The following is a 62,032-nucleotide window of genomic DNA, read 5'->3' on the forward strand; positions in this document are numbered from 1 at the left end:
TTGTATTTACTTACAGGGACGGAGAGAGAAAAAGCATGAGTACAGAGAGGTGGTTGTTTTTCTTTTCTGGCAACATATATGTGAAATACATAGATAAATAATGGTACTCGAACGCTCCCCATATCCAACATGTTTTTCTATCTCCCTCATTCTCTGTTAGGACTTTTGGAGAGATGAGTGCATTAGAGGAGCAGTTCTCTCTGTGCAGGGAGCTGTGCCAAGACCTGGCTCAGGACCTGCAGAAGGAGGCGCTCAAGGTACTCTACAGCACAGCTCAGTTGATTACAGTACACTATTAGTAATAGTATAGGTCATTACTAGAATATATTGCAGTTGTATAGCACATTTATATTCTTAAACAGTATATTCTTAAACTCAAATTCACTGTCTGATAACCTATTGGATTCATAGTAAAAAATATTTTAAAAAGTAGTATTTGTATATGTTTGAAATCGAACTCCAGTATTTGGCTTTTTGTGGCTATTGTGTGAAATGCAGAGGCGTTCGACAGTACATAACACATGGAACTGTTTGTTATGGCCGGTGTGTTAGTATTCAGCACCATTGTGAACAGCCATTGCCTGACTGCCTGCCTCTTGCTCTGTGCATTGAGATTGCCTCAGATGACTCTTTCCTCTGGGGAAGAGAGAGCAGAAAAGGGTTCTTGAACAGAAAGGATATTTCCATAGAGAGGGTATTTTGGGGTCTTAAAACATTTCAGCGCTAGTGTTGGCTCCCAGACTCAATCTGTCTCTAACCAGCATCTCACAATTACCAGAGCGTCTGTTCCCATCCCAATCGATAGAGAGAGCTGGCTTGGCACGGCCATCACCCGCTGACTGAGCCCTAATATGCTTTTGATACCTGGAGGAAATGGAGAGCCATTATGGAGACCACCAGGGACCAGTGTGAGCCTCAGCCTGCCTGGGGAATAGGCTGCTTGGGAATGACCATCACTCTCCCAGAAAAATGCCTTTGACCCTTCTTCACTTAGTGTCATCTATCAGTCAATGTCTGTTCTGTCCTTTTGACTCCTTCCCCAGGTCCAACCAGATTTAATCTGTGCTTCACCCTTTAATTTGCTCTGTGTTCTTCCAGGGCAAGACGGTGACGTTGAAGCTGAAAAATGTCAACTTTGAGGTGAAAACCAGAGCGTGGACGTTGCCGTGTGCTGTTGCTACGACGGAAGAGCTCTTTGCTGTCGCTAAGGACTTGCTGAAGACTGAGATCGACAACGTCAGCCCCCAGCCACTGAGACTGAGGCTTATGGGTAATCTTACTTTACCTTCTCCCGCCGGTTTAAATGTGGTGTCCCATTGGCAAGAAAATACATTAATATCACCTTTCATATATGTTGTATATAACAATAATATATGAAGTACATTCTACTGATTCTGTTAATAATTCATATATTTGAACTTGAAGCTTGAATAAAACAATTGACTGCAGTTTTAAATCAACGCTTACGTGTCTGCAGGCGTTCGGGTTTCCAGTTTCGCCAGCGCTGACGACAAGAAACCCCTGCAGAAAAGCATTGTGGGATTTCTCCATAAAAAACAGACTGACTCTAGTAGCACCTCCCAGATCTCCTTCCAGAAGCCTGTGAAAGAGCATCCACCTAAGCCTCCAGGCCAGACCCAGCCCTCTGCCTGCCCTTCCCTGGTACAGCAGAGACAGGGGCAGGAGGGTCACGCCTGGGTACCCAGCCGGGGAGGGGTGGAGGTGGGCAGGACTGGGGAGAACCAGCAGTCCTTCTTGCAGAGAGCTCACGCCCAGAGGCTGCGGCTGCAAGCTGAGAGAGAGGACCCACCAGAGAAGGGAGATTGGAATGGCTTCGAGACCAGACGGGGCCCAGCCTCATCGACCACCAACCCCAAAGGGACACAGACACACACTCCGAAGAATACAAATATATCAGCAGAGACACACATCTCTATGAGTGCATTGACAGCTTCGGACAAAATGACACATGAACTTACAGCTCATGCATCTACTTCATCATGCTGTTCAACAGAGCCAAGGACAGACAGTCTGACCTGCCCTGTATGCTTCAGGGAGGTGAACACCACAGAGCTGACAGTCTTCAACAGACACGTTGACCAGTGTCTCAGTGGGGTTACTATGGGGCAAAACAACCACACAGACACAGAACTAGAGAGAGGCCCCAGTGTCTGTGAGGAGGAGGTGGAGAAAGAGATAGCTGGAGGGAAGAGGGAGGAGGGGGCGATGGAGAAAGGTAGGGAGCTGCTCAGTAGGTGCATGTTCGACTCAGTGGGCCTTCAATTAGACTCAAGTGCAGGTGATCATACAGAGTCCACTACAGGTTTACTTCTATATGAGACTAGTACAGCTAATATTTCACTAAGCACTGTGGGCCTGAACCCTGTCTGCCTTAACACTTGTCCAAATGGAGATGTATCTATACATAGAGGTACAGACCCTAACACCCTGAAGGTTTCATCTCAAAGTGACCCTCATGTTCGGGTTTGTCTGTTGTCCCCCGGTGGCCCTCGGCCAATGACTACGCCCAAGCCTGAGTCACGTGACCACAGAGGCCCCGCCCTCACCTGTCCAGTGTGTCAGGAGACCCAGGACACCAATGACCTCACCCTTTTTAACCGACACGTTGACCTCTGTCTGAACCAGGAAGTCCTGCATGAGCTTGGGGGACTGACATCTGTGGACCGCACCACCCACACTGCACCACCTGCTGCCCACAAAGGTTCGTGTTTCAGAGATTTTTTATTTACTGAATGATCATGCATTACTGCCATTGTCATTCAAATAGACCAGGGACTTCTCCACTCTGTTTTTCTATGTGCTGCCACTACCAGTCTCATCCCCAGTGCTTGCATGGGTCCTGTTTCTGCCTCTTCCTACTCAATATGTAATCCAGGAGATTGTAAATTGAGGTTATATATTGAGTAAAACTCAGTTTTTCTCTAGATCAAAAAGAGGTGTGTCGGGGGCATAGAGAAAAAAATAATGTTTTACAGGAAATGTTGCAACGTGAAAGCAAGTTTTCTGCAATTCTACGCATTTTGCCATGCCTAATTGTGAAATTTAGCAACATGGTAAAGGCCCAAGGGCCACACCCTCTCATGCAATACCATGCCAATTGGCCACATGGTGGGCCTAGAACAAGCGATTGAAAATGCTAGCTTTGAAAGGTCAGCCCCTCGCACCCTGTGATCTTATGCTCAAACATTATTTTTAAAAGTCAATGGGTACCCAAACCGGGGCCCCTGGGCATGTGCCCTGCGTGCTCGGTTGGTAATCCAGCCATGCAAAAAATACTCATAAATTAGAATTTTCGATTCTTCCTGAATGTCTAGCTTTTATTTAGGATATATATTTTTTATTGTTTTATTCATAATTATTGGCACCCTTGATAAAGATCAGCAAAAAAGACTGTATAAAATAAATAATACAAATACTGAGCTATATGTTATGCAGGAAAGTTGGGAAAAGCTGGTTTTCAGTACTCCACCACCCTCCCCTTGTGAGGATAACGACCCTGAGCCTTTTACTCAAATGTTTTATGAGATTGTAGAACACGTTGGGACGGATCTTTTATTCTTCGTCTTCTCTTATGGACTACCCTCTTCAATTCAAACCACAGATTTACAATGGGGTTCAAGTCCAGAGACTGAGATGGCCATTGCAAAATGTAGATTTTTGTGGATTTTGATTAGTGCTTGGGGTTATTGTCTTGCTGGAAGATCCACTTGAAGCCAAGTGTCAGCTTTCTGGCAGAGGCAACCAGGTTTTGACATAAAATACCTATATTTTCATGTTATCTGACCGTAGAAACGGTTCCAATCCAAGTGCRAATGCCGTTTATCAAAGTCAAGGRGGTGCTATGGTCAGATGACATGAAGATGGAGCTCTTTGGCCACACACACCAGTGGTGGGTTTGGTGTCGAAAAACAGAAGCATACTGTATGGAGACAAAGTTCTTCATACCGACGGTAAAGTATGGTGGTGGATCTTTGATGTTATGGGGCTATTTTGCTTCCACTGGTCCTGGGGCCCTTGGTAAGGTCAACGGCATCATAAAGTTGACCAAGTACTAGGACATTTTAGCCAAAAACCATGTTGCCTCTGCCAGGAGGCTGACATTTGCTGCAAGTGGATCTTCCAGCAAGACAATAACTCCAAGCACACGTAAAAATCCATAGGTTAATTGACCACAAAATCAACATTTTGCAATGACCTTCTCCATCTCTGGAATTGAACCCCATTGAAAACCTGTGGTTAAATTGAAAAGGGCCGTCCATAAGCGCAGACTAAGGATATCAAGGATCTGGAAAGATTCTGTATGGAGGAATGGTCTAAGATTCCTCCCAATATGTTCTCCAATCTCATAAAACATTTTAGAAAAAGGCTTAGTGTCGTTATCCTCGAAAGGCGAGGTTGCTGAAGTCACTTTGGAAACGGTACGCGGGGCGGCGAGGGGTGCGGGAGGTGAGGGTTGCTGGAAAAAGACGAAGTAAGTACTTAAAACACGGGAGGGGTTGCTGGAGAATAAAGTACTTGAAACAGGGGGACGGGGAGGGGAGTGGCAGGGGAGCCGCCCTGCTGGAGTACTGGTTTGAAAAACAGGGACGAGAGAGAGGGCTGGAGAAAAGAGACTGGATTGTGAAGTAAGAGAAAAGAAGAAGTAAAGAGGGGAAAAAAGAGAGAAAAAACAAAAAAGAAAGAGTAAAAAAAATGGAGAGAGAAAACAGTAAAGATCTGAGAGTACTGAAAACAGGAGAGGGGCGGAGTAGAAACGGGGTGCTGCGAGTACTGAAAACAGGGGAGGGTGCGGAGTACTGAAAACAGGGGAGGGTGCTGCATAGGAAGTAGAGTACACTGAAAACAGGGAGGGGCTCTGGAGTACTGAAAAACAGGGGAGGGGCTGGAGTACTGAAAAACGAGTGGAGCGCAGGAGGGGCTGGGTAGTACTGAAAAACAGGAGAGGGGCTGGAGTACTGAAAAACAGGAGAGAGGGGCTGGAGTACTGAAAACAGGGGGAGGGTACTGGAGTACTGAAAACAGGGGAGGGTGCTGGAGTACTGAAAACAGGGGAGGGTGCTGGAGTACTGAAAAACAGGGGAGGGGCTGGAGTTACTGAAAACAGGGAGGCTCTATCATGATTTGGTAATTGGTTGGACTTTTTCCTGCTTCAAGATGTGTTTTGTATTTTTTATCTTTTTGGATTTACTGTTTCGTGTTGTATATTCTGTATTCTTTTATAACTTCTGGTAGTGATGTGGGGTATGATTTGTTTTATGAAACTTTTGCTTTGTGAGAGGCAACCGATCGATCTGTCTTTTTTTCATGCTGATTTGTCTTCTTATATTGGATTGTCTTGACTGTCTGTGTTTTATTTGTTTAAATGGTTGTACTTATGCTTTGTCGTTCTCTTTGTGTGTACTATAGCGGTGCATTGCAACTCATTGTTTTATCCTTTGCGAATGAATTCTGCTTCATTTCTTGTGATCAGATTATTATTTCTTTATTGGACAAAAAAAGAAAAATAAAGTACTAAAACAGGGGAGGGGCTGGGAGTACTGAAAACAGGGGAGAGGGCTCTGGGAAAGTACTGAAAAACAGAGAGGGTGTGTCGGGCGGTAGTACTGAAAACAGGCGAAGGGGGTGCTGGAGTTACTGAAAAACAGGGGAGGACTGGAGTACTGAAAACAGGGGAGGGGCTGGAGTACTGAAAACAGGGGAGGGGCTGGAGTACTGAAAACAGGGTTGCAGTCTTTTTTGCTCATCTTTATCAAGGGTGCCAATAATTATGGACCTGACTYTAGGTCAGTTATTTTTTCTACATACTTTCTGTCTGGTTTTATTCATTTAGGTTAACACTGAAAGCTATTTTCCATCCTGAAAATGAATTACACTGTCCTGAAGTCTTATGGTTAAAACTAGAAGGATTTGTTTGGTCAGTGTGAGGCCAGTGCTGGCGTTGTATTGATTCCCTTTGAGAGAAAGAAGACATCTCATTTCACCCTGTGGGGGCTCCCCTTCCCTGCTCTCTGCCACTGGTAAATCCCTTCTTCACCCATTTAATCCTGACAATGGAAAGACTGTCTCTCCCAGTTTCTCCTTATCCTCTCTAGGGTACGTGAGATGCTAAGGTCCCAACTGACCAACATCCAGTGAAAGTGCAGGGCGCCAAATTCAAACAACAGAAATCTCATAATTAAAATTCCTCAAACATACAAGTCAAAATTATACACCATTTTAAAGATAAACTTCTTGTTAATCCAACCACAGTGTCCGTTTTCAAAAYGTATTTACGGTGAAAGCATACCATGCAATTATGTTAGGTCAGCGCCTAGTCACACAAAAACATACAGCCATTTTCCAGKCAAAGAGAGGAGTCACAAAAAGCAGAAATAGAGATAAAATTAATCACTAACCTTTGATAATCTTCATCAGATGGCACTCATAGGACTTCATGTTACACAATACATGTATGTTTTGTTCGATAAAGTTCATATTTATATCCAAAAATCTCAGTTTACATTGGCGCGTTATGTTCATTAATGTTTTGCCTCCAAAACATCAGTAATTTTGCACTAGGCGCAGGCACTAAGTTCAGACGAAAAGTCAAAATAGTTCCATTACAGTTCGTAGAAACATGTCAAACGATGTAAATAATCAATCTTTAGGATGTTTTTATGATAAATCTTCAATAATATTCCAACCATACAATTCCTTTGTCTTTAGAAATGAAAGGGAACGGAGCTTGTGCTCACGGCTGCGCGCGTGACTAAACTAATGGCTTTCAGCCAGACCCCTGGTTCAAACAGCTCTTATTTTRRCCCCCTTCACAGTAGAAGCCTGAAACAACGTTCTAAAMACTGTTGACATCTAGTGGAAGCCTTAGGAAGTGCAATCTGACCCCATTTACACTGTATATTTGATAGGCGTTCACTTGAAAAACTACAAACCTCAGATTTCCCACTTCCTGATTTGATTTTTCTCAGGTTTTCGCCTGCCATATGAGTTTTGTTATACTCACAGACATCATTCAAACAGTTTTAGAAACGTCAGAGTGTTTTCTATCCAAATCTACTAATACTATGCATATCCTAGCTTCTGGGCCTGAGTAGCAGGCAGTTTACTCTGGGCARGCTTTTCATCCAGACATGAAAATACTGCCCCCTACCCCAAAGAAGTTAACTATCCTGCCTGGGAGATTAGCCTTTATAGCTTTGAAATTAACACAAATGACTTGCCGGACATAGACAGTCGTCATTCTGGTTTTAGCGGAAGAATCTGATGGAGTTTTTCGTGTTTCCCTCCACAGAGGGAGAGCAGCCCCTGCAGAGAGCGCCGCAGAAAGGCAAGAGCAAAAGGTATGACTACATCTCCTTACACACATAAAAGAGAGAGATTAGTTTGAAAGTCAGCACATTCACAAAGGAGTTAATTCAACATGTTGTGTGGTAGGTCAAAATAAGATGGTTGCAGATACTGGTGCAGACAGTGAGAATCCCGCAGTAAAATGTGCTGTGTTTTTATTCTGCTACACTTCCAGGAGAGGCTTGTCTCCCACACCCCCCTCTAAGAAGGCCAAAGCCCTGGGCCCAGCTTGGAACACCATTGACAAGTTCTTCAGGTGATGCAGCTTAGGTGACAACACACACTACTCCCAGACGATCCTGTGTATGAGGTATTATGCTCAGACAGTGATAATGACTGACTGTTACCTTGATCTCAGGTGAATGGAGTGCTGGTGACCTTACTAGCAACCATCCCTACCTACCTAGTACTTCTTGGATTGCTGGGAATTTGGATTGCTTACTCAAGCATTGAAGATGCACTTCTTTCAAAATAAATAAATTTCTCTCTTGTGCAGTTTTTTTAAAGTCATAATGGTCATACGTTAGCAGGCAGAACTTTTGCAGGGGTGTTAGTGAAGGTAGTTGATGCAAACTAACCACTTGCAAAATGCACACATTAAAAATAACCTCTGATCTACATCTTGCCAGCTACTATTTTGTATTTATTCAAGCGGATAAGGTAGTGACATAGTTCCTCTATGCCAAACTGACGTTCTATTATGTACAGAGGTGTTAAGCCGACCATTGAAACCACAGGCGGCTGGTGGCACCTTAATTGGGGTGGATGAGCTCATAGTAATCGCTGGAAGAGAATCAATGGAATGGTGGTCAAACACATGGTTTTCATGTATTTGATACCATTCCATTTACGCCATTCCAGCCATTATTATGAGCCGTCCTCCTGTGAAACGTTGTAGGAGGCAACCCTGGTGTCTATAGTGACTACTACCTTCTGCTGAAGGAGTGAACTCTGTGTTTTTGCATCTTGTGTTGCACCGTTTTAAATGTAATGAATAATAAGCATCAATAGAGTTGATCCTCAGTCTTTTAAACACGTGTATGTGGAGAAGAGGGTTGTGAATAGAATACCAGTATGAGATGGTGTATTTTTGCATAAGATAACTTAAATATGGGCTATATTATTGTATTCAAATTTCATATGCTATTTTTCTTATGGAAAATAAAACTTGCCACCACTGTAGATGTGGCTCAATTAATTATTCTCCTTGTGTCATTGTGTTGAGCATTTAATGTGTACAGTACAAATGAGGCTATTACGATAGAATCGTCTTATCGATGAAGATTGACAGCCATCGTCAATGGTGACAACATCGTGATGTGACAGACGATGGTTTAGCCTATTTGAACTTGACTGACGCCACGCAGAATGCCTAGAACGGAGTCGGTCAGGMCAGCAGACGAGGGACATTCCCAGTAATCTATCTTCCTATTTGCTATAGCCTATTTCAGCGCAAAATGTCCAGTCAGAAAATATCCTCGCTCTCGCTCTGTCAGATACATGGGCCTCATAGTCTACACCTATTCATTAACTATATTGTGTCTAGCTGTTTTAAAAAACGTAGGCTATATTCCCTTGTCTCTCCATTCGATATGACTGAGTTTGGGATATAATATGCTTTCATCATTTTATGCATGCATTCTCTCCCGATCAAACAATGAATTCATCTGAGTTCCATCTCAAAAAGTTGTTTGAATGGCCTACAAATGTAGGGTAGCCATTGGACTAATAATGAGAGCGAACAAACAATATCAATGGCCTATAGAAAAATATAATTACAAGTTTAATCAAGTTCAAGCTTATTAATTAAGAAACATTATCCATCTGGTCAGAGAAATCCATCCATGCGAAGTTAAATCCAAATGGCCTATAATATATCCTACTAGGCCTACCATAACTTTAAAACAAATTCAAGTTATGAATAGTAGCTTATTTCCCAAATATTCTAATAGCCTGAGAAGGTACTGTTGTCTTAAAGTTGCCACTTTAAAAAATAACAAGAATGAAAGTCTATAGCCATAGGCCTAGGCTAGGCTATTCAGCTTTATGAGATAGAACAAACAATAGCCTATTATGACAGGAGGATGAGGCAAAGCAATTATTATCCAGTTCTGAACAGAGTAGACTGCTTCTATCCAGCTCATGATTTTAACCTAACTCACTATGGTAAGAAAGCCCTTCCTCATCAGTTGACTGTCACTTTGCTCCATCATGTGCGCGAGACAACACCACACACGCACACACACACACACACACACACACACACACACACACCACACAACCACACCACACACACAACACCCACACACACAACACACACACCTGTTTCGTTCCATTTACTGAAACTCTCGCACCCTGTCAAAACCAACTCTGGACCTCGAAGCCAGTTCCACTGCATTTATTTTCATTGTCCCCCTCTAATCAGGYACTGATTTAGACCTGGGACACCAGGTGTATGCAATTCATTATCATGTAGAACAGAAAACCAGCAGGCTCCGGACCTCGTAGTGTAAGAGTTGAATATCCCTGGAGGGGCAGGACCGAGTTTGGGAAACCCTGTTTGGGAAACCCTGTTGGGCGATGTCAGTCTACATCTGACATCGCCCAACCCTAGCTAGTACAAATCCATTTAAACACACATATGACCTGGACTACTGTTGTAGTTTAGATTGGAGCTTAGATTCATAATAATTTAATGATAGTCTACTTTACAAACATGTAGGCGCTTAGTCACTAATCAAATAGATGAATGACAAGATGGGATTCATGAATCTGCACTCATACAGTTTATTCCAATGTTAGACTGCATGTGCAGGTAGTGCATGACACAATATTGATCATGCACTCAATGTGAAGGGTGTGAGCTTCTAGAACAAACAGACGTCAGCCCTCCAGCCCAGGAAATGTACATACATTGCTCCATTCCCACACCAATTTGTATTCCTTATGCAGGACGGGCTTCAGTGTATGCTATATCACCAGTATAAGAGAAAGGGTTACCAGACTGTTGTGTATTTGACAGTGCTGAGTTTTCTTCAGGTTCCTCAGTATCTGCTCCAGTTCCTGACCAGACTTTCTGCATTAATTCAGTAATTCTACATGGTRGTTTGGCAAGACAAGTATAGAGAAGCAGAGGTTGTATAAAGCAGAGACAGACTGGGATCAAACCCAGGTTCCAGGGAGAAGTCACCAGATATTCACCATGGAGAAAAGGTCCTTGAAGGAGATACAGTCTCTGAAGGAGAGGATGGGGGCACAGCTGAAGGAACTAAACCTGAACCCTAAAACACAAAAAAACTCGAAAAAAGCAGTGAAGGGATTCACAGACTTTATACAGAACAAGGAGACAGACAACAGCTACGATAATAAAGAGATGTGTGAGTACCAGGTTTGTGTGTGTGCTTACGCATGCACGCGTGCGTGCGTGCGTGCGTGCGTGCGTGCGTGTGTGTGTGTGTGCGCACCCATATAAATGGGTGAGTGACTGGAAGCCCGTTTAGATTTTTTAAAATGTTTTTATCAAAGTCATCTAACTTAAGTAAACACTGATGACTAAGGTGGTTGGTTAAGGTCCAATTTAAGAATTATAGCCCGAGGAAACAGCCTGGCATTTGCCCTGTTTGACAGGATTGTAAAGTGTGTTCTTGTAATTATGGTATCACATGTTAAGCAACATTGGTGAATATTCATGCTAGCAAATTCTTCTACAGATCAAAGCAAGCAATGAATATCCTTATCCTCTTGATTGTGAGGTGTGTTAGGCATACCCTACAAGCTCTTTGCACACTGGGTGTTCACATCCAGTCAAATCATTACCCGTGACAGATGTATAGGCTCTACAAACACAGAGAAAGAGCTGTGTTTGTATAGGGCACACACACACACACACACACACATGACTAATTCCACCCTGATACTATTCAAAGTAACTCCTATTTCACACGCTCTGAAGAAGAAAATTTTCTCTGAAGAAAAACATGCAAATTGATGTGTTACTTATTGTGAAGCACCTTGTGTCTCTGTTGTGTGTTTGTAGTGTTGGCGCTAGAGAAGGAGTACATTGACGCAGCAAAAATAAATGATGTACAGACCATGAAGCTTCTGGGGAGGGCGGTCAATGTCGACGCAAAGAACTTGGTGAGTCTGTCCTCATATCCATGGAACACCGAAGGTCATATAGGGGGTGCTTATATTTGTCCTGTTTCACCCATGTACAAGTGTGTATTATGAAATGGAAATGTGTTTTTTGCACATCCCACTCCACCTGAGAGTGGGGTCCCAGCCAGGGATCAGCCATTAGTGACCTTGGAGCAATTAGGATTAAGTGCCTCGCTCAAGGGCAGATCAACAGATTTTTGACCTTGTCAGCTCAGGGATTTGAACTAGKCACCTTTTTGTTACTGGCCCAACCCCCTAACCGCTAAGCTACCTGCAGCTAGCCACACTGCAGTTAATATCACCATATATTCTGCTCTGTGTCACTTGTTCGATTAACTTGTCCCATGCATTGATCCTAGCATGATCGCACTGCGCTGCACTATGCAGTAGCTGGAAAAAACATAGAGGCCGTCCAAGTACTTCTACAGCGCAGAGCAAATCTCAATCAAGCGGACAAGGTAGGACGACACAACACGATTCCATTGTTAGTGATGGTGACATTTTAAGCTTGTCATCTTCAACAAACAATCTGACAGGTGGAGAGGTTGGCCATGGTTTGTGAAAATGAAACAGCTCAACTCCCTCTGTCTTTTTCTTTCCCTCTATTTCTCTCTCCCCCTATTTCTTCCATACATACTCACATAGCATGGAGTGACAGCCATCCACCTGGCTGCCTGGTTTGGGAGTGTAACCATCCTGAAGTTGCTTGTGCATGGTGGTGCTGACCCAAGTGTTCAGAATGTGGTAGGGAACCTCTGTTTAAAACATTCTCTCTGCTATTCCAGAAGGCCTTGAGTGTGTCTCAGATATCCCTTTCCTTGTGATGCTGGTCAGACCTAAGTTCTCTGACATCTCAGCCATCTGGGATGTCAATTACAATAATCAACCACCGAGCCAATTTCTACATAGCCATTGGAGAATCCAATATGTCAAATTGTCTTGAGGTGTCATGCATGGAGATGGTGAGTTGTATTGTCTGTTCTCAGGTGGGACTGAACATCATGCACTGTGCTGCCATCAACAACCACACCGACATCGTGACGTTCATTATCTACGACTTGATGATGAAAGAACTGGACAAAGAGGACCTGGTAATCACATAGACATAGAGTATCAGTAACCATTGCATCCATTTCAAATGTTGGTTGGGCTGCCTTAGTTCAGTAAGCTMACCCCTTTTCTTCCTCTCCTCTTCTCTTCCCCCRCCTTCTCTCTCTCTTTCTCAGTCTGGACACAGGGCGTTTGCGTCGGCAGCAGAGCATGGCTCTGTTGASATGCTGCAGATGTTGATGGAGGAGGCATACAATATGGCCACCATGGAGGAAGACCAGGTGTGTGTGTGTAGGAGGRTGTATGACTGTTTGGCTGTTTCTCCATCTCCCCTTCCTGTTTACTGTGTATCTCTCCTTTCCTCCCACCCTCCTGCTTTTCCTCTTTCTTTAATTGCTAGAATGGGGACACACCTCTGCACTTGGCTGCCAGCAATGGCCATTTGGATGCCGTCCAGCTACTGTTGAAGAGCTTTGATACTCGTGATGAAGTCAATAAGGTAGAGTCCCACTGGAAACACTGTCTGGAGCTGTTTGATTGCCAGCATGTTTGACTGTGTTTGCTCAATGCCTACACCATACAGTAGCTGCTTTAGGTCAATAGCTGATCAATGAGTGATGTATCTGGGGCAGCTTGGTGAGACGGCTCTGTACCTGGCTGCTGACGCTGCCCATGAGGACTGTGTCCAGGCTCTGTTGGAGGCAGGCTGTGACCCAAACATTGTCACCATGGTACGCCAGCAAACCACACCAACCACACACTCCAACCAGTCAGTATAATGGTCACCACRAGGCAAAGTTACTAAATCATTAAAGGAAGGATCCCTCCAGACCCAGTTTATTCTACTATAGTACTTTACCACCCCCCATAGGGCCAAAGCAGTGCTCTACACCCTGTCTCAGAGAAGGGCCACACGTCGTTGGTGAAACTCCTGATAGAGAACACGGCCCAGATGGACTTACAAAACCAGGTGAGAGTGAGCATAGAGGATTCGTACTAACTCTTGGTCAAACATGAATGAAGCCAACATGTTATCCTAGTAATTACTCAATAGTAAGTGACCTGACATCAGAGAGAGTTCCTATCTAATGGTCCATGTTGGTTGTGTCTCTGTTGGCAGCACCTCCAGGCTCCTCTCTACCTGGCAGTGAAGAACTGTCACATCCCTGTCATCCACACACTGCTGGAGGCTGGCTGCAACATCAACATCACTGATCACGTATGTACAATGCATGTGCACTCAGTTCTAATGCTATTTTGAAATCATCAGTTGCATCCCAAATGGCACCCTATTCTCTGCCCCATGGGCTCTGGTCAAAGTAGTGCAKTATGTAGGGAATAGGGTCCCTTTTGGGATGCAACTAATGATTTAGAGGCATTGTAATGGTTATGGGTTTGAGTTTGGTAATCTGTCTCTAGATCTGTGGTTAAGGGCAACTTGTACCTTGAGCTCCTGTCTGTCCTCCTTAGAGGTCCCAGACTGTCCTGCATGTGGCAGCAGAGCTGGCCAGAGTGGACATTGTTGACATGCTTCTGAAAGCTGGGATGGACCTGACCCTCCAGGACAAGGTGGTGGAACATGGACAACCACAACTATAACTATGATGTAAACCTGAATTTGACCCCTCTCCTTTTCACTACAACTTCCCACTCAATGTTTTCTGCTTTGTTTTGAGCAGCAGGGTAAGACAGCACTGGGTGTGGCAGCCCGAGCAGACGAGGTCATCATCGTGGACATGATCATCAAGGCAGAGAGATATTTCACATGGAGGAGGGTAATAGAGGACCATAATGGAAATAAATAACTTCATTGTGTGTTTGTTTATTTTATATAATTGTGAAAGAATGCAGACCGTGTACTGTTATGGGAGTCCTCCCTATTAGTGATATGGCTGTATGTGTTTTTAAATGACACAATTCTGTAAATTTTATCAATCAATGAGACTAATACGTTGCTATAGTCATCTGTTAATCCACGCATTGTAGTGGAGCTGGAAATCAAAGATTACATTCATCACAGATMATTAATTTCCTAACATCACAACTCCAGATGAATCCCTGTAATACCATTAATGCTGGCTGTGGAAAAAATGATTTGTGCTGAAATGCTCGACAACCAATTTCATTGTCAATTTTATAGTGTTTCTTCCAACCTTACCTGACACTCAAAACAAATGGCTCTGGCATTCAATAAGCATGGGCCTGCGTGTGCTTGTCTGTGGACACCGTGCTCAGTGTGTGAAGCTTGTGTCCTTTCTCAGGAGGTGACTTAATGTGATTACCCTTCCAGGCCAACACTGAGCTTAATGAGAACCTTCACAGCCAGTCTCCGCTGACGTTTAAATTAGACCATCGCGCGGAGAGCAAACATGTCCGCGGTACGGCCTGGCACCTGTCCTACCGCCTGCTGGAGCCGGATGACTGGAAGAGGCTGGCGCTGCACTGGCACTTCACCGAGCAGCAGGTTGCTGCCATCGAGGAGCAGTGGACAGGTGACACAACCCAGTGTAGCCCAGGGAGTAATCATTCACAGGAATATCAGAAAATAACTCATTGATTATAAATACAAAATGTAAAGATCTGGCAAGAGGGATTCTAAAGTATTGTTCAGTAGTTACTTGGCATTGTGTCCCAAAACCAAGCCACTTAATAAGGAAAGCTTCTACACTAGCTTTATTTTATTAATGTATCCCTTATTTTACCAGGTAAGTGGACTGAGAACACYTTCTCATTTAGTCTGTTCACTGCTTGTGTGTAGGGAAGCGGAGCTACCAGGACCATGGGAACAGGATGCTGTTGATCTGGCTCCATGGGTCAGAGCTGGCCCAGTTGAATCCAGCTAAAGAGCTGCACCAGGGCCTGCTTGCCATAGACAAAAAGACCGTAGCAGGTATAGTGTATCCATTACCCTTACCTCATAGAAAAAAATATTACATTCATGTTGAAGTCATAACAGAGAATTATAGATGGCTGTTTGGTTGTTTTGCAGATAAAATACGAATAGACACAGAGGACGGAGACATGAAGAAATGCATCCTTTCATAAAGGGTGGTGAAAGTGTCAACATCTACAGACAGACATACATGCAGTCAACCAGATTCTATATTTTCCCAAATGAGAGCATTTGTGTGGTTCTTTTTCAATGGATCTACAGTAGTACACATTTCCATGTACCGTTGGAAGTCAGAKGTTTACATACACTTAGGTTGGAGTCATTAAAACTCGTTTTTCAACCACTCTACAAATTTCTTGTTAACAAACTATAGTTTTGGCAAGTCAGTTAGGACATCTACTTTGTGCATGACAGAAGTAATTTTTCCAACAATTGTTTACAGTCAGATTATTTCACTGTATCACAATTCCAGTGGGTCAGAAGTTTACATACACTAAAGTTGACTGTGCCTTTAAACAGCTTGAAAAATTCCAGAAAACGATATCATGGCTTTAGAAGCTTCTGATAGGCTAATTGACATCATTTGAGTCAATTGGAGGTGTACCTGTGGATGTATTTCAAGGCCTACCTTCAAACTCAGTGCCTCTTTGCTTGACATCATGGGAAAATCAAAAGAAATCAGCTAAGACCTCAGAAAAAAATTATAGACCTCCACAAGTCTGGTTCATCCTTGGGAGCAATTTCCAAACACCTGAAGGTACCACGTTCATCTGTACAAACAATAGTACGCAAGTATAAACACCATGGACCACGCAGCCGTCATACCGCTCAGGAAGGAGACGCGTTCTGTCTCCAGATATGAACGTACTTTGGTGCGAAAAGTGCAAATCAATCCCAGAACAGCAAAGGACCTTGTGAAGATGCTGGAGGAAACAGGTACAAAAGTATCTATATCCACAGTAAAACGAGTCCTATATCGACATAACCTGAAATCCGCTCAGCAAGAAAGAAGCCACTGCTCCAAAACCTCCGTAAAAAAAGCCAGACTATGGTTTGCAATCGCACATGGGAACAAAGATCATACTTTTTGGAGAAATGTCCTCTGGTCTGATGAAACAAAAATAGAACTGTTTGGCCATAATGACCATCGTTATGTTTGGAGGAAAAAGGGCGAGGCTTGCAAGCCGAAGAACACCATCCCAACCGTGAAGCACAGGGGTGGCAGCATCATGTTGTGAGGGTACTTTGCTGCAGGAGGACTGGTGCACTTCACAAAATAGATGGCATCATGAGGTAGGAAAAGTATGTGGATATATTGAAGCAACATTTCAAGACATCAGTCAGGAAGTTAAAGCTTGGTCGCAAATGGGTCTTCCAAATGGACAATGATCCCAAGCATACTTCCAAAGTTGTGGCAAAAATGGCTTAAGGACAACAAAGTCAAGGTATTGGAGTGGCCATCACAAAGCCCTGACCTCAATCCTATAGCGCATTTGTGGGCAGAACTGAAAAAGTGTAGGCGAGCAAGGAGGCCTACAGACCTGACTCAGTTACACCAGCTCTGTCAGGAGAAATGGGCCAAAATTCACAGTGGGACGCGTGTGGAAGGCTACCTGAAATGTTTGACCCAAGTTAAACAATTTAAAGGCAATGCTACCAAATACTAATTGAGTGTATGTAAACTTRTGACCCACTGGGAATGTGATGAAAGAAATAAAAGCTGAAATAAATCACTCTATTATTCGGACATTTCACATTCTTACAAAAGTGGTGATCCTAACTGACCTAAGACAGGGAATTTTTACTAGGGTTAAATGTCAGGATTTGTGAAAAACTGAGTTCAAATGTATTTGGCTAAGGTGTATGTAAACTTCCGACTTCAACTGTACATTAATTAGTGAATGGTTTATTATTCTAAGAATATTTGCAATTCATGTTTTATTCATGTTCAAGCAATTTACTGTAAAAGTTTATAGTGCAGATTTTGACCAAAACATGAACATATGGCCTTGATACAGTCCTGAAAACTTGACCACAAATGTTCTCAACACATCATCAACGCAATATTATTTCAAATATGCGTTTTCACACAACAGTCAAGAGACTGACTTTCCATCATTTAAAAACAACAAATAAAAAAACTGAAGAAAATACAAAAACAGTTCAGTCATTCACAATAAGAAGTAAAACTAGTGAAAAAGTCATTATCCAAATGCTCTGAAAAGACAAGGTGGTTCRAGCAGTCACCATTCTACCTTCCATTCCAGAGTGTTATCAGGTTTATTGATTGCATTTGAAAAGTTATTTTCTGTAATCCTAAACTTAGTTCTCACAGAAATGGTTCAGGTCCTTCATAGTTCTCTCATAGTAGTGAACGTGTGTGTGTGTGTGGTTACGTATGTGTAGAATATTTGGGAATATTCAATTCTGCACCTGTATCACCTTGACCAAGTCATGTACGGGAAGACTACTTGTATTTGCATATAAGGTAGTGGAATTTTCCTATGTGAACCATAGGTGATATTGTTGTGTGTGTGTGTGTGTGTGTGTGTTTACTCAACCACTTTGATAGAGTGTACGTGGTAGGCTGAGTGTGTTCTGGAGGAACTCTTGCTGCTGTAGGGGCCCTGGCCCTGCTGAGAGGAGGAGCGGGGGAACTTAGCTGCGGTGGCCTGACCCACCGTGAGCTAGGAGAGAGAAAGAGAGCGATAAGTGAGACAGGTTGAGGTCTGTTCAGCGAAGGAGTGTGTTTCTACAGATCATAAATCAACTTGTCTGGTGATTTTGGTTCATCGTAAAATAGACATGCTTGGTGATGATGGTGTACCTGTGTGACAGGGTGATGGCGCTCCACGATGACAGAGCTCATGGGAGGAGCCACACCCATGACCTGGAGGTTGCTGGAAGCACGGACGGAGCTGGGAGCGCGGAGGTCGGCGCGTGCCGTGATGCGAGCGGTCACGGTTTTGGAGGCTTTCTGTTGACCCGATGTGATCACCCGTGTACTGACCTGATACAAATGATGATCATTAAGGAACAGTCAACAAATACGCGTGACCTTTCACTTTGTTTGATAAATGGTGAGGAAAAGGTCACAGTAAKCAGAGACAGTGGCTGACAACCTTTTCTCAAACACTTCCCATCGTGGATTTCAGATTGGGTGAAWCTCCCTCTAGCCAATGATTACACCAATCCYATGCAATGATTGTAGATCCATGACAGGAAGTGTGCAAGTGCACACTTTAGGAGCGGGGTAGAGAATCGGGACATGGCCATAAGAAGKTCCCAGTGCCATAGACCATCGTCAATGCTAGTACTAACCTGTCTGTGGGAGCTTGCAGTGCCCCCTGGTGGTAGGGTGCTGTGGACCACCGTGGTTGAGGGGAACAACTCAACTCTGGAGGCTGGGATATTGGAACCCACCTGACGGAGAGAGGGAGAGAGTGAGTGGGCAAATATTAAGAGTGCAGGTAGAAACCCATACACAGGAAAGGAGATGAAGAAATGAGACAAACTGATGCCCTGTAAATATAACAGGTCTATCCAATGTATCACACAGAGGCCTCTTGTGTGTGTTTGAGGAGTCAGCAGTCATAAACCATTATCTTGAGACAGGCTGTGACTGAACATTGTGTAGTGGCAATTATAAAATACTGTTAGTGAGAAAATGTTTAGTCTTGAGAAAGAATAAATACAACTGCAGCAAATGATATGACAATATGATGTTTAATGATGGCGGAACCTGATCCATAGMAGTAGTGATTGCCATTGCATTTATGGACTGTAACCAGGGTGTGTGTGCGTGCATGTGTGTGTGTCAGCGTCTCACTGTCTCCTCTGCGTCACTCTGGGACGGTGGTACAGGGGGGTCAAAGTGGACCGGGCTGAACCGAGTGGAGGAGGCAGGCCTTTGCTGGAGATGGGCCAATGAGCCGGTGCCAGGATCATCCCGAGGGGGCGGAGGATCTATGGAGGGAAGACCAATAACAGCAGTCATATAATCACCTGTACACAGGCTTAAGTCCTGAAGCCAGACRAGCTTCATGACTGGACATGTGAAAGCTGATAATCAAATAAGCCCAGTATAATCAAATCTGACCAACATAAATCACATTCTGTAATTTGCAGACAGTGGCCCTGTCAATTATAAAACAAAAGACAAATTACTGTATGACATTCCAGATTATTCTGATGAGAAAATTTGAATTAGATTTAAACCCCCTCCCCCCCCAAAATGACAAAACTCAAATCAGACACATAAATATATGTGTTGAAACTAGAACCACACTTTAAGTTCAAGCTGAATCCCTAAAATCTCATGCATGCATTTGCGGACGACGACCGCCACACCAAGGTTACAACCTTCACACAGCACCACGCAGTCAGCATTTCCAAAGATTTACCATCATCACGCAAGGAGCCAAAGTGTCTAAGTGTCACACTGCAGAAACAGTGTCTGTGTTTTAGGGTAACAGAGCCTAGGCAATAGACTAATAAACAATGCGTGGCTTGATCAGATACAACTGGGGGAGGTAGTATAATATAGGGGTGGGCATTAGACATTTTTGGACTGTTCGAGTAAAATATATATTTTTACAACACAAGGCCCGCACTGTTTATATGCCAACAGTGAGCAACAATGCCTAATTAAATCATAACCATTACAGATCAATCCTAATTGCTGAATTGTCCCATATATATATATCTTAGTACCAGTCAAAAGTTTGGACACACCTACTCATTCAAGGGTTTTTCTTTATTTTTACTATTTTCTACATTGTAGAATAATAGTGAAGACATCAAAACTATAAAACAACACATATGGAATCCTGTAGAAACAAAGTGTTAAATCAAAATATTTTTTATTTGAGATTCTTAAAAGTAGCCACCCTTTGCCTTGATGACAGCTTTGCACACTCTTGGCATTCTCTCAACCAGCTTCATGATGTAGTCACCTGGAATGCATTTCAATTAACAGGTGTGCCTTGTTCAAAGTGAATTTGTGGAATTGATTTCCTTCTTAATACGTTTGAGCCAATCAGTTACAGTGGGGAGAACAAGTATTTGATACACTGCCGATTTTGCAGGTTTTCCTACTTACAAAGCATGTAGAGGTCTGTAATTTTTATCATAGGTACACTTCAACTGTGAGAGACGGAATCTAAAACAAAAATCCAGAAAATCACATGTATGATTTTTAAGTAATAATTTGCATTTTATTGCATGACATAAGTATTTGATCACCTACCAACCAGTAAGAATTCCGGCTCTCACAGACCTGTTAGTTTTTCTTTAAAAGCCCTCCTGTTCTCCACTCATTACCTGTATTAACTGCACCTGTTTGAACTCTTACCTGTATAAAAGACACCTGTTCACACACTCAATCAAACAGACTCCAACCTCCCACAATGGCCAAGACCAGAGAGCTGTATAAGGACATCAGGGATAAAATTGTAGACATGCAACAGGCTGGGATGGCTACAGGACAATAGGCAAGCAGCTTGGTGAAAGGCAAAACTGTTGGCGCAATATTAGAAAATGGAAGAAGTTCAAGATGACGGTCAATCACCCTCGGTCTGGGGCTCCATGCAAGATCTCACCTCGTGGGCATCAATGATCATGAGGAAGGTGAGTTATCAGCCCAGAACTACACGGCAGGACCTGGTCAATGACCTGGAGAGAGCTGGGACCACAGTCTCAAAGAAAACCATTAGTAACACACTACACCGTCATGGATTAAAATCCTGCAGCGCACGCAAGGTCCACCTGCTCAAGCCAGCGCATGTCCAGGCCCGTCTGAAGTTTGCCAATGACCATCTGATGATCCAGAGGAGGAATGGGAGAAGGTCATGTGTCTGATGAGACAAAAATAGAGCTTTTTGGTCTAAACTCCACTCGCCGTGTTTGGAGGAAGAAGAAGGAATAGTACAACCCCAAGAACACCATCCCAACCGTGAAGCATGGAGGTGGAAACATCATTCTTTGAGGATGCTTTTCTGCAAAGGGTACAGGATGACTGCACCGTATTGAGGAGGATGGATGGGCCATGTATCGCGAGATCTTGGCCAACAACCTCCTTCCCTCAGTAAGAGCATTGAAGATGGGTCGTGGCTGGTCTTCCAGCATGACAACGACCGAAACACACAGCCAGGGCAACTAAGGAGTGGCGCCGTAGAAGCATCTCAAGGTCTGGAGTGGCCTAGCCAGTCTCCAGACCTGAACCCAATAGAAAATCTTTGGAGGGAGCTGAAAGTCCGTATTGCCAGCGACAGCCCCGAAACCTGAAGGATCTGGAGAAGATCTGTATGGAGGAGTGGGCCAAAATCCCTCTGCAGTGGTGTGCAAACCTGGTCAAGAACTACAGAAACGTATGATCTCTGTAATTGCAAACAAAGGTTTCTGTACCAAATATTAAGATCTGCTTTTCTGATGTATCAAATACTTATGTCATGCAATAAAATGCAAATTAATTACTTAAAAATCATACAATGTGATTTTCTGGATTTTTGTTTTAGATTCCGTCTCTCATAGTTGAAGTGTACCCATGATAGAAATTACAGACCTCTACATGCTTTGTAAGTAGGAAAACCTGCAAAATCGGCAGTGTATCAAATACTTGTTCTCCCACTGTATGTTGTGACAAGAGGTGGGTGATACAGAAGATAGCCCTATTTGGTAAAAGACCAAGTCCATTTTATGTCAAGAACAGCTCAATAAGCAAAGAGAAATGACAGTCCATCATAACTTTAAGACATGAAGTCAGTCAATTCGCAAAACCATCAGCGTATGATGAAACTGGCTCTCATGAGGACCGCCACAGGAAAGGAAGACCCAGAGTTACCTCTGCTGCAGAGGATAAGTTCATTAGAGGTTTTTTTTTTTTTTTTTTGGGGGGTTGGATCAGCTAATCTTGCGGAAAGAATGTTGCTTCCAATGTAATTGTCTGCATCATTTCCAATCCCCCATATTTTTTGGTAAATATATATATCCATACACGCATGCACATATACACATATATACATACACATACCTATATAGACAACATACTTTTTTTAAAGAATATACTTTATTATTATTCCCCGCACCCTACCACCGATCCCCCAATTGGAGTAAACTAATAAACACTTCGCTTTTACCTTTCAATTATACATCTTATACCCATCTTACAACACAGTCCACTTTTACAATAGTCTCTCTTATTTGTTCTTAGTCCTTCCTATTTCTGTTGTCCATCCAATTTTATTTCCACTTGTAACTGTGCTATTTCACAAAAGCTCCGCACCTATACACATTTCACAGATCCCGTATGCCCTACATTGTTTATCTTGTTATTAGTCCCACCCTTCAGTTCCACTCAACCCCTCCCATCTATCTTCCAACATCATCCATTTCGGATTTTTATTTGCCATATAATTTTTCAACTGTGCTGTGATGCTTCACAAAAGACTTGAACCTTCCTATTCTCATAGCTTCTATAGATTGTAAATTAAAAATAAACATTTTTGCTAAAATAATTATTATTTATTGATTGATTGACTATGGCTTTTCAAATCCCCAGTATTGCTATCTGTAGCGTTAGTTTTAGGCAAATGTTGCAATTCTTCAGCCATTCCTGGACCTGTGACCAAAAACGAGCTACATATGGACAATACCAAAATAAATGATCTAATGACTCTGCCTCCTCACAACAGAATCTGCAGAGCTGGGAAGATTGTATACCCCATATATATAACATTCTATTAGTTGCAAGAATTTTGTACAGTAATTTAAATTGAAAATTCGAAGTTTTGAATCCGGCGTTTTGTTTGCGTATCAATTCATAAACCATGTGCCATGGAATGGGTACATCGAAAATCTCTTCCCAACTATTTTGCAATTTATATGGCACAGCTGTCAGTTTTTTGGTCCTTAAATGAAATTGGTATATGTTTTATTTATCACACTTTTCTTTAACCATTTATGTTCTTTAATACAGGGCCAACATACAAGTTCCTTACTTTTTTCCCCTTCTACTTGCCTCTTCCATTTTTGTGTAATGCTGCAATTAATTGTGTTAATTTTGGGTAGAGCAGACATTTCCATATGTCTGTGTTAGCTGCATGTGTGACATAACTCCACCAGTCCTATTTATGACATCATTCACAAAAATTATACCTTTTTTAAACATTTCTTCAATAAATACAGTTTTTTTTATCAATACTATATTTGAATTTAACCACAATATTTGTTGTACTATTTGTTCCGTCCTTTCAGGTGGATTAAACTGAAATTGCAACCAACTTTCTAAGGCTTGTTAAAAAATAAGGATATTTGGAGATTATTTCCTTTTCAAACAACCGAAAGTGAGCAGGTGTAATCTGAATAAAGGGGAAAAGGCCCTTCTTGAATATAGGATGAGACATTCGTACCAATTTACTAGGGAACCAGTTGGATTTAAGTATAACTTTTGTATGACTGATGCCTTTAGTGAGGAGTCTAATGCTTTAATATTTAATAATTTCTGCCCTCCGAATTCATATTCGTTATATAAATAGGCCCTTTTAATTTATCTGGCTTGCCGTTCCAAATAAAATGGAAAATTTTTTTGTTCATATAAATTAAAAAGCAGGTCACTAGTGTAGGCAAAACCATAAGCAAATAGGTAAACTGTGATATGACTAAAGAGTTAATCAGGGTGATTTTTCCACAAATAGACAGGTATTTTCCTTTCCATGGTAGCAAGATCTTATCTATTTTTGCTAACTTTCTATAAAAATGTATTGGAGTGAGATCATTTCTTTCTTTTGGGATTTTTATACCGAGTATGTCCACATCTCCGTCAGACCATTTAATTGGTAAACTACATGGCAATATAAAATGTGTATTTTTAGTGATCCAATACGTAATATGGTACAATTATCATAATTTGGTTTTAATCCAGAGAGGATAGCAAAGGTATCTAGATCCTCTATGAGCCCTGGAGGGACTCTAGTTGTGGTTTTAAAAGAAAACATGAATCATCAGCGTACAATGACAACTTAGTTTTTAAGCCACGGATTTAATCCCTTAATATTAATGTTTGATCTAATTTTAACAGCTAACATTCGATGGCAATAATAAATAGATATGCCGATAGTGGACAACCTTGTTTTACTCCTCTAGATAGTTTAAAACTTTCTGAGATGTAGCCATTATTTACTATTTTACACCGAGGGTTACTATACAAATTTTAACCCATTTTATAAGAGATCCCCAAAATTGAAATATTCTAGGCATTATATATAAATTCCAGTCGTACTTTATCAAAAGCTTTTCAAAATCAGCTATGAAAACCAGGCCTGGTGTCCCCGATATTTCATAGTGTTCTATTGTTTCCAGTACTTGCCTTATATTATCTCCAATGTATCGTCCATGTAAAAAACCTGTTCGATTAGGATGAATAATATCTGACAAAACTTTTTTTATTCTATGCGCCAAGCATTTTGCTAGGATTTTTGCATCACAACACTGAAGTGTAAGAGGTCTCCAATTTTTTAATTGGACTGGATCTTTATATATACCACTTGGGTCCTGTTTCAGTAATAACGATATCAGACCTTCTTGTTGCGTGTCTGATAATCTACCATTTATATAGGAGTGTTAAAACAAGCTAATAATGGTCCTTTGAGTATATCAAAAAAAGTTTTGTATACTTCCACTGGTATGCCATCCAGCCCTGGAGTTTTCCCATCTTTAAAGGCCCCAATTGCATCAAGCAGTTTCCCTGTGAATTTGGCCTTCACATGAGTCTTTCTGTACAGATGTAATTTTACATTATTAATAGGAAAAAAATCCATACAATTAGTTTCAGTTAGTGGAGATGGAGAGCGCTGAAACGAAAACATATTCTTAAAGTACTTTACTTCCTCTTTCAAAATATCTTTTGGTGAATCATGCGTGACTCCATCATTTGTAACAAGTTTTAATACATTTTTTTTGGTATCATTTCTATATTGAAGATTGAAAAAGAATTGTGTGCATTTTTCCCCATATTCCATCCAGTTCGCCTATTATTTTAATAATTACACTGGATCTTTCTTGAATAAGTTCCTCCATTTCTTTTTGTTTTTCCTCTAACTTATTCTGTGCCTCTGTGTACCTTTTTATTGCTATCTAACTGTACTGTTAGTCCTTCAATTTCCTTTTTAATATGGACTCTTTTGATCTAAATTGCTTTTGTTTTAAAGATGAGTACTGAATTGCATGGCCTCTAAAGGCACACTTAAAAGTGTCCCATACAATAAGGGGATCTGCTGTACCTATGTTATGTCTGAAAAAGTCAGTTATAAAGTCTTCTGTCCTATTCTAAACAATTTATCATCTAGTAGACTTTGATTAAATTTCCAATATCCTCGCCACGTGGAAATTCTGTAGAAAATATATATGCCAATTATGTGATGATCCGACCGCATTCTATCCCCTATCAACACTTTTTTAACTTTTGGTGCCAGAGAGAATGGTATAGAAAGTAGTCAAGACGACTAGCTTATTCAGCTCCCCAATGTAATCTCACTAAATCAGGGTATTTAAGTCTCCATATATCCACTAATTCCAATATATCCATGACATTCATGATTTCCTTAAGTGCCTGAGGGTGATAGTTTGTAGTGTGATTTCCTTTCCGGTCTATAGAGGTATTTAAGACCGTATTAAAATCTCCCACTATAATAATAGAGTCTAGTGTTGCTTGTAGAGTTGATAAATTCTTATATATATTTTCAAAGAAGCTTGGATCATCATTATTCGGACCGTATAGGTTGACAAGCCATATTTGTTTATTGTCCAATAACATATTTAAAATAATCCATCTACCTTGAGGACCTGTTTGGACAATTTGCACATTTGGATCAAAATTATTGTTAATTAAGACCATCACCCCTTTTGAATTTCTTTGCCCATGGGAGAAATATATTTTGCCCCCCCAGTTCTTTTTCCACAAAACTTCATCTAAAACTGTTGAATGGGTTTCCTGTAAACAATAGATATTATAATCCTTCTCTTTTAGCCAGGTAAATACTGATCGTCTTTTCTTATTATCTGCTAAGCCATTACAATTGTAACTGGCTATACTTATTTCACCACTTACCATAATGAGACACACCTTTCATTCTTTTAATCAGAATATATTTTTGTAAACGTACTATTAAAAAGTAACATAATGATTGAGTGTCTATATAGTTGTACCATGATATTTGCATTTCTACTAAGTAAACCTCCAATTGGTCCCTACTATTCCACGCGCTAAAAGCCCTCCTCAACCCGAGTTGGGTTGTCATCCCAATGCCCGGCAGAGCACCCTCTACCCCCTMTATCCCATAGCCCTGAACCGACTGGGATCCATCCTTTGAAAAGAGCATACAGTGCCATTTACCGGATTGTAGTAGATCAGTTGCCATATGCATTTCCATTGCCCTCACCTCTTTTTGTATTATTTATAGCTGTGGATCATCCTCTATTGTCCCTAACATCTTTTACTTCTTCCTTCGCAACAGTCGTGGGATACACACATACACTCACACACACACACACACACACACTCAGCCCTTACCCCCACACAACCATAAGCTCACTTCATTAGAGTTACCAGCCTCAGAAAACAGCAGTCCAAATAAATGCTTCACATAGTTCAAGTAACAGACACATCTCAACATCAACTGTTCAGAGGAGACTATGAATCAGGCCTTCATGGTGGAATTGCTGCAAAGAAACCACTACTAAAGGACATCAATAAGAAGAAGAGACTTGCTTGGGCTAAGAAACACGAGAAATGGACATTAGAACTGTAGAAATCTGTCCAAATTTGAGATTTTTAAGATATATAAACTGAATATTTTTCCAAATGAAAAAAGTTGCCAGTACGAAGTGATGCGCATTTCGAGTCTGGAAAAGTTAGTCTCAAAGATTGATAATTTGTAACGGGGCTCAATTTGGTGAATTGAAAGACTTGAAACATTTTTGGGGAGTTATCAACCAAAATCTGTTTTCTTTTCGATATACAGATGTTCTATTTAGTTTATTATGCCTGTTCTTTGGAATTTATCAAATGGATTACCATCTCCACATTGAACACTGTATGCTGATGAATTATGTCCCAGACATCTGTTTGATGAGTAGGCCTAGGCTTAATGATTCTAATGAAAAAACCCTCTTGATCTTTATCAAACTAATGTTTTTGCATATTTTTCAATGTGGAACCTGTCTATGTTTAGGGAGGGGGGTTATAGCCTAGGATAACCAATTCTAAATGGCACTAGCAATTCGCAAAGTAGCCTAAGAGGAAAATAGACGGGACGCAATTCTATTCATAGAATTATTCCAAAACTGCAGCTCGTTGTTGGAACACATATTTTCCTAATTCAATCAACCAGTCCATTTTCAATTTGTGATAACATGTTGTCACTTGTCAAGGAATGTAGCTTGTGTATCCCATCAGTTAGATACGTTTTTGTAGTCATTTATTTCTGTAGGCCTAACGTGAGCTTGTGTGTGTGCACTCAGCACCTGTGTGTAGAGGGAGTGGTGGAATGCATTTGAGTGAAGGAGACACAGAGGGGAAAGGGAATTTAGGGAGAAGACTGTTTGATGCTAGGCTTGTTAAAAATTTTAAAAAAGTGCCCCGCAAATGCAGATGTACAAATGGAACACTAGAATCCAAAACATTTGGGACAACATTTCACTTGCCCGTTCTGGCAGCCACAAAGCACATTCCACTAAATAGTTTCACAGCACTTGAAAAGTTTTGACATCCGTTCGAGTACTAGATTACTCATGCCCATTCCTAGTATAATATACTTCTTTTAACAATCTGTTCTATGAATGAAAGTGTCAGGAACAGAGGGGTTTCTTGACAGAGCCGTGTGTGTGGGTGTTACTAACCGTGCAGGTCGTGCTCCGCTCGTCCCTCTCCAGTGTGGAACATGCTGAGAGCCTCCATGTTGAGGGCACACACGCCCCTCATAAAGGCCTTCTTCATGGACTCCTCATAACGCTCCCTCTCGGAGTGCAGCCTCTGGATCTCAGCCTGGGCAGCATCCAGCGCTGCCACGTGCTACACAGAGGGAGAGGGAGGAGAGACAGGGAAGGAGAGAGAAGAATGACGGGGTGAAAGAGAGAGAGAAGGAGAGAGAGGGATTCATTAATTTATCATCATTGTTAACTGTACTGTAATTAAAATGCAAAGGTGACATTGGGGAAAACATAAATAAGAGGACTGGCTCGATTGTAACTGAGGAATGAGGTTGAAGGGTAGCTTGTTTCACTTCCTGAACTCTGAACTGACCACCTACTCCATGCTGCAATTCCTCGCTCTCGCTGTAATATCCATCTCTCCCTCCCTCTATCCCTCTCTAATAACTCTCTCTCTCTCTCCCAGGCTGTGTTCTGTTCTAGCTCTACTCTTTCTATGCACATCTACAGTACTGCCATTCCTCTCATCCACTCCGAAACCCTTCTCTTTACCCCCCCCCCTCACTTTTTGCTAGGCCTACAAGCCTTTACTACACTGTCTCAACACCACAGGAGGTTGGTGGCACCTTAATTGGGGAGGAAGGGCTTGTGATAATTGCTGGAGCGGAATGGTATCAAATACATCAAAACACTTGGGTTTCCATGTGTTTGACGCCATTCAATTCGCTCCGTTGCAGTCCTTATTATAAGCCGTCCTCCCCTCAGCTGCCTTCACTGCTCTACACGTCTATGGAACGGTCGATATTCCTCCATCCCTACCTCCTTCCCTCTTTCTCTCTCTCTCTGCGTGCTAGGCCCACTTCCTGCTCCTCTCTTTCACTGGGCTCTAACTGCAGCCTCCATCAACCAGGCTCACTCACTGCTATAGTGCAGCAATTATACATCAACATATTTCAAATCTCTTCACATAGCCCAACTTACAGAAAAACCTTCAAAAAGGTATATTTGCCATTTAAAAAGCTGAAAGGTGCCAGGCCTGCAGAACTATGCAGTATGGTGAATGACACTATTTCTGTAAGACAATGTTTATTCAGTTTCTCGGTTGTGCAGTAAGTGTAGTTAGCTACTGTTCTGTGCTCATGTGAAACGGTCTTCTTCTTTTAGGACAGAACACCATTTCAGAGTGCTGGAACCAGAGATCATATGTAATTCTATGGTTGGAACTGTATAGGCCTACTCTATGTAGCAACCTGTGTGTGTGTGTGTGTGTGTGTGTGTGTAGCTCCTCCCTACCTCTGCCATCTTGTCCTCATAGTCAGCTGACAGGCGCACACAGACCTCCTCTGCCCGGGCGCGGCACGCCTTCTCCACCTTCTCCTTCCAGCTCCCCTGGACCAGGTTGTGCCAGCCTGCCCACACCTTCCTCTTCAGCTGCAGACGATAGTGCTGCTCTGCCAGCCGGGCACTGTGGGCCTGGAGAGAGGGAGGGGAAGGGACACGGGGGACCGCAGGACAGACAAGGGACAGGAGGAGGAATGTTTAGGAAGACTCTGCTACACACAGGAATCAAACCGTCACATTTTAACAGGAAAGAACTTGGGATTTTCTACACTTCAGATATTTAGTGAAAAACGAGGTATTAAATACTGTCACATGGATGCAAATATCACTTATTTAACCCATGAATATCAGGCACCGGACCAATAATACTAGACATAATTTTAAAAATCACACGTGGAAAATCTAAGTGTGAAAACGTAATGTATGCATGTTCAATGTGATGTGACATGGTAATGCATGTGTCGGTTAATCATGCAGAGATCCAGGATTTGCATAACCCTGCTGGAGTACTGTCAGCGCTTAAATTGTACAGTTCACCAAGGATGTTATGACATTAATTTCACAGAATAGACACGTGCAACTCATTCCTTGGTTAAAGGGGTGAACTGTCATTTAAAAAACAGACATTAAGATGCAGTGTGCCGTATACGTGTGTCCCGTACCCACTGCTCCCCATCTCAACCACACCCTAGCCCTCTGAGGGAGACCCCTCTCTCCCTGTCTGTCACCTGCTCCCTGGCTTCGCTGTGCTGCAGTCTCCAGTGGGTGAAGGTCCTCATCAGCTCCAGCCTCTCCCTCTGTCTGTCCACAGCCTGGCTCAGGTTCACTATCACCTACAAGCAAAACAATACAAGTCACACACACACACACACACACACACACACACACACACACACACACACACACACACACACACACACACAGTTGAAGATAACTGTATGACTTGTCTTTACATAGGTAAGACCCTACCAGTAGTGGGTGTGTGGTGCGGAGGTGTGTGTGGTATGATATGTGTAGACTGCGTACCTCGTCCTTCCTCTGGTTGGAGGTCTCGTAGGTGTGGAGCAGTTCCTTCAGGCTGTCCATCTCTGCAGTGAGGCCTGCTATACAGGCAGCATGCTTCTCCCTCTCCTTCCTCACCTCCAGCTTGTGCTGCTCCATGAAGGCCAGCTTCCACTTCCTCAGCTCCATCAGCACGTTGGCCTGGAGTGGAGAGAAAGGGATGGAATGGTTTAACAAAGAAACATAGCAGTCCACTTCAACGGCACAATAGAGATACTGAATCACAAATGGCAAATCAAGAATCAGATGAGGACTTCCTGATCATTTAGGAAACACATCACTGAAAGAGACATCTGATAAGCGCTGTAGATGCGGTAACGAGGTCAATGGAACACAGACCGTGGGGGATAGAAGAGGGACGCCGGATTGGCACACATTCAACAAATCTGATCTAACAAAGTGGATATTGGTCAAATCCGACATGATTGATGCATCGTAACAGGCCCACACTGTGGTTGCTAAAGTCAGATTTGGATTTATTTGGCTGTTTTTCGCTGCATAACATTTAGAAATAGTCCCTTTTCAGGTTTAGAAATGACTGCTAAATGCTAACTCCTGTTCGTATAAGCAGGTAGCATAGCTAGCATAGAGAAATCGGTGGTGGTAGTCAAGTGTTTTTAAACTGTAATGCAGTTGATTGGTGACGATGACATGAACATATTATTGGGTTTGACATCCATACAGCATTATACTCTGATTTCTACCTCAACATAGTGTGAAATACACATATAAACAATAGCCTAAATGTACGCTAATTTTCCTGGGGGGCAATGAGGAGATTCGGGATCTTCCCCTCCCCATGCGTTTCCATTGTTTTGGTCGAGTACCACTGGCCTCTTTACCGCATCTATCAGGCCAACAGAACATAACCCTAGAGCACCAATTTGTAAGTCGCTCTGGATAAGAGCGTCTGCTAAATGACTTAAATGTAAATGTAAACACAGCCTCATAGAACACAGCCTCTATTCTCGCCAAGCTAAAACAAAATCGCCAGACATTGAATAGACAGACAATAAAGAGGCAGGGCAGGCTAACCTTGAGCTTGTCGCTCCAGGTGTCCAGGATGTTCTCCATCTTGTTCAGGTTCTCCTCAGAGATAAACATCTCCGTCACCACGGTGACCAGGGGGTCTGGACTGCCGTGTCTGGAGCTCTCAGACGGCGTCGGCAGTCTGTCTGAGTGTCTGTCTGAGTGAGCGTCTGAGGCAACAGATGACCTGCCAGCCATCACTTCATTACCTGGAGGTCAAGAGACTGGGTTGATTTTCTGCACACAAACCTGATAAAGAACCACAGTGGTCCCAAAGAATGTTTGATGCTCTGGGAGCATCAAAATAGTATACTATAATTGTATATATCCCATGCCTGTTCAGTCTCATGGTCTTTATAATAATGCTTTTTATTGGACTATAGTTATAAAGCATGTGTTGGCTGTGTGTATTTACCCTCAAAGGTGTGTGAGTGTGCCCTGGGCTCCACTATAAAAGGGGAGGCCCGTGCTGACCTCACTCCCATGCTACAGCGTCTCCCATCTTCAGCTTCAGAAACTGAGCCTAAGAGGCAGAGAGAGCCGGAGAGAGAAACAGTGATAGAGAAACAGAGAGTGCGTGTGATGGTAAGAATACTAAGTAAGAAAACTCTGGCTCTTCATCCAGGAATGCATTTATGGCAATATCTTAATTAAACCCTGCAGTGAGAAGAAAAAAAGGCTGTACTCTAAAGAGCAGTTTGGGCAGGATGCCAGCATATCATTACCAATCAGGCGCACAAAATCCTGCCTGCTTTTTACATCCCAGTACACTACTCCATGACAGTTTAAGCTCTACAACTGAGAATGCCGTGGTCTGGAGAAAAGACTGATAGACTGGGTGTAAGCTGCGTGTAAGCTTGCTTGTGGCAGGGAACAGAGAATGAATGGTTCTTCTGATATTAAATAGAATACCTCAGACACCTACACACCTGTAATGTACGGTCTGATATCATTCTCAGTTATATGATTAACTAATAGTGTCAATGCCTCTCAGTCTGTGTTTTAGGACAGGTCTTGGCTATCATCAAGCAGTTAATCTCTCCATGTCAAGTGTTTGGGTACTTGTGAAATACACATGGAACATTCAACAGCTTGTTGGGCTTGGTGCAATCGAGTCTGTGTGTGCCCAGGTTAAAAGACAGCGACAGAGAGAGGAGCATTTCTTAACAGAAAGACCCAAAGCAGGAGAGAAGCCAAATCCTTTATGACAGTGGATCATTTGAAGGGAGCAATGTGGAGGGCCTCAAGCTGTGCGTCTGTCAAAACGGCTTAGTGTAACGAGTGTGCGGGTGAGCAGCGGCCCACTGTACCTGCTGAGCGATGGGACCTCGCGTCATCATTTCCACGGGAACTCCGTCCATCCGCAGACAGTTGTGAGGCACTCAGAAGCTGCAGTTGAGCGGCGGGCTGCGGGTCATACTTAGGAGTGACCACTGCGTAGCGGAGAAGTTCTTCATATTCATCCTGTCCATCATATGAGAAGAGACATTGAAACGGGGCGGCAGGTAGCCTAGTGGTTAGAGCGTTGGGCCAGTAACCAAAAGGTTGCTGGATCGAATCCCCGAGCTGACAAGGTAAAACAAATCTGTTGTCCTGCCCCTGAACAAGGCAGTTAACCCAGGGGGGGGCATCATTGTAAATAAGAATTTGTTCTTAACTGACTTGCCTAGTTAAATAAAGGTTTAAAAAATGTGAATTAAAAAAAGTGTGAATAAAGTTCTGCTTACTGCGTAGATAGGTTAGTTACTAGTTACCACAGCAACAAAGCTCCCACCCTCATCCGACCGTGAGGCTGCCTGAGCGGCCCATTCAACATCACCAGCTGTCATCATAGGCAACACTATGGTGAGAAACATTTCGGTTCCCAAGGCAGAAACCCTGTGCTACACGAGTACAGGACATCACAAGGCTGCTTCTGACAGTTCTACGACAAATGCCGGGAGCTGACACTGTCGTAGCCCATGTGGGGTCAAACGACGTCAGGAGGGCTAGTTCGGAACATTTTAAATTTGATTTTAAATAACTGATTTTTGCATTAAAAGACTCCAAAAAAATGGCCATTCATTTCAGGTCCAGTACCATCGTTGGGCTGTYGGTGTGAAAGATTCAGCAGACTGCTGGCATTACACATCTGGCTAAAAGACTCATTGCTCTGCTGGAGTCACTTGTATAGATAACTTTGATACCTTCTGGAAATAGAAGATACTCTACAGGAATGAAGGAGTCCATCCAAATCATCTTGGCTCCTGTCCATGCATTTCAAGGCTGCGTTGAAAAAATGACTGTTCAATGATCCAAGACCAGCTCAGTTAACCACTACCATTGAGACAATGAGTCGTCATAATGCTGCATCAAATGTACATGATCTTAGGGGCATTGGCAAACACAATGTAAGTAACTTCATTTATGTGCCCCTAATTGCACCGAATACTTCTGTTTATCCTACAGCTATTGTAAGCAGTAATCATGAGCCTATGAACCAGAGTTACATTGTTAGCACTGAGGCAGTGTGCCCTAGTAGGAAGACCACATTGCGCAGGTCACCCTGCACTATCAGCTCCAATATAAATAACACGAGTAAGTCTACCTCTGATAAGCTTCCCAGTAAAGCATTAAAAACAATCAAGCAACCCAGAAAAGCGCTAAAATTAACTCATATTAACATATGCAGCCTGAGAAACAAGGTCCATGAAGTCAATAACTTGCTTGTAACAGCTGACATTCATATTCTGACTATCTCTAAAACTCACTTAGATGATACCTTTGATGATACAGTGGTAGCAATACATAGTTATAACATCTACCGAAAAGACAGAAATGCCAACTGGGGGCGGTGGTGCGGTGTATATTCAGAACCACATTCCTGTAAAGCTTAGAGACGATCTAATGTTAAATACTGTTGAAGTAATAGGTTAATATGCCTCACCTAAAGCCCATTCTGTGAGAAGCAGCTATAGCCCACCAAGTGCTAACAGTCAGTATCTGGATAATATGTGTGAAATGCTTGATCATGTACGTGATATCAACAGAGAAGTATATTTTCTGGGTGATTTAAATATTTACTGGCTATTATCAAGCTGCCCACTCAAGAAAAAACTGGAAACTGTAACCAGTGCCTGCAACCTGGTTCAGGTTGTCAGTCAACCTACCTGGGTAGTTACAAACAGCACAGCAATTAAATCATCAACATGTATTGATCACATCTGTACTTATGCTGCAGAAATTTGCTTTAAAGCAGTATCCAAATCCATAGGATGCAGTGATCACAATATAATAGCCATATCTAGGAAAACCAAAGTTCCAAAGGCTGGGCCTAATATAGTGTATAAGAGGTCATGCAATAAGTTTTGTAGTGATTCATGTGTTGATGATGTAAAGAATATTTGCTGGTCTATGGTGTGTAATGAGGAGCAACCAGATGCTGCACTTGACACATTAATGAAATTGCTCATTCCAGTTACTAACAAGCACGCACCCATTGGGAAATTCACTGTAAAAACTGTTAAATCCCCTTGGATTAATGAGGAATTTAAACTTTATGATTGAGAGAGATGAGGCAAAAGATATGGCAAAGAAGTCTGGCAGCCCAACTGATTGGAAAACGGATTGCATATTAAGAAATCATGTGACTAAACTAAAAAATTATAAAAATAAACTATACTACAAAACAAAGACAAATTAGATAAAGAATGATAGTAAAAAGCTTTGGGGCACCTTAAATCAAATTATGGGAAAGAAAGCCAACTCGGCTCCATCATTCATTGAATGAGATGGCTCATTCATCATAAAGCCCACTGATATTTCCAACTACTTTAATGACTTTTTCATTGGCAAGATAAGCAAACTTAGGGATGACATGCCAGTAACAAACGCTGACACTACACATCCAAGTATATCGGAGCAAATTATGAAAGACAAGAATTGTACTTTTGAAATCCGTAAAGTCAGTGTCTATCAACAATGACAAGCCACCAGGGTCTGACAATCTAGATGGAAAATGACTGAGGATAATAGCAGACGATATTGCCACTCCTATTTGCCACATCTTCAATTTAAGCCTACTAGAAAGTGTGTGCCCTCAGGCCTGGAGGGAAGCTAAGGTCTTTCCGCTACCCAAGAATAGTAAAGCCCCCTTTTTATTTTATTTAACCTTTATTTAACCAGGAAGGGCTCATTGAGATTTAAAATCTCTTTTTCAAGAGCTTCCTGGCCAAGATAGGCAGACAGACAACATGAAAAACTACAAGTACCGGTAATCTAGTAAAAACCATTGAATTCACAAGAGTATAACAAAATCAAAAACAGCAAATTAAAAACATTGACAGGTCAGGGAATCAGCCTCAAAATCCTTCATCAATGATTTAAATCGGGACAAGTTCTTCCAGTTTTAAATTATTTTGTAAGGTGTTCCAAGACGATGGCGCAGAGTACATAAAAGACCTTTTACCAAATTTAGTTCGGARATTTGGAACAGTTAGCAGGATAAAGTCCAGCGAACGAAGAGAGTACCCACCACATTTCTGAACAATAAAAATGCCCAAATAAAAAGGTAGTAAATCCAAAATGGCTTTGTAAATAAAAGTATACCAGTGACTGAGCCTACGAGTGACTAGAGAAGGCCAGCCAACCCTGGTATACAAAGTGCAGTGGTGCGTAAGGGTTTTGCAGTTTAAAATAAATCTCAAAGTGCCATGGTAAAGAGTGTCAATTGATCTCAAACACTGAGCGGAAGCATTCATATATAAAATATCCCCATAGTCTTTACTGGCTCAAATAGCCAACCAATCAGCCTGTTACCAACCAATTAGTAAACTTCTGGGAAAAATGGTGTTTGACCAGATGCAACGCTATTTCACAGTAAACAAATTGACAACAGACTTTCAGCACGCTTATAGGGAAGGACACTCAACAAGCACAGCACTTACACAAATGACTGATGATTGGCTGAGAGACATTGATGATAAAATGATTGTGGGGGCTGTCTTGTTAGACTTCAGTGCAGCTTTTGACATTATCGATCATAGTCTGCTGCTGGAAAAARATATGTGTTATGGCTTTACACCCCGTGCTATAACGTGGATAAAGAGTTACTTGTCTAACAGAACACAGAGGGTGTTCTTTAATGGAAGCCTCTCAAACATAATCCAGGTAGAATCAGGAATTCCCCAGGGTAGCTGTTTAGGCCCCTTGCTTTTTAATTTTTTTACTAACGACATGCCACTGACTTTGAGTAAACCCAAAGTGCCTATGTATGCGGATGACTCTACACTATACATGTCATCTACTACAGCGACTGAAATGACTGCAACACTTAAAGAGCTGCAGTTAGTTTCAGAGTGGGTGGCAAGGAATAAGTTAGCCCTAAATATTTCTAAAACCAAAAGCATTGTATTTGGGACAAAACATTCACTAAACCCTAAACATCAACTTAATCTTATATAAAATCATGTGGAAATTGTGCAAGTTGAGATGACATAACTGCTCGGAGTAACCCTGGATTGTAAACTGTCATGGTCAAAACATATTGATACAATAGCAGCTAAAATGGGGAGAAATATCAATTTGTAAGTCGCTCTGGATAAGAGCGTCTGCTAAATGACTTAAATGTAAATGTAAATGTAAATATGTCCATAGTAAAGTGCTGCTCTGCCTTCTTAACATCACTATCAACAAGGCAGGTCCTACAGGCCCTAGTTTTGTCACACCTTGACTACTGTTCAGTCGTGTGGTCAGGTGCCACAAAAAAGGACTTAGGAAAATTACAATTGGCTCAGAACAGGGCAGCACAACTGGCCCTTGGATGTACACAGAGAGCTAATATTAATAATATGCATGTAAATCTCTCCTGGCTCAAAGTGGAGGAGAGATCGACTTCATCACTACTTGTATTTATGAGATGTATTGACATGTTGAATGCACCGAAGTGTCTGTCTAAACTACTGGCACACAGCTCAGACACCCATGCATACCCCACAAGACATGTCACAAGAGGTCTCTTCACAGTCCCCAAGTCCAGAACAGACTATGGGAGGCGCACAGTACTACATAGAGCCATGACTACATGGAACTCTATTCAACATCAAGTAACTGATGCAAGCAGTAAAATTTGATTTAAAAAACAGATTTTAAAAAACACTATATGGAACAGCGGGGACTGTGAAGCAACACAAACATAGGCACAGACAGCATTCACACACACACAAGATAACATACGCACTATACACACACATACACATGGATTTAGTGCATATGTGGTGGTGGTGGAGTAGGGGCCTGAGGGCACACAGTGTGTTGTGAAATCTGTGAGTGTATTATAATGTTTTTAAAATGGTATAAACTGCCTTAATTTTGCTGGACCCCAGGAAGAGTAGCTGCTATGGGGATCCATAATAAATGGCTAAACCCCACATATTTCTACAATTTCTTCTTAAAATCTGATTTTGAACCTAACCTTAACCCTTACCGTAACCACACTGCTTACTTTATGTCTAACCATAACCTTAAATGAAGACCAAAAGGCTCATTTTAGTTTCCATGGATTTACGATATTGACTTTGTGGCTGTGGTAACTTCAATTGCAACCTCATCAAAACAGTCAACTGATGAGTTTTAAAACATGAAGAATTGCATTTCTCTTTATGAACACATCTCCATAAATCTGTAAAAGTAAGTGCTTTGTTACCTGCAGCTCAGAGGAGACAGAGCTGCCCTGATCTGAGTCCCCTGGCAGAACTGGACTGCTCGGCTCCCCTTCATCTGAGGACATCTGAGGAAAGATACATAAAAATGCAACTGGTTGTTTTAACAGGAAGGGCACTTGGATGAAGTCAGATAGCATGATGACAAATACTACATAGCTCATTGAGATGTAAACCAACTACATAACTACTGTACTATATTCAAAGATTCAGCCTAGAAGAAGGACCAACATAAAGGTAGATAAGGTTAGGGTAGTCTCGCGAGGACAACCTACAAAATCTCGTTTGGTGATTGTCAGGGTCGGTGCTATTCGGAATCCTTGTCGGGAAGTCCCTACCCGTTGAAATTTAAATGCTTACAGTACGGTTTATGGTTAGGCAGAGTTTCCCAAACTCCTGGGGCACGTTTTGGTTTTTGCCCTAGCACTACGTCCGTGCTATCCTTGGGACGGCCCTAACGTTACCCAATTGAAGTTGACATTTTAAATGGTTAGGTAAGGTTCACGGTAGGGACGTCCCTAGGATCACGAATAGCACAGACCATGTTCATTTTGATCAACATCATTTAGGCTAGCTAACTAGCCGGCGTTAATTTAGCTAATGTTAACCAGTATCAGTTCGCTAAATTAGCTAGCGTAGTAAACATAGCTAGCTAACAGTAGCAATAGCAAACTAGCGCTTCCACAAACACACACACGATGCAGCTTTGGAACGAATTTGTCTAATTTTGTCTTATATCACGTCCACATTTGCAAAAGTGTTACCTTGGTGCTTTGGAGTATCTCGAACTGCCTTCGTCTTGCGTTTGTTTTGTGTTATCAACTTGTTGATCTTGACAGTTTCAAATCGCTTGGTTTGTGTTTCAAACTGGCTAATTTTACAACAATGCGGGATTAGATTGGTTACTGAGTCGAAGGTCCCTACTAAACGACTTTTGATTGGGCAGCGCGTTTCTCTGGTAACAGTAAACGGAAACAACGTTGAACTCGGTGTCGTCTAAAATGATGGTCATGTACTTTTGCGTGTCATGTAACAATTGGATTTAACTAGATAACGAAATAGCTAGTTGTAGTAGCGCCATACGTTTACAATACTAGCTAGCCGTATCGAGAAAGACTATTTGATGACAATGGATTTTACTCCATATTATCTGCCTAAATTAATCTGTGAGATTTGGAGCCATGCTTTAACGCGTTAGCTTGCTAGCTGCTGGTATTATTCACTGATCAGAGGTAGGCTACTGTAATATTTAACTCCAGCTAGTAAACATCTTGTACTGTAACGTTAGCTGCGTTGCCAGTTGAAATTGATCTGTCAATGCTCCTTTCTCATTTGGCATTAAGCAGGGCAAACACCTTGTGTGTTTCCATTCTTCTTTGATAGCATATGGCAGTGGTGGCAGCAGTACTGGTTACTGCTGGTTTAGTAGCCTGCAGACCATTGCCTTGGTTAATTCATTAATTAAAACAATCAGTCCCACTTACCTGTCTGAAGTAGGTATATGTCTTTGGTGAATACCACCACCCTGAGAACCTGCCTGTTGACATTGTTGTGCCCGACTGACACATAGTTAGTTTCACCTGTACAAACGAAGACAGAAACGCCTTTGAGGTCATAAACCTCATGCTTAATAGCATTAAGCCCCATATGTTGCAGAGGCCTGGCAGACTCAAGACAGCAAAGACATATGGTGCCTCTTGGCCATGGCAGAAATGTCTGTTACTCTTGGACTAGGACCTCCTTACCACCTGGATGTGCAGTAAGAAGGCTGCTATGGCACTGCCATACACAATGCTAGCAGCATTGACATGATACTTATGGCATTTCTTTGAATTAGATGCATGAGGGAAAACACTGTGTAATGCCATGTGTGTCGGTGTCATTGAGATTAAACTGACAAAGTATCTGGGCTATTCTGCCAAGGAGAAACAAGAGTGCCAAAAGGGTGCTTGACAACTGATCCCCTAAGTGGCAAAGCATAGGTTACTCTGGCTGAGAAGGAGGTGTGTATTTCAGGTCACTATAACATATGGTCCAGAAAACAAGTCGATAAGACATGATAAAGTATGCAATGAAACCACATAGATCAGTTTTCAATTAACAGTTTGCCAACAGTTAATCAAATGGCTACATGGACTATTTGCATTGACCCCCCACCCCCCTTTTTTTCTCTCTTGCGCTGGCTCAATGCAAACTGGACACACACACACATGCATATTGACACCACACACACTCACACAACCTCAGATTGAGGGGTTGGGTTAAATGTGGAAGACATATTTCGATTGAATGCATTCAGTTGTGTAACTGACTAGGCATCCCCTTTCCCCCTTTTCACACTCTTCACATACGCTGCTGCTACTCTGTTTATGATCTATCTTGATTGTCTATTTACTTATACCCCTACCTACATGTACATATTAACTCAATTACCTTAACTACCTTGTATCCCTGCACATTGACTTGGTATTGGTACTCCTTGTACATAGCCTCGTTATTGTTATATATTTGTGTTACTATTTCCTTTTTTTTATTGAGCAAATTTTTCTTAATTTTTAAGTCTGCATTGTTGGGAAAGGGTTTGTAAGTAAGCACTTTAAGGTAAAGTCTACACCTGTTGCATTCGGCGCAAATACGATTTCATTATTTCGCATTTTGTTCTGATGACTGACAGAATTCAGTAGCTTCACATAGATGACCTATTTCCATTTTACATATGTCTCTTTGAAGATGATTTTGTCACCAGATCTTTCTGTAGCAGCTTCCCTGCCCTTTATGATGGCATTAGTGAGCAACTGCTAATTTGGTATGCTTTTCTGCAGTGGTAAGATATAACAGAACAAGGCATGGGTACATGATAAAATAATCCTTACATTGTGTGTGTGACAGGAATGAACTAAAGAAAAGAAACCGTCACAAGAGACACAATGTCACAATGACAAGTGAAATGAAGCAGGAAATGCACCTCCACCCCCAATCCAAGACTGTATACCCTGTTTCCAACAGACGATGTGGTTCAGGGTTTGGACTACAGCCACACTAAGACACTCAAGTCATCATCGGATACGATGGACTACTAGTAAGCAAGTGTGTGTGGGTGGGTCAAACAATATCACTATTATTCACTGTTCCTATGGTACACATTCATTTCTACACATGGAATAGCTGATATATTGTCCCTTCTAGAAATCAATGGTAATTGCTGTGTTTTGATCCTTACAGGCATACAAGAGAAAGAGTTAGCGCAGAAGATAATGCTTACCACAGGCAGTGCAGTGCCCTTTCTCAAAACACTCATTCTTGTAGTGGAAAGAGGTTATAAACTACAGTTGATAGGGGTGAGATTAAACTCTGTATTACTGTGTATTACTAGATCCCATTTGTAAATGGCACCTTTGTTTGAGATAGAGGAAATGCACCTGGGCCTGTGWTGAAATGGGATGCAGCTCACATCCTCTTCTAGCCTGTAAGAGGTTCAGTCTGTTCCAGGACAATAATCACAATCCATTTGACTTTCCTCCCCCTGGTATTTTAGCTCAGGTACGTAAGACTATTCAGGACCTTGAAATAGTAGACAGTAGAGAAATTAGAAAATAATGTCCGGGGCTAAAACTGATTGAAAAAAGTATTATTCAGGTTTTGGCTGACGTTTGGTTGTTTAATTCTGTACGTTGACAAAAAAGACATCCTTTGTTTATACCTTAGGCWGATAAAATAATCAATGTGGATAGAATGAGCTGGAGAAGACTTCTCAGAACAGAGTGCCATAGAGAAGATGGCCTATGCTCCCAAATGAGCGATGGGCCTAAGTAAGTAAGTACGTTTGTTTATACCTTTCGCCTACCTGATGCATGTACGTATCTGTACAATGTACAGAATTTAGGTCCTATAATTACATTTGTTATACTACTGTAATAAACTGTAAAGTAACTTAACTTTCTACAAAATTGCTGCTGCTGCCTACAATCGATTTTCTGCAGACTCCTGACAACAACTACAATGTGCTATCTTCAATCATAATGATATCAACCGATTTTCTGCTCAAATCCGACAGTGATGATCTCTCATACAAGACCATGGTGATAATAGTCATGGGGGCGCTTTTCTTAGCTGCCTGCTGTTTTCAGATTAGTTTTGATTACATGTTGGCGATATTGGACATCCCCCTCGGGCTACAGTCATCTATCACATCACGACGGCAATAACACCAGTGTCCTTTTGCATTCATGATGCTCCTTTCCCATACAATCACTGGGGTTGGCTTCTTGGTCTTGTGCCTGTAAATATGGCAACGCTGTCTCCGTTCATATAATGTAAGTATACACTCCCTGGCAATTGTGTAAGAGAGGGATAAAGGTCAGCTGACCAATAACAAAGGTAGGAGAGGAAATGGGAGAGGGGGGAGCTAAGTCAGTTACCTCTCCCACTAGGCAAAAACTATTATCATCAATGTCTAAATCGCTGTCTGGACAAAGATAAGGCACTTTATGACTAGACTCTTGCACTAGTCCACCCCCACTATAACTGTTGATTTGCAGATGATGGCTGCTAATGTGCAGCTCTGTATCTACGTGTATGGGCATGTTTTGCCAAAGTAGGATTCTTTGAAATATGAATAAATATGTGGTAAATGGTGTGTGCGTGTGGCCAATGGCCATGTGCGTCAGAGCGTGTGTGTGTGTGTGAGGGTCATTCTGCTCTCCCGTACATTAAGCTAAGTGCTCCTTGGCTCTCCAGCAGTAGTAAATGAAGTCTTATAGCCTGAGGAGGTTTTGTCTTCCAGCTCTGAATGAAAAGCAGAGACTGTCCCCAGCCTCAGGTCACCGCTCCTGTGAATCATCAAAATCAGAGGACAAAGAGAGAAGCCTCTCTTTTGTGTGTTAGTGAGTGTGTCCGTGCCAGTATGTATGCATCTGTGTGTATAAATGCCTTTCTGTGTGTGAGTCTTTTCTGTGATGGTATTTAATGCACGTACAGTATATAGCCTGTGCCAGCTCTCTACATTTCTTGTCATTCCAACAACAACAAAAGAAGAAAATATATCAACATAATACCACCAGTCCCTGGCAGTATCACCATTCCATTGCTACCATCTACACCTCTGCATTTATCTCAAACTGCTGGAACCCATTTTAAATGCAATTCCTTTGATAATCATATCTTACAGTGGCTTAAATCTCATATACAACAAGAGGTAAACCCCACAGAGGAATATAAAATGTGATGTTTTGTGCAGATAATKATCTCTCTGCAGTGGATCTTGTTCCTCTGTGGTACTGCTGCAACGGTTTGCGGTCTTTAAGGATGTGAGTACTGTATGGCTGAGTGTCCTGTCCTGCATCAGTCCCTCACTTTATTCTCTGACCATCTCTCTCCACAGCTTGTGGATTTGAGAAGCGCTAGGATTTGACATAACAAGCCCAGCACTCACTGTCTCACACTTCATCTGAAGAGCCTACTTATCTCTGGTTATGTAATTATATAACATTATTATATAATCGTTGTGTGATATTCTGTCATATGTAAGAATTAGAATCTGTGTGTACTGTATTGTGTGTATAGAAATGAATAAAATAAACTCTTAGCTACTTTTGAAGTGTCTCTTTCTTTTCATGACTCTAGACTGCAGTCTCTTTCATCAGCTGAAAATATACTGTATAGTCAACTTTTTTATTCATATTCAATGCTGAAAGGGAAACACCTTACAAAACTGTGAACATTGATCACTATGCCCTCAATGTTATTGTTCTGAGAAGAAGGTGCAATGACCTGGGAGCGGTGATAGACCAGGATACTTTGAAATACTGACTAAATGAATAACATTCATTCAATGTTCTGCCAAGTAATTATGGGTGCCATCATTATAGATATGGAAGCATGAGACACGCATGGCATAATTTTTGTTGATTATCAGTCAGTATTCTTCCTGGTGACTAATGCCAGATTTGGGTCTTGGACTGCCCTGCATTAGGTTGCATGCCATTATTCTGCAGGTGCAACCTACAGTGTATGTTTGCAGAAAGGTAGGAACTGGTATTAATATCTCAATTGGAATTCTGTGTTGGCGTTTAGGGAAAGCAAATCCCATGCTTCTCACTAAATGCCAACACAGAATTTTAATTCTCCATTATGCTGATTTAATACATTTGAATGATCTTCTAACTGTTTGTCTTAGATTATAAAAAGCCTGATCTATGGTTAAGAAAGGAGTTACTCCAAGAATGGACCAGACAGAACGCTTCACTGAGACGCAAAAGAAAATGAATGTAACCTACTAAGGCAAGGCTTAATTAGGTAGGAAAGTATACATATACACTGAGTATACCAAACATTAGGAACAATAATGAGTTGCACCCAGAACAGCCTCAATTTGCCGGGGCATYGACTCTACAAGGTGTCGAAAGCATTCCACAGGGATGCTGGCCCATGTTGACTCCAATGCTTCCCACAGTTGTGTCATGTTGGCTGGATCTCCTTTGGGTGGTAGACCATTCTTSATTCACACAGGAAACMGTTGAGTGTGAAAARCCCAYCAGCGTTGCAGTTCTTGACACAATCCGGTGAGCCTACTACCATACCCCGTTCAAAGGCACTTAAATCTTTTGTCTTGCCCATTCACCCTCTGAATGGCACACATACACAATCCATGTCTCAAGGCTTACAAATCCTTCTTTAACCTGTGTKCTCCACTTCATCTTCACTGATTGAAGTGGATTTAACAAGTGACATCAATAAGGGATTATAGCTTTCACCTGGATTCARCTGGTCAATCTATGTCATGGAAATAGCAGGTGTTCTTAATGTTTTGTATACTCAGTGTATATATATWTTTACTTGGATCAACTTYATGAATGCATGCTTGTAACTAAGCAAGCACAAAACAGTGTTACTTGTAATGTATTTAGTGGAYGTTAAGATTTTAAGGACTGTATCTCATCATGATTCAGCCATTTTATTGAGAGAAAATTGTGTTGTGGCCTAATTCACTGAATTATCTGAAGACTGCCTGCAATAGAAAGGTAATCAATAATTCATGTATCCAGTGTGTCATATCCACCAACAGGTATGTAGCCTAGCCTACCAGTGCTGGAAGTAGTAAACTGTGTTGGACGTACCAGTACAATTTTGGACCTGCAGTAAACTGTCGAAATAAGTAGATTATTCTTCATTCTATAGTAGACTAGTAGCCGGCCCTGTGCCAGGGAAAATACATGTATTATGCTGGAGTTAAGGTGTTCCTCACCCACACAATCTAAATGAGCACAAATCAGTGCATTTAAACCAGCAATGCCGCTGAAAATGTACACACACACGGTAATAGTGGTATTGGTATTGCGCAAATTCAGCACTGAAATAATTTCAGMACCGTGGACAGCAGCCATTCCCGGAGAATGGCTTTCTCAGCCATGGACAGCTGCGAATGAAAATCTGTTGTCGCCTTGTTGGCCTTATGTGGTTAGAAACAATTTACACATAGCCTAACGCACTGCCTCTTTTTAMCGGAATACGCTAGCTAGCCTACTTTGTTTTCAACATTATACCAGCCATGGTCTAAAAATGTTTTCAAAGATTTAAGAAAGATAATTACTAATTTTTGTCAAGTGAACTTGAAAACATTGCAGTAGGGTAAATTGTGTTTTCTTTAGCCTACACTTCACGCTGTTGGAGACTGGCGGGAATTATAATTCGGCACAATGGTTTGCAACAGGTCGAGCTGTTGGAATTTGGAACGATGCCGGATTGAACAAAGCTGACTCCATAAAACACAAATGAGCAAGATACTGCAACATAAACACAAGGCTATACTACACAAACGTTTCAGCAAATACAATCTGTTTACAACACCATTAATTTGCCTTTCAAATGGATGKCATTCATCTTTAGCCTGTCATCGGAAAGATATTACATTTTAAAAATGCATTTGTAGAATAGCATGAGTTCTTAAATCTGTAGAAAATGTGTTTGTTTAGAAGAACTGTCTGTTAAAAAGTCCTGCTCTGGAAATCAAAACCTCGTATCATATTGCATACAGGGAGTGCTTGACTTGCACGAGCTGTCTTTTTCCATGTCGGTCCATTAGACTATGTTAACCGAAATTCACAAATAATGCTATAGACTTCTGATTATTCACTATTAATATTTCCATGACTTCTCCATTACTTTTAACCAAATTTTCATGACTATTATTATAGCCTACATGAAAAAGTAAGCATTATTGACGCTGGAAGGCTGCTGTGTCTGATCCCATGAAGGCCTACCCTCTCCTGCCATTGTGCCCTTTGTGGTGGGCACTTAACCCCCCACAAAGTAAAACTGCACATGTTGTTCATCTGGAGAGCTCCTGGGTGTGCAGGCTTGGCTTTTGAGCCAGCCCTGAAACACCCAAGTCAGCTTATAAAAGTCATGTTGAGCAACTGATGTTTAAGCTACAATGTGGTTAGACCAGGGCTTGAACAAAAGCCTGCACACCCAGTAGCTATCCTGYAGGATGGTTGCCACCCTTGATATAAAATATTGCAACATTACAACCATATACTTTTGTCTTTATGAAATGATTAACTCATTCAATGAATCAGGGATCAAATGGATAAGGTATGKTACTTCAAAGCAAGATATCTAACTAGACATGTTAATATATTGTAACGACCCTGGGTTTATAAGCGCGGAAATCGACTCTGCCGCTTGAGCATGCTTTTGCGGCACAGTCGATAGCGTGCCGGACGAGGGTTCGAGACTGTTTCATTACAATATTTAAGGCTAAAATATAAATGTTTCAGGGGAGATCAATGTTTAATTTGTCAATTAAGATATTCATAGAAATGGTTTAAAGTTATTGCAATTACATGCCTACTGTTTAATAGAGGGTAATCCTAGCTTTCCAACGGTGCACATTTATTTAGGCTATCTACAGTCCCGGTGGAAAAGCGACAACTACATTAATGCTGAGCTATAGCTATAGTTAAATAACGAGATAACTGCTACAAGTTATGTTTTGAATTGGCTATCTAGTTAGTCTGTTTGTCTGTCATTATTTTATACTTGCTGCTGAAATGTCGTTCTCTCCTCCGGCATCCGCCCACTCGCACTGGCACACACTCACACTGGCACACACACGCAGCACACACATACACGCACGGAAGGGTCCGATAATGGCTGATATGTAGAATTGTAAGTGATTGATAATATTAAAAAGTGTGTCTTCATGAATTACATTAACAAAAATTAATACAATAATTTCCATGACTTTTCATGACCATACAACCCCTAATTTGACATTTTGTAACAGCGCATCATGCGCATTCAGGTTGGCGCATTTTTAATCTGCACAATCTCAAACAGCCTACTGTCACACACAGATTCACAGACTAGCGGCAAATAAACTTGAACAAAGTGGGATCAGGAAATMAATCCCCACTCCCTATTGCTATTCAATGCAGATCCCGTACGCAATTCCCCCCAAAAATAGCAGTGCCTGTACTGCGCTCCGGACAGCTCTGGCCCAAGTCAAGCACTACAGTCCGTCGCAGTGTTTCACGTCATGCTCCCTCTAATTACATTGTTCCATTTCACGGAATTGCCGGCATCACTCAATGAAATACAATTATTGATTGCACTCTCTCCTACCTCTCCCTGTCCCTCCTACTTCTCTCTCTCTCTTTTCTTTCCTGAAGTACTGCAGGGAGAGAACAGCATCGAAAAAACACCGGCAGACAGCAACTACCTCAGTTCTACAGTGGGACACCAGCAAATTTACATTCACAAGACACAAGCAACTCGCCTGGTGCAATGGCTAACAACCAGCGAAATCCACTTTTCCTCTCTCCTTAAACAACGGTAAGCGCTTTAATTTCTTGAGGCAAAACTGAGATTAGTATTTTTCAAAAAGCCTAGCCTACGGTGTTTCCTTTATTGTTTCATATAGACTTTCTGGGAATGCAGAATCATTTTCACTATAGGCTAAGTGCAAAGTAGGCTAATGTAGCAAAATACACTTTTGATATTGTTAAATYCAAAGTTCCATTGCGTAATTCTAGACTGCAGTGCAACTGTGTGGAGGATGTTGGCAGGGATCCCCACTTTATTAATGATAAAAAGCTACTGCTTAATCTCATTCATAGCCTACGTCTGAAGTTGACCAGCTTTTTCAGTGTTTATGCTTGGCTTTTCTTTGGGCTATGCATAGTCCGTGCAATAAATGTGCTTCGAACCATCCAGATACACTACTTGGAGTATATATAGGCTTCATTTGGGACACTAGCCTATAATGTAGGTTAACATCAAAGAGAAAAGTTTGGTTTTCGTCATGTAACATTGTGGCTACCCCTTTACAGACCCACCAAGTAAAGTCATGATGTCCATGATATCTGTTCTTCATTACATTTTATTTCAAATGAAGTCGATAGTTGTTACAGTCTCAAATCTCTGCAAGTCTGACAGGAGCTCTCGGCTGCGGTGAATGAGTAGGCTATCACATGGCTGGTTACCCCGAGCGCTTATAGCACTCTGCATTACCGCCAAAAAGAGCGCGAGGCTGCGGGTACAGTAGCGTGCTGGGTACTGAGTCATCCGTGGACTGCACCTCAGAAAATGCAACGATTGATAGGCAGGCTACCAAGAGCATGGCCAGTGAACCGGAAAATCTGCATAAGGGTCCTCTGTAGGAGCACTATAGGTAGGCTTGCTTGGCAACATTTAAAGGGTAGGGAGCATACACCTAACCACATGTAACTAATGGATTTGCATTAGTATATGCATCAAAAGTCCCAATGCAAAGTTACATCTCACTTTTTACATAAAAAACGTGATCAGAATTCCCGAAGAATGCCAAAGTCATGTCAGGGTGTGATGTAATATGGAGGACCTGGGAAGCAAGCCTATTCCCTATAATGTAAACTAACAGAAATAACTTCAAAAGTATAATTTCAAATTAAACCAAATCYTTTGCACTCATGACTACTGGTTTCAATTGAATTTTCAGCCAACTTACAAGCAAATACTTGATGAATTTATTGTTACAAATCAGCTTGCAAGGTTGCTAGCCAACTAGCCTGCTAATGTTAGCCCTACTAGCCTGCTAACATTAGCCCTACCAGCCTGCTAACGTTACTTTAACACTGCATTAGTCAGCCAGTTGCTATCAACACCTAGCTTACAGCTACATTGAAGTAAACCAATGTTTTTGAAATACATAATTCTATCTAACCAGTTATCAAATAATGTTACCTGTATTTAAAGTTATCTTAGTCAGCAAGCSAGACAGCTAAAGTTAGTTATTTTAGCCTGCCAGCTAGCCTATACAGATAACTACCCAAGCTTACCAATGTTGACCATCACCATMGTCAACATAGCTAAGTAGTAAGCCAGAGAACAATTTGTCTAGCACAGGTAGGAACCCACAAAACACAAACAAATACGCCACCAGATATAATGTAGAGAGAGCGGAGAAATACAGATTGACGGCTGAGTTAGCTACCAAAGAAGAGTCAGAGAGAGGCCTTCAGAGGGAGAGGCTGTTTCACCGGCCGAGGGAGAGTCAGCTAATCCAATGCGATGTAATGAGGTAAATTCACATWGATTTTACCCGGTTCATGTACATCACTGCTGACACTTGCGGTGTACCGGTAGGTTGGTAGGAAACAGAGGTTGCAGGGTTCACATTCACAAATGGCACAGCACCTGGTTTCATTCAGTCTCATTCCGAATCCTTCCACTGGTTAAGCTAAGCCATCGAAGTCCTCTGGGGTGAAATGAGCACTGCACACAGTAGATGTGCGCACGGTTCCCTTACTCCAATCTGCTCGCTTCAACCGGACAAACCAGTCCCACTTCAAAGCTAGCTTCTTATTTTTGGGCCACAAATGAGTCGTAACCCCGTCCTTGTGGGTATTACTGCAGTATGTGGGTATTACTGTACTAGCTACGAATGACAGAAAACGAATACAACACTCACTCGCTAGCTCATCCACTGCTAAGTGCACAGAACAAGAGGTGATGCAGTTTTTCACATTCATTTACAGTGCATTCGGAAAGTATTCAGACCCCTTGACTTTTTCCACATTTTGTTACGTTACAGACTTATTCTAAAATTGATRAATTGCTCAGTTTGGCCTGGCGGCCAGCTCTAGGAAGAGTCTTGGTAGTTCCAAACTTCTTCCATTTAAGAATGATGGAGGCCTCTGTGTTCTTGGAGACCTTTAATGGTGCAGAATTTTTTTGGTACCCTTCCCTAGATCTGTGCCTCGACACAATAATGTCTCGGAGCTCTATGGACAATTCCTTCAACCTCATGGCTTGGTTTTTGCTCTGACATGCACTGTCAACTGTGGGACCTTATAAAGACAGGTGTGTGCCTTTCCAAATCATGTCCAATACATTTGATTTACTACAGGCGGACTCCAATCAAGTTGTAGAAACATCTCAAGGATAATCAATGGAAACAGGATGCACCTGAGCTCAATTTCGAGTCTCATAGCACAGGGTCTGAATACTTATGTAAATAAGGTTTTATAAATTTGGCAAAAAATTTGAAAAACCTGTTTTTGCTTTGTCATTATGGGGTATTATGTGTAGATTGATGAGGATTTTGTTTTTTTTAATCCATTTTAGAATAAGGCTGTAACGTAACAAAATGGGAAAGTCAAGGGGTCTGAATACTTTCCGAATGCAGTGTATATGGTTTCTTCTTCGTGGATGTACATAGTAGCTCACTAATGCCAACACTTGGTCTTGAATGTAATTACATGCATTGCTAGTAGCTAACCGGTTCGCCATATGACATTGACAATAGTGCATTGTGGGTAGTTCCGAAGATATCCAAAAATAAGTTCATAAATATTTCAAAACCCCAAAACATAACTATTTTTGGAATTATGGGTAACCACACCGTGACTACAACTAAGTTAATAAGTCTTTGCCCATACTACGTTACTTGGTGAGTAAAAACTCATGCTTCCTACCCATTACGTTGTCTTCAAAACAGCTTGACAGATTTTCATGGGCGGTGTTGTCTGTCTGGAGTCAGTTGGTGGGAAACAAGAGACAGTTTTTCTTCATCCTCACTTGACTTTTAATGGTGTTGACAGCTAAATTAAGCCATGTGTAAACTATGGGTTTCAGATTCAGGAAAAAGCTCCTGGAAGTTCTCCAATCAGTTAACCAATCAATCACCAATCAATCCCAAATCTTATAGTTTTGTCACTCAAATCTAAACCCAAATCTTTTTCTCCCAGGTGGACCATACACTCTAGCAACCCCTCTCGACTCAAAGCTACATCATTGAGAGAGGTAGTTAATTGACACTGGTCCAATGACAATGCAGTAAAAGTGGAAGCCTCCAAATAGACCCAGTGAGTCAGCCATGCAAGTAACCCTGTCTAAGCACTAAGCAAATTAACAATTTACAGATACATCATTTGTATATCTGGGATGATTGAACCTGGTAATGTAATTACTTGGCATCATACAGTAATGTTATTCAGCCACGACCTCTGAACTTCGCATTCTATCTCCAGTTAACATTTGAACCACATCATTTTCTGCAAAAATGTCCTGCATAAATTCTTGAATCTCTTCACACATACATGTGTGTCTCCATTTTCACAATTTTCTCTCTTGGTGTAACTTGTGGTGATACAAAGAAGTCCCTTTCCTAACTAGTGTCAGGCTGGTGAATCACTGCGTGCTCGCCGTCTTCTCTGTTCGAGCTCTCTGTGTTTCCTAGCTCTGCAGTYAGGGGCTGGCATGGCTGGGTGACCATATGTCCACCGCTCAGATCAAACAGGAACCAGTGTGTGTCCACTGGGAACCAAGGGACAACACCTACAGTACACTGTTTGGATCCTCCCTCCCTCCCTGACTCAAATGTGACTCTGTTAACTATTATGTGACATAGTAATAGTAAACGGGAACTAGGTGATATTGTAATACAAATCCCAAAGATGAACAGGGTGCAGTTATCTGATATCCCATTGGCCATTATGTCCTGCATCTGTGAAATCTTCCGGATATGTGTATACTACCTTGGCTTGAACTGTGAATGCTCTATATGGGATCCTTCAGCTTTATTGTTGGTCACAACATAGTGTGTGTAGAGTGCATATATAAGTGCCATTCATTTTGACCAGCACCATCACGTGACGTCACAACATCATTACTTCCATTCACTGCAGTGGTGAGGGAAGCTATCTATTATTATAAGCATGGGGTGAATTCCTACTGTATGTCTTATCTCCACTGAGCACGAGATTCATTGAAGTCAACAATAATATTTATAATTCTGGTTCTTACGGAGAAAAAAGGTATTGCCAACCTGCAAAAGTTGACATTCGCCATCATCAATATATCCTTGTGAAGGTTGACTCTGCACTACAGAGCACTATTGAAGCAGGTTTCCTCCAGGTCTAATCTGTGTACCCACATGACTAGTTTGCCTTAGCTCTCTTCCATCCCTCTCTCACTTTCTTTACTCTCCTTTAATCTCTCTCACTCATCCCCCTCTTCTCTCCCTTCAACCCTCTCTCTTTCCTGCCATCCCCTCTCCTCTTTCATCTCAACTCTTTCCCCCTCTCCCTCTCCCCATCTCACCTCCATATCGCTCCTCTCATCCTCCTGTCTCCATACCACTCCCTTTTCCTATCCCTCTTTATACATCTCTCTTTTCTGTTTTCCACCATTCTACCTCTCTCTCTCTCCTCTCTCTCTCTCTCCTTCTCCTCTCTCTCTCTCTCTCTCTCTCTCTCTCTCTCTCTCTCTCTCTCTCTCTCTCCTCTCTCTCTCTCTCTCTTGTCTCTCTTTTTGTCTCTCTCTTTGTCTCTCTCTCTTTGTCTCTTCTCTCTCTCTCTCTCTCTCTTCTCTCTCCTCTTCTCTCTCTCTCCTCTCTCTCTCTCTCCTCTCTCTCTCTCTCTCTCTCTCTCTCTCTCTCTCTCTCTCTCTCTCTCAGTAATGGCATCAGTGTCTGATGAAATCTCCTAACTGAAGACATCCCAATCCCAGGCTCCGTCTTGCAGATGAGGTCATGCACTCTCCGTTTTGATGATGATGGAACAAACCAACTGCCAAACTGTCCATCCACACTTGTCTTTCAAAAGGGAGGACATCCACAAGTCAAACATGACTAAGATGGAATATATTAATCATTTCTTTTTAAATAGATTGCTTCCCCTACATTGCTATTATATCCACCATAGGATTTTATGATCTCATGAAAATAAAGGAGGTGTTCACTGCCTTCAGTAGGTGTGGATCAGGAAACCTGTAAACTCCTCCTGCAAGCTTTTGTTTTTCATTCTAACCTCCTGCTTGTAAAAGTAAAATGGCCTTGTGTCAGGTGATCTGTGTCATGAATTCAGGCCAAACTGAGAAAGCAACATATCGTGATATAAACTAACTGTGGGGCCCCAAGACCCATTTGCATGCAACACCGCTGAAGACACAAATGGCCAATGAGATACATTGAATGTAAAACCAATGTTGCTAGCTAGTAGCTATATCTCTTCGAGTCTTGACTCAGATGGAATGGAGTGCAGGAACTCCTGACTCAGTGATATACTCAACTAATCATGGTCCTAATGGATCTATAGCTCTTAGCATTGTTGATCTCAGCCAACCCAAAGTAGTTTTTCCCTGTTAACCCCTCTGTATGCCAGTCCACACTCTCCCGTGACAGAGGTACCCCGCTAGTGCAATCTCTGGGCGTTGATTGCCTTGTCAGGCCTGGTGCAGGATGACATCACAGTGTGAACTGAAATGGGTTTGGTAGGAATGGAGGAGATGAAGAATGATGGGGGTGGGGATGGGGCGTTACAACCGACTTATTTTTTTGGTTGATAATTTTTTTTGTAAAAACATCCTTTTTCAATCAGTACACACATTAATGGATTTTAAAAATAATCATTTTGACACATTTTGCACACTCGGTAGGAAGGTACATAGAGCCTAGTTTGGTGAAATGCCTTACCTACTGTATATAGTTAGGGCAGTTAGATATGTTTGAAGGAGACTAGGTAGAGGTTTGGAGTGATAACTAGTTAGTTAGTTTGACAGGTGGATACGAGGGGATGGTGGAGGGGTGTAAATGAACAGAAGAAAGTAGTGCGAGGTATAATGGATAGAAAAGGGGAATAGGGCAGGGGAGTGATAGACAGATCAGATGTGAGGAGAGGGATGTAGGAGTGGTATGATAGATGGCAGTGAGACTGCCCCTGTTGGTCTGGCTGTCTGTGCTGTCTCGGTCTCGTCAGTGGTGGTCAGGTGAGGTGGACTGTGAGGGCCTTGGTATGCACACATGTCTTCACTGATCCTCATAACCACTGACAGGGAGGCTTGGACTCTGCTCCACAGACTCTCTGACAGACAGATGCTGGACACACACACACAGACACACGACACACACACACACACACAGACACACACACACACACACACACACACACACACACACACACACACACAGCACACACACACACACAATAACCCACTGTGTTGTGTGTGTGTGTGTGTGTGTGTGTGTGATCAGTGTGTGTGTGTGAGAGAGAGTGCATGAGAGAGTGTGCGTCTGTGTGTGTGAGTGTTTGTGTGCTTGCTTACTTTGCATTTAGAGGTGCTTGTGTATGTGTGACCACCCAACTCATGACCTGCATGAAACACTAGGACGCGTCAATGTCTTGAGAGTCTGTCAGGAGTCTTGACAAGCCACTGGCAGTGCCTGACTCTGAGTTCACATAAGACAAGCATTAAAAGTGCAAGCTTCGCTGTCAAGATAAACTGCAGAATGGGCTCCAATAGGAGTGTAGCACAGTATAGCAGGGGGGTTGAGAGAGACAGGTTTGCATATTACATCTCTGAAGATGGTTATTTAACTTCACCTAACCTGAGTGTCCTCTGTAATACAGCTCAGCGATGTTCATCAAACTAAGGTTCTTTGCAAAAAAAAGGATCCCAATAACGAGAACGACAAAGCAGTAACACAGAGAACCCTGTACTAGTCACAATGATGAATAACACAGGCAATATGACCAGTACATAGAAAAGGAGAGTTGGTCTTAACTGCAGAAGCCAGCCAATGAGACAGAAGGGATTAGCAGAGTCACCTTGAATCAGCGGTGTCATTCTGCCCAGTAAAATTGTATAATGGGAGCTGGAGCCTGGGAGGTGATTTGTGGCCTCCTGACAGAGCTTCAGTGTTCATTAGGCCCTATGGAGAGCAGCTCAGAGACACACTGAACGGATGCAGAGATACACACACCCACACTTGTTAATCAAAAATACAAAAAAATATAACATTTCAGCACTTATAATCTTACAAAATAAGGACACACCTCTCAGTCTCTACCAGAATCAAAGCCTTCTTCCATTGACAATTGCTTGACAGTTCCCAATTAACTTCTTTCTTCCCTCCAATCAGCAATGTATATTTTATGCAGCTGTAGTATGAAAGAGTTCAGCCAGGGCGATTAAGTCAATCTGTGACATACTGTAGGTCTTGGTTTACACTTTGATCATTCACAATGAATCACTCCAGGGTTATGTTGGGGTCACACTCCTGCCTGCTAACCTAATGTAGCAGGCGTAAAGGAAACACCTGAACGGCAATTCTTTCTTTCTGATCCTGACGAGAGGGGAGGTTCTCATCTGCACTATTCAACCAATCCAGTAAATGTGGAGGAGGAGTTAAGATGGAGTGTTGCGTTGTTAACGTCCAAAAGCGGAAGTCACGTCACAGGCTCTCTTTCCATTTCCCCTGAAAACCGGATGCATCCGGTTGTTTCCACTCTGCTGAGGGTGCCCTCTTGCCAACCCAGGCCTCCTCTGGCTGGGAGGGTTTCCCCCTGCCCATTGTGTGTCCTAATTCATGTGTATGAAATCAGTGACTTTGCCAAATCAATTTCCTTCGAACACACAGTGTGTGTGTGTTTGTACATTATGCTGGTGACACAGAAGCCATTTGCCTTCAGTGTTTCCCGTGGATCCTCCTCATGCATGGATTTAAGGCTGACACTACGGTTCCGCTTGGGTCACCACACCTGCTCTTATATACCAGCGCTTTATTTAAAGACAAATCCATTTTTTCCAGAACCTTGATCATGAGTCAGCATATTTCATGTCTCTGTTTAAGACCTGAGACTGAAGGAGACTCATGAAATATAGAACAGGGGAGCTCTCCTGGAAATGTAATATACTTCATGAATATAAACTGTGTAATACGGCCAAAGCCATTTTCTGTACATCACTCAAGGAAATTATTAAAGGGGAAAGTGGCAGGCAGGCAGGACAGCGAGTGAATGTTTAAGAGAGTTTGGTGTCAGTGCTGTTTTTCTGCAACACCTGTTTGTCTGGTTATGAATGCAGCTGTAGAAACTTCACAAGTTATTCACCTTATCTGACTGGAACCTCTCTCTCTCTTTTGCTCTTTCTCTCCCACCCCCTCTCTCTCTAGCTTCCACAGCTTGATCAATGAACACCACAGCCAGTGAGGGTAACTTCCTGTGGTGACTGCAGACTTCAGGGTTTTCCCTGTTGAATCTCCAGACCCACCACTCTGATCTGCTCCCAAACCTCTCTGCCGGATTCCATCCATCTCCCTCCGCACTCTTCCTACCCCCTTGTACTCCCACCCCTGAACGTCCATCAGAGCTAAAATGGACGACAGCTACGAAAACAGGACTTCCTTAGTGAAGGGGGCCAAAGACATCGCCAAGGAGGCCAAGCGGCACGCTGTGAAAAAGGTCAACAAGGTCGTGGACAGCACCACAGACGAGTACTCCCAGCGCAAATACAGCCGTTTCGAGGACGAGGTGGACGAGGGGGACGACTTTTACCGTAACCCTCCCAGGCAGGACGGAGGCTACAATGACAACGACCAGGCCAGTGATGCCAGCGACGCCACAGAGGGCCATGATGACGAAGATGAGATCTACGAAGGGGAGTACCAGGGAATCCCAGCGGCCGGAGACAGGCGGGCCAGGGAGGGGCAGGTGGCTCTGGGGCAGCCCGTCACAGACAGCCTGAAAGACCGTAAGGAGCTGGAGCAGGAGAGGCAGGCGGACGAGGAGGAACTCGCCCAGCAGTATGAGCTGATCATCCAGGAGTGTGGCCACGGCAGGTTCCAGTGGCAGCTGTTCTTGGTGCTGGGCCTGGCCCTCATGTCAGATGGGGTGGAGGTGTTCGTGGTGGGGTTCGTTCTACCCAGCGCCGAGACGGACATGTGTGCTCTGGGTGGCTCCAACTCCAGATCTGGATGGCTAGGTAAGCAGTTAGGGGTGTGTGTGTGTGTGTGTGTGTGTGTGTGTGTGTGTGTGTGTGTGTTGTGTGTGTGTGTGTGTGTGGTGTGTGTGTGTGTGTGTGTGTGTGTGTGTGTGTGTGTGTGTGTGTGTGTGTGTGTGTGTGTGTGTGTGTGTGTGTGTGTGCGTGTGTTGTAAAACATGAGTGCTTAAGCAGTTTCTGTAAGCTTCTGTAAGATCACAACAGGATTAAATTACTGTTGTCCACAGAGTACGCGTGTAACGGTAACGTTTGTTTTCTGTGTCCTTGTTGAGGACTAGTTGTCCCAATGTGTTTCACTTGGAGTCACACTAGTCCAGATGGCTGCAGGTCTGTAATCCATCACTATCCGAGTTGACATGACATGTGTGTCCAGGGGCTGCTGTGTTTAATGTCATACCTGTAAAAAACAATAGAATCAATGTCAGTCCACCTCCACCCCCTGCAACAGTGAGACCAATAGCACAAACTACTTCCCACTGCTCCATGCTCTGCTTACCCTTATTCATGTTCTCTCTCTCTCTCTCAATCTCTCACGTCTCTTCTCTCTCTCTCTCTTGTCGTCTCTTCTCTCTTCTCTCTCTCTCTCCATTCTTGAACTTAGATGCGACAGTTCGTCGGCAGACACTCGATCCTGCTGAGACATTCAAAATGAAAAGCCAACTGTCGTCACCATATTCATCCTCTTCTATAAACACTTCCATTTACTCGGTTTGGTCGTCTTTTCCGTTCACACTGGATCTTGGATTCGTCTCCCCCTTCTACAGTGATCTCATCGTAATCAAACTCTCTCTTCTCTCTTCTCTCTTCTCTCTCTTTCTCTCTGTCTCTCTCTCTTCTTCTCTCTCTTCTCTACTCTTCTGTCTCTCTCTCTCTTCTTCTCTCTCTCTCTCTCTCTCTCTCTCTCTCTTCTTCTCTCATCTCTGCCTCTCTCTCTCTCTCTCGTCTCTCTCTCTCTCTCTCTCCCTTTCGTAATTGCCTTATAAATAACACATCGGCATTTCCTATCGTGTGCTCAGTGTAGGACATGCCTGCAACGGCACAGGGGTGTGTCATCCCACGGGGGGACCAGGATGAATATGTATTGTTCCCTTATCCGAAAATCTGTTAAGCGCCTTCGGATAAGAGCGTCTTGCTAAATGACTAAAAGTTAAATGTTAAATGTAATGGCATACAGTTATCAGATCAAAGCGTAACAAAACAACAGGGGAGGGTAGCAGGGGGAAAAAATGGCCATAAACGCATCAGAATCCTTAACGTAATGCCTACATGAGAGGAGAACATATTGAATATTTTACATACAAGAAATAACTTTACGCAAAGGACAAAAGATTGGCTTTACTCTTGACATCCTGTCAAACAGTGGGAAACCGGGCCCTTTGGTCTTTGACGCTTGTGGCCAGGTCAATAAAATAAAGGAGACAAGATTGTACAACATTAGGAGGAATGTATAATATTATAGGCACAGTAGGTACAAAATCAATTTCCAGTGGCACTGAATCACCCAATTTAGAAGACAGTCATGATAGCGTGTGCTAGGGCCTTCCACCGTACCAGTGATGTCTCAAGAAGTTAACTTAAAAAACAGTGGCTAGTTCTTCAGAGTTGTTGTGAGAGACAAATAAACTGTTGGTTTTTACTGACAAATTAGTTTTCTTTCAGCAGTAGGGAATTTGCTTTCCCCAAACGTGAGCTAGTACTATTTTCCAGCGTTGTATTGTTGGATATTTGCATAAGGCCTTAACCATTACTGACACGCCAAGTAATGAGATCCATAGAAAAGTGCCCATTCAAGTAGAACTGACCACCATTTTGAGCATACCCATGAGTTTTGTTGACGCTGGAACAGAAATTATTACATTTTTAAATAACATCTTAGACCAACGTATCTTCTGAACGTACCGAATGTTTCCTGTGTGTTTTACTAGAAAAGTTTTCTTATGTTTTGAGACAGGACTTGAAATTGAATCCATTGAGGAAACATAATGCCTGAAGTACTGGAATTCCCTACAGAAGAACCGTTTGTTCTCACACATTTCTTTGGAACGTTTGAGCCTTTTAAAAAAACCATGAGAAACCTGTATAAAAATGTTATTGGGAAAGTTTTATGCAAATGGCCATAGGAAACGCAGGCTTTTTAGCAAGCTTAGAACATATGGTTCTCAGAACACAGTGTGGAAAAGTATCCAATTGTATACTTGGTAAAGTATTGATTTAACAGAAAGTAAAAGTCAGCAGTAAAATACTACTTGAAGTAAAAGTCTTAAAAGTATTGGTTTAAATATACTTAAGTAATCACATATAATGTAATTGCTAAAATATACCTTTACGTATAAAAATTCCTTAATTAAAGCAAAATATTAACAATTTCTTGTTAAAAGATGGTACGGAAAGCCAGGGGCACAACTCCTACACTATGACATTATTTTTACAAAAAGATCATTGTAATTTAGTGAGTAATGGCCAGCCCATGAGGCAGTAGAGAATGAACAACGTGTTAGTTTGATAAGTTGCGTGAATTTGACAAATATTCTGTCCTGCTAAGCATTCAAATGTAGAGTACTTTTGGTTGTCAGGGAAATGTATGGAGTTAAAAGTTCAATATTTTCTTCAGGAACCTGTTAGTAGTAACATGTAAAAATTAAGAGATAATAACAATAAAAGCGTAAAAATTATGAATAAGTAAAGTAAAGATACTACTAAAGTGTACTTTAAAGTATTTTACTTAAGTACTTTACACTACTTCAGCAGTTATGTGCTACTGGGTTCTATGGATAAATATTCGTTGGCCACAGACCCACACCAAAAAAACCAGGCCCATCAAATGTTTGGCAGTTGTACTGCCCACATTAAGGTAGTGTTCAGCCAGGCGTAATTAATTTATATAATTTAGGAGAATAATTATTTAAGATTTGTTCAGGGGGTGCTGCAAACACATTTCAATCGCCTCTACTTCTGTGGCTAATGTGATTTGGGAGAAGGTAAATCTGATTCTAGATCTTGGTAGGGGCAACTTTTTTTTTCCCTCAATGCAGTAAACTGCATTAAAGCCTGTCTTATAAGGTGCAGCACTACCACCACCCAGGGGGGAATGGGGACTTGCCCTTCATTGAAAACATCAAAGGCCTTCAGTGTAGCTGCAAGCTGTTGATTTCAAGAAAGCAGGGTCCCCCATTATAAGAAATAGGAAAATGGCAATTTCGTGGTAAATTAAGTGTAAAATAAAACATTTTTAGAAGACAATTCATGTACCATAAATTGCTTCGTATAACCAGATGTAAGTCTTGAAACTATTACTTTTTAAGAAATAGCACACAAAAGCATAAGGAAATTAACAAAGCTAATGGCCTGCAGTACAACCGGCCAGCTCACTTGAGGAATAACTCATAAGGGGGCAGCACTGAACTCCTGCAATGTCACTTCCTGGGATAGCTGTGCAGTTTGGTCTTAAGACAGTATACTCCTTGAGATTCAAACAGTGACTCTCAATAGGATTTAGATAATTCAATATAGTCAATGCTCAACCACATATCCCTGTGTAATTGCCTTACACTTGGACTACAGAACAATACAAGGCTTGACTCACACTGGACAACCAGTAGAAGTTATTCCATTGAGCATGGCTAAATGACTTATCGAGTTACAGGTATGCTGTCATACAATTCAGGGCCGCTATTCGCTGCTATCCTGATTGATTACAGGAGGCTGTTTGATGGAGATGGAACATGGCTTCCATTAAGGTAGTGGGGAAGATAATAGGAAGAGACAAGGGAGGAGGGGAAAGAATACGGGAGATGACTGGTTGTGTTGTTGTGTGTGTTGAGGTGTGTGAGCGCTGGAGCTCATCTCCCGCACACGCGTGTTTGGTAATAACCTTTTGTGCTGTGTGCATTTTGCTTGATTTAGCTTGCAGTGTGTGTGTTGTCACAAACATCCACACCGCTCAGGTGAATGAATGGTCGATCATGGGCCTGACAGAAGCGGAATGATCTAACATAGTGTGTGAGTGAGAGTTGAGAGAAGAAGCATGCATGCCTATACACTCCCCCACCAGCGGGGAGGTATGTGTGGCTAATTAAGAGTCTACCCCCATGTGTTGAATGTAGCAATCACACAGGCCTTTCTAGACCTAACAATAAGACTTGGTCTGTAGAATAAAAGGTGCTGGTTTGAAAGCAGAGGGGGGGAGAAAGGCAATAATAGTGGCTGCTCTGTCCTTTTCACTCTGAAAGCACCTGGCATTAACAGGATGGCC

The 62,032-nt window shown here is 42.1% G+C and overlaps 4 protein-coding genes across 4 annotated transcripts in view; 3 read left to right on the forward strand and 1 right to left on the reverse strand.

Moving 5' to 3' along the window:
• Positions 1–8,563, forward strand: part of LOC111975104 (DNA polymerase kappa-like) — a 12,390-nt gene extending 3,827 nt beyond the window's left edge. The window contains 6 exon segments of the mRNA XM_070447076.1: positions 17–49; positions 161–257; positions 1,099–1,270; positions 1,478–2,722; positions 7,310–7,358; positions 7,541–8,563. Coding sequence (XP_070303177.1) covers positions 17–49; positions 161–257; positions 1,099–1,270; positions 1,478–2,722; positions 7,310–7,358; positions 7,541–7,625 — 1,681 coding nt within the window. The 3' untranslated portion in view covers positions 7,626–8,563.
• Positions 8,564–10,312: 1,749 nt separating this feature from the next.
• Positions 10,313–17,199, forward strand: LOC111973836 (ankyrin repeat and death domain-containing protein 1B). Its single transcript, XM_024001255.2, has 15 exons — positions 10,313–10,742; positions 11,402–11,502; positions 11,883–11,981; positions 12,169–12,267; positions 12,510–12,614; positions 12,750–12,854; positions 12,974–13,072; positions 13,206–13,304; positions 13,445–13,543; positions 13,694–13,792; positions 14,044–14,142; positions 14,253–14,348; positions 14,864–15,065; positions 15,332–15,463; positions 15,563–17,199. The coding sequence occupies exons 1-15, from the start codon at positions 10,568–10,570 to the stop codon at positions 15,616–15,618; spliced, it is 1,665 nt and encodes a 554-aa protein (XP_023857023.1). The 5' UTR covers positions 10,313–10,567; the 3' UTR covers positions 15,619–17,199.
• Positions 17,200–17,385: 186 nt separating this feature from the next.
• Positions 17,386–39,487, reverse strand: poc5 (POC5 centriolar protein homolog (Chlamydomonas)). Its single transcript, XM_024003375.2, has 13 exons — positions 39,285–39,487; positions 38,505–38,588; positions 33,133–33,286; positions 32,238–32,345; positions 31,829–32,031; positions 30,758–30,934; positions 30,460–30,564; positions 29,684–29,863; positions 28,361–28,532; positions 19,296–19,432; positions 18,788–18,889; positions 18,294–18,476; positions 17,386–18,153 (listed from the first exon to the last, which is right to left on the reverse strand). The coding sequence occupies exons 2-13, from the start codon at positions 38,586–38,588 to the stop codon at positions 18,019–18,021; spliced, it is 1,740 nt and encodes a 579-aa protein (XP_023859143.1). The 5' UTR covers positions 39,285–39,487; the 3' UTR covers positions 17,386–18,018.
• An 8,551-nt stretch (positions 39,488–48,038) lies between these two features.
• Positions 48,039–62,032, forward strand: part of LOC111973770 (synaptic vesicle glycoprotein 2C) — a 36,386-nt gene continuing 22,392 nt past the window's right edge. Inside the window, exons 1-2 of the mRNA XM_024001174.2 lie at positions 48,039–48,354; positions 56,954–57,762. Of these exons, the coding sequence (XP_023856942.1) occupies positions 57,156–57,762 (607 nt within the window). The 5' untranslated portion in view covers positions 48,039–48,354; positions 56,954–57,155. The remainder of the gene's footprint in view (positions 48,355–56,953; positions 57,763–62,032) is intronic.

The sequence above is a fragment of the Salvelinus sp. IW2-2015 genome, linkage group LG15, assembly GCF_002910315.2.
Source record: "Salvelinus sp. IW2-2015 linkage group LG15, ASM291031v2, whole genome shotgun sequence".
NCBI classification, from domain to species: domain Eukaryota; kingdom Metazoa; phylum Chordata; class Actinopteri; order Salmoniformes; family Salmonidae; genus Salvelinus; species Salvelinus sp. IW2-2015.

What these genes read in the sequence shown, in the direction of transcription:
- poc5 (XM_024003375.2), bottom strand. Translation starts at nt 38,588, where the DNA reads ATGTCCTCAGATGAAGGGGAGCCGAGCAGTCCAGTTCTGCCAGGGGAC. An exon ending in CCTGGAGCGACAAGCTCAAG is followed by an intron (nt 30,935 to 31,828) that starts GTTAGCCTGCCC and finishes TCTCCACTCCAG; the next exon opens with GCCAACGTGCTGATGGAGCT. An exon ending in AGAGTGACGCAGAGGAGACA is followed by an intron (nt 18,890 to 19,295) that starts GTGAGACGCTGA and finishes TCTCTCCGTCAG; the next exon opens with GTGGGTTCCAATATCCCAGC.